The following is a 70040-nucleotide window of genomic DNA, read 5'->3' as shown; positions in this document are numbered from 1 at the left end:
AGGGAAAAAAACAGTTGAACACAAAACAGAACATATTACGGTATTTATCAGCAATTAAAAAGTGTTATATTGCTGAGTATATCAAATACAAATAATCCAACTAAACCAAATAAAAGTTTACTACTTTATAATTCTTGCTATCTAAAAGCTGCTAGTACCTCCACCATGGATGGGCATGCTGGCATGCTGCTGCTACGCTAGTCTAGGAACTGGTGTCGGCCACAATGGGAGAACAACTGTGTAATAGAAACGATCTGTTCCACAGTTTTCAACTATCTTTGACCACTCTCCTGTGTGCATGTTCCACTTGATAATATCTGTGCTCACACGCAGATACAAAATATCCTTATTATTTGGGTCAAAAGCATTCAGTATGCAACACGGCTGGTTCAGGAATATTTTAGGGTCCAAGGAATAAACCCTGCGTTCACTCAAACACAGGCTTTTGCCAGCAGCATCTCCATCTTGTGTCTCTTTCAACACATATACATACAGACGTTCGGTCATCATGCTCATGTTGCACATTCGCACATATCCTCCGCACACACCTAAGTACTGAACACTAAAACCTATGTCTAGAGGTTCCTCAAATATAGTGAAACCTAGTTTATGATCAATATTACCATCACCATTGCTGCTGCTGCTACTAGTTCCATCATTATCATAGAATGGACCCAAACCAATAACACTAAGGCCGCGGTCTGTTGGCCAATATAACATTCCATTGTATGCAAAGGAAAACTCATTGAGGCCACGAAAATCGAAGTTGCGTGGGGACGAGACAACAGATTCTTTCCACTCTCCAGTTTCAGAAGAGAAGATCTCCACGTTTAATTTGAAGGTATCACATTTCTTCTCATCATTTGCATATTCAACAGGAGGCAGAATTCTCACAACCGTGGACCTACACTCAACATTAAGCTGGCTGTTATTTCCTTTCCAATTGTCTTCCTCACAATTATAGTCAGGAACATTGCAGATGAATCCCACTCGTACACGCTTGTGACATCGACTTGGGGTGGGAGGAAGACCAACCCATTGCATGGTGTATGCATTGCAGATGTAGTAATTGCGCTGATAATCCATGCTTGTGCAGCACAAAAGTAAGTCATTATATGTCGCTACCACAACTGGATTTCCTATGAAACGGTGGAAACAAATGATTCTTTCGAGCGACTGTGTTAGTAGATTAGGTGACAGCGACACTTTAGGAGGGAATTCCACCACTCTTTTGTTTATCAAAGTGCGTATCTTTGGAGTTCTCTTATAACTTTGGATATTTACAAAGCAGGCAATAAAATAAGGATCTGCGATGAGAGTGCACCAATGCTTAGACACAGACTTGCATTGAAAAACAAATTTATTGCATGGAAGTCGGCAAAGGATTTCAGCCAATATAACGTCAGATAGATCATCAATTGATGTTCTTCTTTCTGTTGATGATGATCTCTTTGATCTTTTTAACTTATTCGGCAATTGCTTTGGTAGCAGTATCGCATCTCATAAACCTGCACCATGCAATATATTATACACATAATTTAAGCCCTCTAAGAAAGGAAAAACATGTTGAATGGATCGTGAACTAAAATGAATTTGTACAAACACAGCCTCCCAAGTAAACTACTTAATAAAAATCATATATGTGATGGCAAGCCAATATGGTTGTGCTTAATCACAGTGTTGTATGGGAAAACTAAGACTTAGGAACCTAATGTGCCTGAAAGAAATACCTTTTAATCCACTGCATTGTTTGCTTGAGAAAGGAAAAAGTGGTAAAACTTGTTTATCCTTGTTTCTAGATATGGTGATGATGTTAGCTCATCAAAAGCCAACTACCATGGGGTATAGGAAGTTATGTACACTGATTATTAACACGGCTTTCCGGGTTGAATTGAAACATCCTTGTTCACTAAAATACTGTTTTCTCATCCTCTTAAGTTTCCAAAAAGTTTTAGCTGTTTTTATAAAATGTGAAGGCATAGTGGGGATTACAAGGTACGGAAGTATGAGTGACAGTAAAATTGATAAAGAAATGAGGCATAGATCATAGGAATGTTACAATAAATATTTATCCCTAGAAGCCATAGAGAAGTGAGATTTCAACTTTAGGAATAGAAATTGAGTAATAAGAAAGAAACCTGCAATGACTCGTGTTCGCCTTGAATTGCTTCTGCTCAACAAATCCAGATGGAAGCTTCATGGAGCCTTTAGAGCTCATAAGAGTATTGGTGGTCAGCTCTGGTATCTTTGCAGATCTGGCAACTTGTTTAGGATCACTAGATTTCTGAATTCCTGCAAGAATCATAAAACAAGAGTCTAATTACATTGACCACCAAGATACCAATGGTTCTAACAATTCAAGCATCAGTCTAATGGAAAAGCATCAAGCAATAAACATATTAGTTCCACTGACAGTTGCTTCTTCACCATGAGTACCAGATTTCCAATAAGACACCTTAACCATTAATTCAAAAAGGCACCGAAATTCCACTGGAGAAAAATTAAACAGTTACTTACCATTGTCGGCAATTCTGTTCCGATTGAACCTTTTGCAACCATTAAGGCTCTGTTGGCATCGGCGTTGGGGGCGGGCCCTTGGCGTGACTGGAAGGTGGCGACGCCAGTGTCGGCAGCACAGAATTCATTGAGGAGGGGATTTTCCAATTCAGCCATGAGAGAAGAAATGCCGAGAGATAAGATTGAGTTTTAAAAAAAAAGAAAAATAGATATCGGAACAGTGGAATGGTGATTCTCACGGCTGGTAAGGCTTTTATTATGGTTGAGGATTCCTATTAGCTTCGGGTATACATACATACTGCAATTCAATTCCCCATTGACAAGGGATTTGAGGAAGAAAGGAGACAGATAGAGATAGGGATTCGAGAACGGTAAAACTGGTTGTGATCGACACAATTGGTGAGTGTGGCAATCCTAGAGACAGTTGGGTTCTCTTCCTTACTTTGGTAGCAGTATACTCGGTTTTTCTAATTTTTTTAAAGAAATAGTATAGCCGGCCGGCCACACTCTGGTTTTAATTTTTTTTTTAAAAATTGTATAGCCGCTCGGTAATACCCCTTTTTTAATTTCTTTATAAATAAATAAAATAGTATAGCCGGTCGGCTAAACTCGTTGATCCAACTTTTTCATAGAAATAGTATAGCCGGGCGGCGAAACTTCGGTTTTTTAAAATTTGTTGGAAAAAATAGTACAGCTTGGCGGCCATAGGTTTTTTCTAGTTTTTTAAAAATAGTATGGCCGCGGGCTTTACTCGCGGCTCTTTTTAATAATTAGTGTAACCGAGCAGCTATACTCTTATATATTACACCATTACCCAAGTCTCCATACAAACCAAGTCGGTGATTTTGATTTCCTATCGTTCTTTTCAAATTTGTTGTATCATTACTTCTTCTTTTTTGGGTTAAATAGTGTAAATTACATTAATTTTTGCATTCAATAAATCTCATGGAAAATAGTTCCCTCATTCCTCTATAAGTAGTCACTCCTACATTTCTAACAATGACATTTTGACATGTGTATATAGATTTTTTTTTTTTTTGTGTGTGTGTGTTTTTGACAAATTATTTTTGCACATATGTTAAATCGTGATTTGCAGGTTGAAGAAGTATCCAAATCTTATTACCGACTGAATATTCCTAACAAAGGCCATGGGTCCTCTATATATGCCCATGCTAAGCACCAAATAATTTCAGTTAAAAAATATTTTTTAACCTTCTTGAAGCCTCATCCAATATAGAAATGTTAGCTCATGTATAACAACTTCATTGCCACAACTTTTACAACTTGTATCAATGTCTTCAGACATTCAGTCAAAAACAAATGTCTTCAGACATGTCAAACAGCTAAAACAGAACAATGGAAAATAACAAAAGCAACAGCTGATAATTAGCATGAGCTTGAGCAGAGTCAAACTTTACGGTCCAAAATCTCAACTTCTGAAGTTTGAGCTGAACAAGTTCCCCGACTCTGAGCGTTTCTTGAATGCACTTTCTTCTTCAAGTACATCCAGAAGAAACAACTAGTACTTGAGCGAACCGTTTCGCCTTTAGCTGTGCCCAACTTGCCTATTTCTTCTTCTTCTCCCATCTTCATCTTCTTCTTGTGGAGGTCTCTCAGCACATGTGCTTCAGCAAGATCATAACCAGCAGTGGACATGGCCTTTTATTTTTATTTTTTGTTAAAAACAAAATAAGCAAGTGATTATTTTTGGTGTTCAATTTTAAAGAAGAAATGTGGTATTGTAATTGATGGGGCATTGAGAGGGCGATGAGTAGTTTCTTATAACATTTGTGCTGGCTTGGGAAGCAAGCATGCATATTTGCAGCGCGCACAAAGATGATGTGGCAATGTTGACAAAATAACTTCTCTTGGACTTTTGAAGTTCTAAGGCAAATAAAAAATTGGTGGCTGGCTGCTGCTTCTGGTTGGAAGGTTTGGTCTATGTGTATGCTTGCTTGGTCACCAAGGAAAAAGTAAAGGAAAGTAAGATACTCTTTTCATGTTTGAAAATGAAGTCAACTATAGTTACAATTTATCATAGCACATATATACTTCTTTTTTTTGGAAGATTCAGTATTATACTCAATATAGGGGTCTAAATTTAAAATTTATAAATATAAAAATAAAATAAAATAACCCATATGAAATGGACTTTTTTTTTTTTGGTCGAAACATATGAAATGGACTTTAGAAACACACCCAAAACCCATTTACAACATAACAAAGAGGCTTTGAACTTCATATAAATTACAAAACTGTCATTGATTTCTTAAAATAAGCTCAACCTCATAAAAAAACTCAAAACACTGAATATGGTATCAAAATAATTTAATAATTAAAATTAAATTCAATATGACCAGCTGTTCTTTTTGGTGAAGCCGCATATTCGCATATATCCTCCCCACACACCTACATAGTCAATCGTAAGACCTCTCTCCTAGGCTTCTCCCAGTTTCTGGTCAATATTATCATCACCATTAATGCTGCTGTTGCTACTAGTTCCATCATTGTCGTAGACTGGATCCAAACCAATAATAATAAGGTCGCAGTGTGTTGGCCAATATAATATTTCATTGATGTTGTGTTTACTAATTAGGGATTGAATTCCAATTATGGAGGATTCGTGTGTTTACTTCACATCAAGGAATTAAAAAGTAAATGGGCCTTACACAAAATTAGGAATTGAATTGCTAATTTTTGAGGAATTCAATTCTTGGGTGATAGGTGGTATTTTAATTCATGGAGAAGTAACTCATTAGGAATTCATCTTTTTTATCTATTATATCCTCACACAATTTTAAATTTTTTAAAATTTTCATATACTTTAACCCAACAACGAGAACATTTTAGTAATTAGCACAACTCCTACCGCAATTCCATATGATTTAGTAAACAACTTCAATAGGAATTTGGAATCCTGAATCTAAGTCTCATCAATCCATATGGTTTGGTAAACAACTTCAATAGGAATCAAATTCAACTCCTCCTCAATTCAATTCCTCCTCATCCGATTACGGATTAATAAACATGCCATGCAAAGGACTCACGGAGGCGAAGAAAATAGAAGTGGTGTCGGGACAAGACAACTAATTTTTTCAGCTTACCAGTGTCAGAAGAGAAGATCTCCACATTTAATTTGAAGGTATCACATTTCTCTTCATCATCTGATTCATGATTTGCAAATTCAACAGTTGGAAGAATTCTCACAACCGTGTACCTACACTCAACATTAAGATGGATGTTGTTTCCTTTCCAATAGTCTTCCTCACATTTATTGTCAGGAGCATTGCAGATGAATCCCACTCGTACCCTCTTGTGACATTGACTTGGGGTGGGAGGAAGAGCAACCCATTGCATGGTATATGCATTGCAGATGTAGTAATCATGTTGATAATCCTTGCTTGTGCAGCATAAAACTAAGTTACTATATGTCGCTACCACAACTGAATTTCCCATCAAACCGTGAAATGTGAATCTTTTGAGCACCGGAGTTAAACTCGATTACATATTAAGGTATTTTTGGGTAGATCAAGCTCATGAGTCTCAAGAAATTTATTGAAATTTTCTGCTTTAAGTAGTAAAAAGGGCGTATACAAAACGACTTAAATTCACAGTCTTGCGTATATCGCCATAACAAAAGTAAGATGGAAAAAAAAATAGCTGAACATAAAACAGAACATATTAGGGTTATGGAAAATGAAAACTTCAGTGATGGGGTATCCGAATGATAAATGTACCAGACGGGGACATAAGGCAGTGAGGCCGATATGGGTTACGTACTGGGTACAATTTGTGAAGGATAACCAAGATATGAGGTAATGATGTGACATGATTTGGATTGTGTACCTTTTTATTATATTTTCTAGAGTGTGTAAAATGACATTGCTTGACTTGCATATTACATAATCTACTCATTGAGCAGTGGTTTGCTCATCTCTCACCTATTTTCTTTTCTCATATTAATTAGTGGGCCATACAAAGATGAAATCAGAGAAGTTGGATTAGTTTAGAGTGATAAAGTTTTATTTGTATCTTGTATACTTGTAAGATTACTATTATTTTATATATATAAGGGTAATGTATTTTAACCAATTTTTCAATATTTTTATTTTATTTCGTTCAATTCACGCACCGTGATTCATGAATATTCTTTATTTTCAGATCGGGGCGTGACAAATGGTATCGAGCCCAGTGGATTAGATACCCTAGGGAAGGAATGTGATTTAATGTCAGTAAATTTCGTGGACGAAATTTTTTTTAAGGATGGTAGATTGTGAGAACCCTTATTTATTTATTTTTTATTTCTATAAACTATATAAATTATTATACATACTACATATTAATTATTTATTAATATGAATTTTCCTTATTTAAATATTTATTGTGAAAACTTATTTGTTATTAAATCTTAAGCCTAGTATGAGATTATTCATTTAGTTGAAAGATGGGACCATTCTTGTTTTCCACGTGTAGAGATTTGAAATTGGTTTTAATCAAATCATCATTACCATGCCACCTTGCATGTTAGTAACAAGTGGTGTTGTGATATCATTGGCCAATGGGGGATGAGTCACATTATTCTAATCATCATTGCCATGCCACCTTGCATGTTAGTAACAAGTGGTGTTGTGATATCATTGGCCAAAGGGGGATGAGTATACATGAATCCTTCGAGAGCCTGAGTTAGTAGATTGGGAGATGACAATGACACTTTTGGAGGGAATTCCACAGCTCTTTTGTTCATCAAAGTGCGCACCTTTGGAGTTCTCTTATAACTTTGGATACTTACAAAGCGGATAAAATAAACATCTGCAAGACCCTATTTAAAGTGATGACTTGCTCTCAACATGCAGATTCTGTATGAGATCTGCCCCTATTTAAAGTTTGGTTACATGGCAGCCAATGGGGCCATTGCTGAAGCCTGCAGAAATGAGGACCGCATCCACATTATAGACTTCCAGATTGCTCAGGGAACCCAGTGGGTGACTCTCCTTCAAGCACTTGCAGCAAGACCCGGTGGGGCACCCCATGTACGGATTACAGGTATTGATGATCCTCTTTCTCAATATGCCCGTGGTGATGGATTGGAGGCAGTTGGGAGACGGCTGAAAGCTATCTCTGAGAAATTTAACATCCCAGTTGAATTTCATGGAGTGCCAGTTTTTGCACCTGATGTCACACAGGACATGCTTGATGTCAGGCATGGAGAGGCTCTTGCTGTGAACTTTCCCCTGCAGCTTCATCACACACCAGATGAGAGTGTTGACGAGAACAATCCGAGGGATGGGCTGCTGAGAATGGTAAAGTCACTATCTCCAAAAGTGACCACTTTGGTGGAGCAAGAGTCAAACACAAACACAACCCCTTTCTTCAATAGGTTTGTGGAAGCTCTAGAATACTACTTGGCAATGTTTGAGTCTATTGACGTGACCCTGCCGAGGAACAACAAGGAGAGGATCAACGTGGAGCAGCATTGTCTGGCAAGAGATATGGTGAACGTCATTGCTTGCGAGGGAAAGGAAAGGGTGGAACGCCATGAGCTCTTTGGCAAGTGGAAGTCCAGGTTGACAATGGCAGGGTTTCAGCAATACCCATTGAGCTCATATGTCAACTCTGTCATAAGGAGTCTGCTGAGGTGTTATTCGGAGCATTACACGCTGGTGGAGAGGGACGGGGCTATGCTGTTGGGATGGAAGGACAGGAACTTGATATCAGCTTCTGCCTGGCATTGAGTATATAAAATAAAGATACAGAGGTAGCAGTAGAAATAACCACTTCGGTTCTTTTTTTCCCTTTCCTTGATAGATTCATGGTGGGAACACACATCCCTTTGCTTTAGTTCAGTGATGAGCGCTGTGGTATCAGCCATTTTATATTTTCAATGACGTTGTTTTGGTTATTGTTAATACTTAGAAAGGCTGACATTTATAAGCCGATAGAGAAAAGGATCACATACCACCAAGCTTGTTACGGCTGTTCTTTATACATATTCTGTTTATCTGTTCTTTTGTTTCTTTGTCAGAGTTGTATATATGTGTACTTGTGATCCAGGGCTTTTTGTTTCTGTTCTTCTTGTCACAACGAATTTTTATTTTATTTTTTGTTTCTTTGTCAGAGTTGTATATGTGTGTACTTGTGATCCATTTTTAACTTCCATAACTCATGATAATTGATGAAAACTCATTCCACAATCAGAGCCTCGGCCCATTTCTTGGCCAGCCCTCATATTCTGGTAAGCCCGTGAGGTCCATGATCTCTGTCCCTGTTGGAAAATTGTGGTAGTTATCTATTGCAGCCCTGTTGAAAGAAAATAAGGTGTAATTATTATATTTGTAGAAAATTCACAAATAATCAATGTAATTCAATAACAAAACATTGCTGGGGATGTATCCTTCGTGGAACCATTTGGCCTCATCAAAGTAAGCTTTAGCTGCATTTTTCCACTGCATATATGGGACATAAATTATACGTAAATTAATTAAAAAAAGTGAAAAGTAAATTAAGCTGTGTGTTTAATTAGTTAATTATTACATACAGCTTCTTTTGCATAATAAGCTCTGTATGCTTTTCCTTCCTTCACCATCTCCTCAGTTTCATTGAGATCATTCAAAAGCGTACGGTAGAATATTTGCATGTACTCTGGCAGTTCATCCATGTAATTGACATTCCATCTGCAAAATTGCACACACCATATTCATCTGAAGCATATCTACAAAGCAAAATAAAAATTTGGTTTGGTTTTGTTTTGTTTTGTTTTGTTTTTATTTAGGGCATCTTAGATCTATGTTCAAAAAGATTAGCTGCCATTTGGTTTAGTCCACAAGCTTTTGGTTTTAGATGTAGGTCTTTTTTTGTTGTATCGATTTTACCCTTTGAGGTAAATAAGGAAAACACATTGAAAATCTAAATTTAATGAATTATTTCATTGTAATTGAATTCTTTCCTTGATAATATTCCTAATATATGGATAAAATACAATTTAATCAATAAAAAGTAAACATATTATATCAATCCATCAGACAAGCACCCACATTAAATTATGTACATGACATACATGTAAATAATGTTATTATTAGCAACAGAAAAAACTTAGAGTTAGGAACATAAATTAGAAGACTACCTATAAGTCAGATACAAAAAATAGACATAAAATTGTATGTTACCTATAAAAAAAAGGTACATAAAGAGCTTCACTAATATACCCAAAATGGGACCTGAATTTATAAATAAACCTCACATAGAATACACTTTATAAACACACCCAAAATTCATTTATTATATAACAAATTAGTGTTCAAGTTCCTATAAATTACAGGTCTGCCACTATCAAGCCCAACACCAAACAAACTCAAAAGACACCCAAAACAAACCTAGCCCAAACTTATAAACAAGCCCAAACCGTAACTTTCGTCCAAAAAAAAAAGAGTAAACCGTAACTTAAAAAAAAGTAAACCGTAACTTCCAGCATGCGCGCCTTCATTAAACCTTCTCTGCAAAACGTCTCTTCACAACACTCATCGTCTTCATCAAGTCAAATCGTCTTCATCAATTCGTCTTCATCGTCGTCCAAACCGAGACTCCATAACCACCACCAAGATTGATCTCGTTTCAAAAACAAACACCAGACATTGATCAAGACAAAATTTCAGTGAACCATTTCAACAAGAAAACGCTTCAAAGGTAAGACATTTACAAACCAAACCTTTACTGTAATATTGATTATTTGCTATAAAGATCCAATCTAGGGTAATAACAGTATTTTAGATTCGAATGAAAGACAAAATCTTGAAACTATATTGGATTTCACTATAGGACTGACTGCATAGGACCATTACTCTAGTCACTAATTTAGCCGCTAGTTTGCTTTCATGTTGATTAATGGCTATAAAGTTCCAGTATATGGTAATAACACTGATTGTTCCCTATGAAATACTATTTCTAAGGCATGTCTGCCACTGTAAAGTTCCAGTATAGGGTAATAACACTGCTAATTCCTTATAAAATCTTATTTTTAGTGCATGTCTACCACTGTCAAGTTCCAGTATGGGCTATTAACATCGATACTTTACTGTCGTGTTCCTATTTCTAATGCAGGTATACCAATTAAAAGATGAAGAAAGAAAGAGCCAGAAGAAACTCCAAAACAAAAGGCCAACAGTCATCATCCAAAACAACAACAAACAAGAAGCCAAGCAGATGGGAGGACCCAAATTATGTGCAGATCAAGAGCAACATGCTCTCTTTTGCAACAACAATTGACAACATCAGACAGAGACTTGAACGTCGGCACGATGTCTTAACACTGCTATCAAAGACACCTTTTTGGGCATTAATAGAAGCATATATCCAGAGAAGGTTAACAAAGGTAGAGTGCATGAAGTCTAACTACGACATTGTGAGACTCATACAAGTTTATGACACAAAGACAAAGAAGTTCAAGTTTAATGATGGTGACAGTGAGATGAAAAGCAAAGATGTGGCTGAAATTTTTGGCTTGCCAAACAGTGGCAAGAAGTTACCAAGCACAACAACCTCAACAAGGCCAAAATTGCAGTTTGTAGAGAAATACTTCACGCGGTATAAGAAGATAACAAAGACTTTAATTGATAAGTGCTTGAATTTAGCACTTGAAGATGAAACAGAAGAGGGTGCTATGGATGTAACAAGATTGATAATCCTACAACTCTTCATGACCAATCTCTTTGCAACTCTGGTTGTACACTTGCTTGGACATATACAACCACAATAGACACCTTAGAAGAGATGGGGAAATATAATTGGGCTCAAGGAGTTTTGGACTACATGTATTTTGGATTAGAACAAGCAAAGAAGAACAAGAAAGACAAAAAAAAGCAGCCAAGCGTCAGTGGTTGCCTAATCCTAATACTTGTAAGAACACAAATCTCCAAACTGCAAATTCGTAGCATTATTCTAAAGATATGAATTGACACGTGATATTTCAAAAAAATTGTGCAGTATTGGCTGTGTCAAAGATCTAACCTGCTCACTCCAATTCCTGGAAGAGAACAAATGACACCACTTTGTCAAATGGAGTCTTCAAGAACTCAGCGCGAAGCTTCATCATCTAAAGAACAACCAAATAAAGGTACTCTTTCCTTTCAAATAATTTGTAGCTGATATGACAACATTGTTAATACCATGTCATGTAAATACTTGTTAATACCATGTCATAGAAGTAAACTATGAATACTATGTCACAGAGGTAAACTATGAATACCATTTCATAGAAGTACACTATTAAAACCATGTCATAGAATTACACTCTTAATACCATGTCATAGAAGTGCACTCTTAATACTAACTCTACTCAACAAACAGATAAAAAGCACTAAAGCTCAAGAGCCGGATGATGATTCTGAAGAAGAGAATGAAGAAAATGATGATGATTCTGAAGAAGAGAATGAAGAGGAGGATGATGCTGCTGAAGAAGTGAATGAAGAGCATGATGATGATGCTGCTAAAGAAGTGAGTGAGGACAAGGATGATGCTGCTGAAGAGGTGAATGAAGAGCATGGTGATGCTGCTGAAGAAGAAAATGAAGAGGAGAAGGATGCTGAAGTGAATGGAGACCATGATGATGCTGCTGAACATCAAGTCCAGATTTCAATAAGACACCACCATACAAGAAGACCGAAATCCACTGGAAATGAAATCCTGTACCCGAATTCAACGTTGTTCCGATGAACCTTTTGCAACCATTAAGGCTCTGTTTCAGGCATTGGTCGGCGTTGGGGGCGGGCCCTTGGCGTGATCGGAAGGTGGCGACGCCAGTGTCGGCAGCACAGAATTCATTGAGGAGGGGATTTTCCAATTCAGCCATGAGAGAAGAAATGCCGAGAGATAAGATTGAGTTTGAAAAGAGAAGAAAAATTAGATTTCGGAACAATGGAATGGTGATTCTCACGACTGGTAAGGCTTTTATTATGGTTGAGGATTCCTATTAGGTTCGGGTATACATACATACTGCAATTCAATTCCCCACTGACAAGGGATTTGAGGAAGAGAGCAGACAGATAGAGATAGGGATTCGAGAACGGTAAAACTAGTAGGGATCGACACAATTGGTGAGTGGAATCCTAGAACAGTTGGGTTCTCTTCCTTATTTAGCAGTTTGGTTTTTCTAATTTTTTTAAAGTATTAGCCGACCGGCCACACTCAACAAATTTTTTTTTTAAAAAATTGTATAGCCGCTCGGTACATACCCCTTTTTTAATTTCTTTATAAATAAATAAAATAGGCTGAAGCCGGTCGGCTAAACTCGAAAGGCTTTTTCATAGAAATAGTATAGCACCGCATTGTTTGCCTTTTTTTTTTTTTTTTTGGGTCTGAATAAGATCTTCATTAACAAAACGCCAAAACAGCGCCAACAAAACACAACAAACAAGACACAACCTAAATTAAGCTCCAAACAGAGAGCCGAGACAAATAGCCTAAGTCACAAAAGAGCAAAAATAAAGCAACAATAATTTATGGAAACCTCCCTAGAGGACAAGGGAGGCCATCAGATAGTAAAACTCCCACAAGAGACGGAGGTGGCCTGACAACCCAACTTTCCAGTTGCTCCGCTCTGATTCCAATCGCTGCAGCCTTGTGCGCTGCAGTTCAAATTCCTTGGCACCCAGCTCCAAAGAACCGATCTAAAACAAACAGATCTTAAACTCATCCAGAAGTCATTGGATAGCCCAAACACCATTTTTTCCTCCACGTCTAACTCCTTCCACCAAAATCTTCGAATCTGTCTCAAGGATAATGTCGGTGAAATTATGATTAAGAGCAAACTTGAGAGCACAAAGGCCAGCAGCAGCCTCTGCAACCAGAGCTAAGTTGCAATGGAACGGAGTCGCCAAACCACCATAAAAGGATCCGATAGCATCTCTAGCAACTACACCCAGACCTGCCAAATGCGAGTCCTTTTTCCATGCTCCATCAAAATTAATTTTCACATAATTAGACATTGGAGGCCTCCACCCTTGGGCAAGAATGTTTGGAACAACTGAAGCATCCCCAAAAGGTACATGAGATTTGACCTTAGCATCTAAAAACTCCCTACAGTTTTGCATTGCTCGATCAATAGTGAGCCGGGGATCAATGTGGTTGCTCTTAAAGATAAAATTGCATCTAGTCTTCCATATCTCCCAGCAAATGAAGCTAATACTAGTAAGCAGAAACTGAACTTCTCGCTTGCTTACACCTTGAAAATTAATTACTCCCTTAAGCCATCTGTCAACAGAAGAGAAACCCTTCATATCAACTTTGTAGTTCAAAGGGGCGCCAAACCACACAACATTAGTCCAGGGACATAAGAACAAAAGGTGCTCAATTGTTTCTTCCTCCATCCCACAAATTGGACACACCGGGGAGTTAAGAATTTTTCTTCTATAGAGATTCCAACGGGTAGAGATAGCATTAGATAATACCCTCCAGAGGAACATTTTAATTTTTGGCAAAGATTCAATCTTCCATATACACACCCAGACCTCTTTTGGAATTGAGTTGGATGTCGAACCTGTTGCATGGATTAGATATGAACACCGGGAATGAATTCTTCTGTATCCTGATTTGACTGAGTAGGCACCATTAGTTGTCCAAGGCCACACCACCCTGTCCTGTCTCTCAGTATTCGCAATTGTACAACATCGAATAATCTCCAAAGTGCGAGGTTGTACATACGGCTCAATCAACTCTAGCTTCCAAGAATGTGTCTCCTTTTCCATAATCTCATAAACTTGCTGAGGGGCTGATGGGGGAACAATTTGCCTAACTTTGATAATCCCATCATGGGGAGGAGGAAGCCAAATGTCTTTCCAAATATTCGTATTTTTCCCATCAAAAATCTGGCAGCGAGAGTCTTTGATCAAAGCATTCCTTCCTTCAAGGAGGCTAGACCACGCCCAGGAGGCACGCGAACCTTTTTCGGCCTTAAGGAAATCACAATCCGGGTAATAACGAGCTTTCAAAATTCTCACCCAGCTTGCATTTGGATTTTGGAGGATTCTCCAACTTTGTTTAGCTAGTAAGGCAATGTTGAAAGAAGAGAAATGTCTAAACCCAAGCCTCCCTCGTCCTTTGATTTACATAAGCTCTCCCAAGCCTTCCAATGAATCTTTGATCCCTCTTCTCCATTTTTCCACCAGAAACGTGCCATCTCCCCATTTATATCACTACACACCGAAGCTGGGAATTTGAAGCATGACATAGGGTACGCTGGTATAGTGTAATCGCTTGAGGAGAATTTCCTTCCCAGCCAAGGAGAGAGAGCTCTGTTTCCAACCCTCAATTTTCCTTCTAACTCTATCTTTAATATAGGCCAAGGCTGCCCCTTTAGACCTACCCCAGATCGTAGGTAGACCTAGGTAGGTGCCAGCATTATCCACTCCATTGAAACCAAACATTTCACATAGCTGAACCCTTAAAGAACTGGGGGTATTAGGACTGAACACCATATAGGACAATTGACACACTGGCCTGAAGCTAGGCAATATATATCAAGAACCTGCATAAATCTTTGAGAAAGAAAAAAGAGGTAAAACTTGTTTTTTCTGTTTATGGATGGTGATAGGAGAATACGTACACTGATTAACATGGTTTTCCGGGTCACTAAAATACTTTTTTCTTTTTCGAAAAGTTTTAGGAAAATAAGGCATAGATCTTCATAGGAATGTTACAATAAATATTTGAGATATTTAGTCATATACCCATTCTTAGCACTAAAACTATAAATAAATCATACACTATTTAATTTCTATAAACAAACCAAAAAAAAACCTAAAAAATGAGTGTTTTAGGCTTTTTTATGAGGTTTTTGGGTTGAGTTTGTTTTAAGAAATCAATGGCAGTTTTGTAATTTAAAAAAGTTAAAAACTTTTTCGTTATATTGTAAATGGGTTTTGGGTGTGTTTCTAAAGTCCATTTCATATAGAGTTTTCTTATAATTTAGGCTCCTATATTGGGTATAATAGTGAATCTCCCATCCTTAGAAGCCATGACAACTGAGAATTCTAATCTGTTTTCAAACCTAGGAATAGAAATTGTGTAATTAGAAAGAAACCTGCATAGAGTAGTGTTCGCAATTCTGTTCCAATTGAAGCTTTTACAAGCATTAAGGGTCGGTTTCAAGCATTGGTCAGCGTTGGTGGCAGGCACAGAGGGGGGCGGGGCCCTTGAAGTGAATTCGTGGCAAGCGGATGCGGCGGTGGTGGCGTGTGTTGGCAGCACAGAATTCATTGAGGAGGAGGTTTTCCGATTCAGCCATAAGAGAAGAACTACTGAGAAATATTAAGTTTGGAAAAAACTAATAAATAAATTCGGGTATCAGAACAATAGTCGATGAACTGCAGCTGTGTTTTTTTTTTCTTCAGGTGTATTACTATGTCTCTTGGAGAGATACACCCACGTCTCAACTTTGCTTCTGAATTCTATATATGCAAGGATAAGCTTTCTTGGGGAAAGGGCGAACTCTCTTATCTACAAATCTATTGTGATTATTTGATTTTTCATTTTTTCAGAGTTATTATCCGTATAAAAAATTTAGCACTTTCACGTTTAATACACTATTATTTCAATAATACATTCGTGTTTTATATACGTCTTAAAAACTCGGTAAAATTCACGTTTTTAAAAAGCAAACATACAATACTCGTATTGAACATGTAAGTATGTATTTTCATGTTTAATACACGTACTTTTTACAAAATTTTCAATAATACACAAAAAAATTCACGTATTATACACATAATTCTCACATATTATTGAATACAAATAATGTATATGAAAAATTTTAAATAAATTCTATTAAAATATTATATAGTGGCTGAACTTTTAAGTTGTAATTTGTTAAAATTTTGCCAAAAAAAATATGTACGTATTTTATTCGTATAGCTGAATAAACTAATGCAAATAGGAGGGTTCTTTTTCTTAATTTGTTTTTTAACTAAATAGTATAGCCGCGCCGCTATATTGCGTTTTTTAATATGAAAAAAGGAATCTCTGACATGGGCGCCTAGCACTAGGTGGGTCCTTTTTTTTTTCTCCAAATAAATAGTAGGGCCGAGCGGCTATACTCGGTTTTTAATTTTTTAAAAAAGAAATCGTACAGCCGCCCGGCTATACTCGGTTTTTAATTTTTTAAAAATAAACAGTACAGCCGTTCGGCTATACTTGGTTTTTAATTTTTTTAAAAAAGAAATAGTATACCCGAGGGCTATACTCGGTTTTTCCCTTTTTTTTAATAAAAGAAATAGTATAGCCGCTCGGATATACCCCTTTCAATTTTTTTTAAAGAAACAGTATAGCCGGGCGGCTATACGCGGTTGTTCTAAAACTTTTTCTATTTGTTGGAAAAAATAGTATAGTTGAGCGGCCATACTCGGTTTTTTTTTTTTTTTTAAAATGATATAGTATAGCTTCAGTTTTTTAAATTTGTTTTAAAGAAATAGTATAGCCAACCGGCTATACTCGGTTTTTTCTTTTTAAAAAAAAAATAGTATGGCTTTCCGGCTTTACTAGGCTCTTTTTAATTATTATTTTTTAATAACTAGTGTAGCCGATCGGCTATACTCTTTCTGTATTACACCATTACCCGAGTCTCTACACAAACCAAGTCGGTGATTTTGATTTAATATCGTTCTTTTTGAATTTGTTGTATCATTACTTCTTTTTTTTTTTGGGTTAAATAGTGTAAATTACATTAATTTTTGGGTTCAATAAATCTCATGGAAAATACTTCCCTCCTTCCTCTATAAGTAGTTACTCCTACATTTTTTACAATGACATTTTGACATGTGTATATAGAAGTTTTTTTTTTGTTTGAGTGTGTTTTTAATAAATTATTTTTGCGCATATGTCAAACCGTGATTTGCAGGTTGAAGAAGTATCCAAATCTTATTACCGACTGAATTTTCCTAACAAGGGCCATGGGTCCTCTATATATGCCCATGCTGAGCACCAAATAATTTCAGTTAAAAAATATTTTTTAACCTTCTTGAAGCCTCATCCAATATAGAAATGTTAGCCCATATATAACAACTTTATTGCCACAACTTTTACAACTTGTATCAATGTCTTCAGACAATCAGTCAAAAACAAATGGCTTTACATGTCGACCTAAAACAGAACAATGGAAAATCATAAAAGCAACAGCTGATAATTAGCATGAGCTTGAGTAGGGTCAAACTTTATGGTCCAAAGTCTCAACTTCTGAAGTTTGAGCTGAACAAGTCACCTGACTCTGAGCATTTCTTGAATGCACTTTCTTCTTTAAGTACATCCAAAAGAAACAACTAGTACTTGAGCGAATCGTTTCGCCTTTAGAGCATTGGTAGCAAGGGGCCTAAGGGGAGGGTTTTTGTTTGGGGTGGGGAAACCCAAAATGTGGTTGCAAGCGTGGGGCCCACATACCGCAGGGCTGACGCCAACGCTGGAGTTTAAATTTTTTAACGTTATGCGCACGCGCCAACTTTAAAAATTTGACGCTGCCACATGCTCGCCAACGGCTCTCTTCCACGTGTCTTCTTCTAGGCCATCCGATCGCTTTTAAACATATCCAACGGCAGCCATTTTTCATGAATAAAAATCGAAAAGCAACCCCAACGGCTCTTCGCCACGTGGAAGATTCTGGCTCTCCGATCCTTTTTCCAAAGAATCCAACGGCAGGCAATTTTTGCCCAATAAAAATGAAAAAATCAGAAAAAACTTAAAAAAAATACTGAATTTTTTTTTCTATAAATACCAACCAATACTCTTCACTTTTAACACCAACTCCTCATACATTTTCTTCTCCTTCTACTATTTTTCATTGTATTTTTTGTTTTGTTTAAAAAGTAGTGGTAATTCATGTATTTTATTTTATGAGTTGTATTCATTTTCTTTTAGTGAATGAAGAAAATATTCAACAAAATTCCTTTTTATTCAAAACATTCCATACATAAAAAGTAAACCACAACCAAAGCATAAAAAATAAACAAACCACAACCAAAGCATTAAAAAAAAATAACAAACCATAACTAAAAACACAACATAAACATAATACATTAAAAAAAACATCTTCACTTCAATAGTAGCTGCCCTAGGGCTCCCCTTGCCATGGCAAGGGACAACTGTGGAAGTGCTCTTAGCTGTGCCCAACTTGCCTCTTTCTTCTTCTTCTAAATGAAGTATAACCCCCTTATGAGGCCGTAGAGAAACTGTAATGCGATTGATGAAGATAGGAGGGCCTGGTATGATGATTCCAACTTGGCCACGTTCGTTTCGCTTAGCACCTCGGTTGCACCCATGGTCGGAGTGATGGTCCTGCTTCACCTAGCCATTGTGCCTGAATGACGGCCTTGGCCATGGTCGAGTGACGGCCTCGCCATGTTGTGAGTGACGGCCTTGATTTCAACCTTTCACCCATGTCCAGAGTGACGGCCTGGCCCATGGTCGGAATGACGGCCCTAACTTTAGCCGGTTGCACCCGTGTCCTGAGTGATGGCCTCGGTCATGGCCTGAGTGATGGCTTTGGCTTAAACCCGATTTCACCCATGTCCAGAGTGACGGCCTTGCCCATAGCCGCGGTCAATGAAGATGTGGGCGGTGGAGGCACCGCTAGGGAAGAATCATATGTCTGCTCTAGCGAGGGGATCAAGAAGTGGCCGTTCATAGATTTAGAATGTACTCTATTTTTCGCACATGTATGTTTATATGTTTCATTCAGCCATGACCGGCTGTTCTTTTTGTAACCGCGACCCCTTTCTTTTAATCTAAATGAAGTATAACCCTTTTTTTCTTCTGACCGAATGTATGTTTTTCTTTAATCTTTGTCGATTGTAAACCTCATAACCCATTCTTAGCCGTCTCCCATAATGACGGGGTATATTTCTTCAAATACTGGCCGTTTATTGGCAAGTTGTGTCATTCTCCATCCCTATCTCTCAACTGAAATGCACCTCGGCCAAGAATTCGTTCGATAATAAACGACCATTCCCAATTGGGTGAGAATTTGCCGAACCGAGGGTCCTTTGTCCCAATAGGGTCCCTTGCTTCACCTTCCTGTCGTAGGACCTCGCCGCGATCTGCTTTTGTGCCTGCATTAGGTTATAAGCATCGAGTCCGGATTGCTCCAAATCTTCTAACTCCTGAGCCATAGCTTGCGCATAGTCCTTCTCTTCCTGCCCAGGTCATTCGGTCACACGGAGAGACCGAACCTTTAACTCCATTGGAACGATGACATCATGGTCGTAGGTTAAGGTATAAGGGGATGTGCCAGTAGCCGATCGTTTTGAGACTCAATAAGCCCAAAGGGCTTCAGGGAGTAGGTCGTGCCACACCCTAGGTTTTTCCTAAATCATTTTCTCGAGAATGTCCTTGATTACCTTGTTGCTCGCCTCGGCCTGTCCGTCAGACTGTGGGTAGTAGGGTGTCGAGTGGACCAATTTGATCCCTATCCTTTCGGCGATTCTCGAGCATCGCCTATGCGAAAATCGGGCCGTTATCGATCGTGATGGTTTCGGTACACCAATCTGGGACGATGTGATTTTCAAGAATCGACCACCGTGTGCTAGAAATGAACCGATATGACTCCGCCTCGACCCATTTAGTGAAATAGTCGCTGTTACCAAAATCCAGCGTGGTTGGACGCGGCTGGATAGATTTTGCCGATGATATCCACGGCCCATCCTCCGAACGGCCGTGGTTTAGTAACCGGGTGGAGGGCTTCACCTGGTACCCTTTGTATGGGGCCGTAGATTTGACACTTGATACACCCTTTCGCATATTCTATGCAGTTCTTCAAAATGGTCGGCCAATAATAGCCGTGCCTCCGGACCAACCATCTCATCTTGACGCCAAATGGTGAGCGCCGCAAATCCTTTGTGGGATTCGGTCATGATAACCTTAATATCTTCTGGGGCATAGGAGTAATAAGCCGTCGATCCTTTTCGATACCGCTCGATAAATCAAATAACACCGAGCTTGGAAACGAGTAGTCCTTTCATGGTTGCCGGAGGATCGTGCAGATACTTTCCTATAGGGTAGCGCCAATGGCTTCGGCCGCTTTGACCACGCCGATAATTTCGACCGATGATACCGCGTCGTCATTCCTCGCCGCCAAAGCCGGGGTACGCTTCGATTCTTATCACGCGGTCATGGTCGCTGTCCGAATGTTCACACCTGACGCTACCTGAGCCATCTCGTTAGCCTCATGGTTTTCAGCGCGCGGCACGTGAAAGAATGAGATCCTAGAAAACTCGTCGGCCATATTGAGGGCCGTTACATAATACATGGTTAAATTCTCGCCGTGCACTACTATTCTCCTGGTCCTTGGTTAATTACATGCCGAGAATCACCGTAGACCAGGGCACGAGTTGCCTTCATTTCTTTTAGAATTTCAAGACCGATGATGAGCACTTCATATTCGGCCTGATTATTGGTGCATTTGAAATCAAGTTGGAACGCAAATTGCCACCTTTGCCCTTGGGGGGACTCGATCACAACCTGGCCCCAGATCTGGTCTTGGTATCGGAGCCATCGAAGTACATGGTCCAGAGTTCTTCTCCATGCGGGCCATGCCGATCTCGACCTCCAACTCTTCTCATTGCCCCTGAGCCGGGTGGTGGGCCAAGAAATCAGCCAATACCTGACCTTTGACCGACTTCTGAGCCACATATTGAAAGGTGAATTCGGACAATGCCATCGTTCACTTCCCGATTCAACCGCGTATGATCGGCCAAGTGAGAGCATGTATTTGATGAGGTCGGTCTTGGAAATGATCTGAACGACCGAAGGAAGCATATAATGGCGCAGCTTGGTAGCCGCAAAATAAAGTGCCAAGCATAATTTCTCGATCGGTGAATAGTTTAGCTCGGCCATGTTAAGGGTGCGGCTCAGATTGTGCACCGCTTGTTCTCGCCAGACTTATTGTTATGAGCCAGTAGACAACCGAGAGAGCCCTCTGAAGCCTAAATGTAAAGCCTCAATGGTCCTTCTTTTCGACGGCATAAGGACCAGTGGTTGAGATAAATATTTCTTGATGTCGTCGAGGGTCGCTTGATGTTCTGCCCCCCACACGAATTGTTCCGTTCAGTTTGAGCAGAGGAGTCAACGGCCGGATTTTCCTTGCCAAATTGGATATGAACCGTCTTAAAAAATTGACCTTACCAAGGAAGGACTAGAGTTCCTTCTTGGTCCTTGGCGGAGGTGCTGCCATAATGGTCGTGGCTTTATTTTTATCTACCTCGATCCCTCGTTGGTGAACCAAGAAACCGAGAAAGTTCCCGGCGGTGAAGCCGAAAGCACATTTCTTAGGGTTCATCTTTAGGCCGTGTGCCCGCATTCGATTGAAAGCCTGTCGGAGATGCCCCACATGGTTGGCTTTGGATGGGGATTTTACAATAACGTCGTCAATGTAGACTTCAACGGTTCGGCCAATTAGGTCGTGGAAAATAAGGTTCATAACTCGTTGGTACATTGCGCTGGTGTGCTTCAGGCTGAATGGCATGACTACTGATAAGTCCATAAATTTACACATTTATGTACTCTTTATACTTAGTTTTTGTAGGAGAATTTGATTTGAAAAGGACTTATTACTTTATTTTCTCAATTTTCAGCTTTTCAAAGCAAGTAATTTGTTTCCAATGGAAATATGACTTTTTGGTGGAGTTTTAGTATGAGACCAATTGGAGATGAAAGCTAAGACCTTGAAGATGATTGTGGAATTTTTCTAGAATTTTCTGAGCAGCCAATGAGAGCAGTCTTTGAAGTTAAGTCAGCACAAGGTGCAATCCCGTCAAAACTGTGCTGCTGTGGAAGAATGAGTATTTGAAGACTTTCCTGATTTTTCCTCAAGGCTTGTGATATATGGATGGAAAGATAAGACAAAAATCTACACTTTCCATATTTTTGCCGAATTTTCTTGGAGGAGAAACAACCCTAAACGTGCCTGCAAAGTAACTGATGTGTTATCCCAGTCCAAGTAGGAAGAGGAGTCAATTACTTACCCATTTTGGATTTATGTTTTAATTAGGTTTTTCTTTAATCTTGGGCTGCTGTAAAATCCCAGCTAGGGTAGGAATAGACGTGGGGGTGTTTTATTTAAGCATGATAAACAACTCCCTGAGGGAGAGGCAAAGACAAGGAGAAATTGGAGACACCGGAAGAGTACCGCTATTGGCTAAGTTTGATTGTTTCTTCCTTATATTTTTGCTTATGTCGAATTCTATGATTATGTGTAACTAATTTCCTCTTGCTAGGGCATGATGTAGCCCTAGTATGATAATCTAGTTTTCTTATTTTACCTATCTATTGATTGCCGTTTGATGTTGGATTCTTAATCACTGTGCTTAATAACTTTCTTATCTTGATGTTTGATCACCATCTAGACTTGTAATTGAGTTAATCGGATGCAAATTAGAGTAAATACCATACTTAATTTGAGGCTTGCTTCTTGTGATTAGGATTTGTAATTCGTCTAGGGTAAATACCATACTCCTAGGGTTTACATGCTTGTTTGAGGTTTTCACTGATCTTAACGAGTTTCTATGTGTTGATATTTGACCTAAATACCATAGGCAAATTGCATGTAGGAATATACGAGTTAGCCTAAATACCATAGGTAATTCATGAAAAAGGAAAACTAAGCGGCGACATCAAATGGTTAGTTAATAGGTAGGTGAATAAGAGGCTAGATCGGATTACTAGTGGTGAATTCATTGTCCTAGTGCTTTTATCAATTTGAATTTCTCATCTTGCGTTTCGTGACTTTCTACTTATTTTGTTTTTTTTAATTTCGTTGTCAATTAAATCATTCTTTCAAAAAACCCCTTTCGTGTTTACGTGAGTATGCTACGTGTTTAATTTCTTGTCTATATATTTAGAGTAGTTAAACTATTTTGTGAAGTAAATTAGGTTAGACTAGTTGGTAGTTGAAATCAATCCTCGTGGGAATGACCTCGTATTTGCCATACAATATACTTATACCACACAAACAACAACCATGACATCTTTAACTTCCGCTAAACTATGCTTCATGCCTTATTGCCTTGCCATCTTCTTGTATGTTTCATCACCAAATTGGGTTGCTTTTCCTTCTGCTACTTCTACTTCTGATACTGAAGCAAAGGCTCTTCTCAAATGGAAAGCCAGCTTATTTCCAAATCAAGCCCTCAATAACCTCACCTGGTATGACCCTCCCACTCATAATATTAATGTCACCAATTCTTCCAGCAGCAATCCAAAACCAAGAACAAGCCTATGCACTTGGACTGGTGTTTCATGCAACGCAGCTGGAAGTGTCAGCAAGCTAAACCTTTCCACTTGTGGTATTCAAGGTACGCTACATGAGTTTTCATTCTTGTCCTTCCCTAATCTTGAATATCTTGACCTCAGCTTGAACAAACTCTTTGATGCCATTCCACCTCAAATCAGCTACCTCTCCAAACTCCACCATCTTGATCTCTCTCAGAATAACTTGTCTGGGAGAATTCCACCAGAAATCGGTCTTCTAATAAATCTTAGGTTTCTTCGTCTCTCTGCAAATACTTTCTTGGGGGAAATTCCTAAAGAGATAGGCAACCTGAAATCTCTTGTATATCTACGGTTGTCTTACAACACTTTAAATGGTCTCATCCCTCCAAATATTGGTAGCTTAATAAAGCTAAATAGTTTCTACTTGCATTCCAATCAACTTTTTGGTTTGATTCCCAAGGAGATATGGAACTTGAAATCTCTTGTAGATCTAAAGTTGTCTGGCAACAATTTAAGTGGTCACATCCCTCCAAATATTGGTAACTTAATAAACCTAAACACTTTGTACTTGTATTCCAATCAACTTTCTGGTTTGATTCCCAATGAGATAGGGAACTTGAAATCTCTTGTAGATCTCGAGTTGTCCTTCAACAATTTAAGTGGTCGCATCCCTCCAAATATTGGTAACTTAATAAAGCTAAAGACTTTGTTCATGGATGGCAATCAACTTTCTGGTTTGATTCCCAAGGAGATATGGAACTTGAAATCTCTTGTAAATCTATCATTGACCTACAACAATTTAAGTGGTTTCATCCCTCCAAATATTGGTAACTTAATAAAGCTAAAGATTTTGTACTTGGATGCAAATCAACTTTCTGGTTCGATTCCCAATGAGATAGGGAACTTGAAATCTCTTGTAAAACTAGACTTGGGCTACAACAATTTAAGTGGTCTCATCCCTCCAAATATTGGTAACTTAATAAAGCTAAACAATTTGCACTTGGATTCCAATCAACTTTCTGGTTTGATTCCCAAGGAGATAGGGAACTTGAAATCTCTTTTAGAGCTAGAGTTGTCCTACAACAATTTAAGTGGTCTCATCCCACCTGAGATTGGCAACGCAGTCCAAATTCGGGTGTTGGACCTTTCTTCAAATCATTTAGTTGGGTTGATCCCAAAAGAATTCGGGAAGTTGTCTTCGTTGGTGAATTTAATGTTGAATGGAAATCAACTTTCAGGTCATATACCATTGGAATTCGGATCATTGAATGATCTTGAATATCTTGACTTGTCAACAAATAAATTCAATGACTCAATTCCCAGCATTCTAGGTGACTTGCTCAAATTATACCATCTAAATTTGAGCAACAACAAGTTATCTCAAGCAATTCCATTTAAGTTGGGGAAGTTATTTCAATTGAATGACCTCGATTTAAGTCATAACTCACTTGAAGGTAAGATACCATCATAAATGGGCAGTATGCAGAGTTTGGTAACACTTGATCTTTCTCACAACAATCTTTCGGGTTCCATACCATCAAGTTTCAAAGATATGCATGGCTTGTCGTATGTTGACATATCCTACAATCACTTCAAGGTCCCCTTCCCAACATCAGTGCATTTCGAGAAGCTCCGGCAGAAGGATTAAAAGGGAACAAAGGATTGTGTGGCAAAGTTGGAGCTCTGCTGCTACCCTGCAATGCACATGGGTCAAAAAATGACCACAAGGTCATATTCTCTGTTCTAGTAGTATTTGTACTTCTATCTGCTCTCTTTACAATTGTCTTTGTAATAGTGCAAAGAAAGAAAAAGCATCAAGATACTAAACAAAACCACATGCATGGAGAAATTTCATTTTCGGTTTTAAATTTTGATGGAAAATCAATGTATGAGGAAATTATAAGGGCAACCGAAGATTTTGATTCCACATATTGCATTGGGAAGGGAGGACATGGAAGCGTCTACAGAGTGAATTTGTCATCTAGAGACATAGTGGCCGTGAAGAAACTCCATCTGCCATGGGATGACGAGACAGAATTTTCGAAGGAGTTCTTGAATGAAGTCAGGGCACTCACTGAGATAAGACATCGGAATATTGTGAAGCTCTATGGTTTCTGCGCACATAAACGACACTCATTTTTGGTGTATGAGTATCTTGAAAGAGGTAGCTTGGCCACAATGTTGAGCAAAGATAAAAAGCTAAAGAGTTAGGGTGGAGTAAAAGGGTGAATGTTGTTAAAGGCTTAGCTCATGCCTTGTCTTACATGCACCACGATTGCTTGCCACCGATTGTACATCGTGACATCTCAAGCAAGAATATTTTGTTGGATTCTGAATATGAGGCATGTGTTTCAGACTTTGGCACTGCTAGGTTTTTAAATCCAAATTCAACTAATTGGACTACCGCTGCAGGCACATATGGCTACATGGCACCAGGTAATATTGTGATTCCATGTTCTCTGTATTTATCACTTTTTATGCTTTTGCCTTTAGACCAATGCTTCATTTTCATCATTAGGAGCAGTTAACATAAACACATTTTCACTGCTTTGATTTAGAAAATATACTAATAAACACATTTTCACTTCTCTTAAGCTATAAACTAATAAGTCGATTTATGCATGATACAGTTTTGTTAAAATTCCATTGAATAGTTATGTCTATAAACTAATAATGCCACTTCTCTGAGGTTTTCTCTGAGCAGAGCTTGCTTACACAATGGAAGTGAATGAGAGCTGCGACGTTTATAGCTTTGGTGTGGTCACATTGGAAATAATTATGGGAAAGCATCCTGGAGATCTTTTCTCATCTTTCTCATCGGTCTTTTCATCCTCCTCCTCCTCCTCATCATCTGCATTACCAGCCCATCAAATACCAATTGTTGATGTTTTGGACCAACGCATTTCCCCTCCTACGCATCAAGTTGCAAGTGAAATGATCTCTCTTGTGAAGATAGCATTTTCATGCTTGAATTCTAGCCCAAAATCTCGTCCAACAATAAAACAAGTTTCTCATTTCCTCTCAACTCAGATGTTGCATTTGTCGAAGCCGATACATATGATGACATGTGGTGAATTGCTTGCTCTTGATCTGTTGGCTACCTGATCATAATGTGCTTCTTTCTTATGCACATTTCACTTTTCCTGTGTCTTCTGTTTAGAAAGATTCTCCATAGATGTTTCCTTCATGTACTTTATTTCATGCACATGTGCGCTATGGTATGACTTTATCTAGGATGTTTTACAGTTTGTTTATCCTTAAAATACTTATTGGAAAATTTTCCTTACAGTTTGTTTATCCTTGTGAGGAAAAACAAAATTAAATAAAACAAGGGTTTTGTTGTGTAATTTTATGTACTCTGTACAAACCGTCCCAAAATCAATAATAAACAATTAAATTGTGAAAATTAAAGGGAGCTTCACTATTATACCCAAAATAGGGGCTGAATTTTTTATTTTATTTTTAAACCCACATGGAATGCACTTTAGAAACACACCCAAAACCAATTTACTACATAAGAAATAGGTATTGAAGTTCCTATAAATTACATGATTGCCACTAGTTAGCCAACACAAAAAAACTCAACCAAAAAAACCCAAAACAAGCCCAGCCCAGATTTTAAAAAAAAACAAAACAAAAACCCGAACAATTTATTTATAAATAAAAAATTTATGAAAACCAATCAGAGACTCTTCATAAAAGTACATTGTTAATACTATATCATATCACTATCTTGTTAATACTACGACATCATAGAACTATCTTGTTAATATTACTATCTCAATGAGGGTGACAGCCAACCATAGGCATAGCTTATGAATAGAGGCATTGATAAACGCAGCAGCAGGGTGGCAGAAATTAGTGTGAGTTGTAAATAATGCAGTAAGTGGGGAAATGCAAGCCATGAAGGACAGGCCAATGATGATGTCTGACAATTATTCAATACTTATAGTTGTGAATTGTCATATTGGGAGGTAGCTGTACTCACTTCACTCTACAACCGTATTCTGATTGTGATTATCCGTTGCATTCAATCATTTGGCTTCCCCAATAACATCATATCAAATATCCAAAAATTATGAATATGAATGCGGCCCTTCTCGTAAATTGAACCATGTCACCTTGTTATACACTGCAGTCCAGTGCAGTGCAGATATATATATATATATACTGCACCCCCACCACCTGGATATTTTTCGAGTAAGCGTTAACCTTCTGAATGCATGTGATGTCAAAGAAGAAGAAGCCGCTAATTGATGAGACGAAGCCTGTAATCTCAAAAGAGCCAAACCCTAATTAAATAAGGGCATCTCTAGTTGTTGACCTTGAGCTGTCATCCTTTACATTAGTGTTTGGGTTTTTGAAAATGAAGGTTGGAAAATGGGTATGAGAATCTATTCTCGTATTTGGTGTGTGGGCAGTTTACAGTTTTGAAATGTGTCACCTTTTACATGAGAATGAAAAGCTATAAAGGAAAAATGAAAAAAAAGAGAAAGAATATATTTTGATTCCTCTTACTATATAGGAACCCAAACTTTAGAATATAATTAAAATTATATAGTTCTTGAATACCATTCTTAGCATTTTTAAACATTGAAATGAGAATTATTTAATCTCATAAAAACTTTCATACACCGAAATCATGTATTTGCTAGGTATAATACACATCGCATGAGACGCAACTGATACATTAACCTATTACAAATAAGTTCTTTATCTTAAAATGCTTAAAATATGAATATAAGAATGAGATTTTCAACCCAAAAAAAAAAAAAAAAATTGTGAAACAATGTATTGTCCAAAAAGAGCTGATTTTTAAGTCAAATAGAAAACTGATGCATTCTAGCCAATTTGATTGTGCTAAGAACAATTGCGATTTCTCCTTCCCAAATAAAGCATCCTTACCTTTTTTGATCTCTCAGAAATTTCATAAAACGGACTTTCTAGAGACCCCCAATAACCAATCTTCGCATGGTAAGAAGGGGTAGAGAAAATGCCTCGAGCCAATGTTCGAGTACCAGGCGCCACGGCGCTGAAGTAACCCATGCCATAGACAAGCTAAAAATCATTTGCAAGGGCAACCGTATCAGGTCATTCCTATTCAGTTTGAAAGCATTGATGTATAATATATAGTGAAAAGGGTAATGCTATGCTAGCATGATATATGAGGCCTCCATAAAAGAATCAAATATCGATTTGCAACACCCATCTGGTTTTATGGACAATGGAAAACTTACCCAATCCCAATCCAACAGCAATGAAACATGAATGAAAAAAATCCTCATCACAATCTCCAGACAAGAATTGCTAATAGACCAATTTGAAGAAATGAAAAAAATAAAATAAAATTTCCTCCACAGTGCTGCAAAACCTATACAAAAGAAATCTTAATCCTCATGAATAGCCCACATGGAATTTGAAGGGACACAACTAACAAATCTAACAACATAGAAGAAGAACAAGAAGAAGCATGGACAGATGAGCCACAAGACCTACAAAATAAAAATTTCAAGTGATGGAGTGGAATTTGACATAAATTTTGTGTGGCATTCTCCATCAAACAAATTTTAACTGTGAACCTGCCTGATGGCCGGCACTGGCACTCCAAAGATGCAAGGTGATCCTGTTCCCACACTGTTGAAATTGAAGCACTTCCCTGCTGCTGATCCGCCAATATTCCCGCTTATTGATTGATCTTCAACCACATGATCATCATCATCATCACCATCAATATCCTCATCATTTTCTTCATCATCATCATCACCATGATCATCACATTGTGGGTCCTGATCATCATACTCATTATCATTCCCATTCCCATCTTTATTTCCCTCATCACAAGCAACTGGGGCAATCAAAACTTCATCATCCAAAGGCACAAGCTGCAAAGTGAGCCTGCCATTAGACCTATGAGCCCTGAAGTACTCATGGTGCCTAACCTTCTCCTCAGTCAAAATCAACCTCCCATCACTTGTATAATGCCTTTTCAACACCCAAGGCATATGAGAAGGCAAGTTCTCAGTGCGAGCCAACAAAGGTATAGGAGGAGGAAACTCCTTGTTCCTCATTGCCCATTTTTGCTCCCTCCTACCCATCAGCCTCTGCCTGAAATTACCACCTTGACCCTCCTCCTCCTCCTCATCATCATTTTGCACCACCTGGTCCTCCTCACAGTCTTTCTGCACATCCACAGAGCTCTCCATTCCAATATAGTCTCCAGACAAGAGAGATGAAGAAGTTGGAGAGAGAAGATCAGACAGCATCATGGAGCAGTTTTTGTGAGGAGTGTTTTTTTGGGGGTCAAGATTTAAGGCCTTGAGACCAAATTCTAGAGGGGCTTGAACTTGGCATGGGTGAGGCTCACTGGGGAGATGCATAGAGTTATATAGCTGCATAGTGTGACAGTGGCCTGTCTGTGGCTTGGTGTGTCTCAATGAAGGTTTGGAAATCACAGAGTTGAGTGTGTTGGGTGGAGAGAAAGATGAGCAGAGCCAGCTAAGATTTGTGATGTCAATATATTTGGGTTAATTCAGGAGGCAGAAACCTGGTAAATATTGCTGTACAGCACTGTGACTTGCCTGGAAAATTTCAAAACAAGAAACCAAATCAAAATGTGTTAGGCCTATGAATATTTGGTATATATTGCTAATAGCTCAAATAAGAAAAAAAAAAAAAAAAAACCTAGAATGATAACAACAAATTAATTGGCTGTGAAAATAATGTTGACTGTGAATTTGAATTACACATTTAAATTTTGCTATTATAGATTATAATTCACATTATTTAAACATTCGTACATGACATATCAGATTGTCAATTTACACCACACATTAAAATTTATGTCAATAATTTAGGATCTCACAATATAAACCCTGGCTTTAGGCTTACACGTGGGTTGGTAGATGGCACCACGTGTTGTTTTCATGTCATGCATTTATATATGTGTATATGTATCCATACTGTTGCTTGTATGGGGACCCCACAAAAATTGAATGCTGTACACCGTTGAGATGATGGGATTACTTAATATCATCATGATCAACGGTCCAAATGCATTACTGTTTGCTATCCGACGAGAAGAATATGATAATATGTAAATAAAAACAAGAAGAAGAAAAAAAAAGGCAAAATTTGGAGAAGTACAAAAGGAAACGTATCAGCATGCAAACCTGGAAACCAGAATTTCAACCCTATTTTTCTGTTTCTTAATTTCATCCTTTGCTTCAATCATAATTTGCATATAACTAAACAAAATCATTAAACAAATAAATAAATTAAATATCATGCTAATGTCAGACCCCGAATTTAAGACGGAGATTAAGACTCATGGGAGTCATGAATCTTGTCAATTGTGTGTGTGTTTTTTTTTCTTTTGGTAGTGCTAAGCTGAAAGAGATGGTAATAATATTAAAAATAATGTGATCTTTAAGCATTGAGTTGTGATCTTTATTAAAAGAGAAAAAGGAGAAACTAAATCCACAAAAAAAACACTGAATTCAGGCAATGTGAGAGAAGTAAGAATAACCCAGAAAGGAAATTAATATTCAAAAGATTACAATTACAAAGAAATGAATTAGTGAGCAACTATTCAATGATTTGACAAACAAAGCGCAACCCACTAAAGAATAAAACATAAAACTTCTAAAAGAAAAGAATAAAAGCTTTCAGAATTATGCTAGGTCGAGAGTTCGATCTCATATAATTTAGCGAAAATAAGAACGAACACGAATCGTTAATTTCATTCAACGAAACAAACACTTGAAACTTACAGGAGGAAAAGGAATAAAGGTGGAGATGATGATGATCAGTGGGTTTGTTGTCACAAAAGGGATGATATACAAGGTGGGGAAGAAGAGGGTACGAAGCACACTACTCATAATGATCAGGGGAGAGAGATAGAGGCACCGTCACCAAAAGAGATTGTATTGTTTTTTGGCTTAATACAAAGACTTCATAAAATTCGGGAGATAAAGTGTCGTCGTTTTTGGGTTTTATTATTATTTATTTTACACCTAGTTTTAATGTTTGTTTGCTAGTTTGTTTGAGTTTGTTTGTTAGCCTAGTCTATCTTCTCTGTCTAATGAGAAGGATGTGTGATGTGTTCTAAAAATAGGCAGCGTTTTGGGGATTACCGTGATAACCGAATACGGCTCGGCATATTATTATTTTTCCCACTCAAATTTAGATGGTTTTTTTTAAGGGAGTTTCACTAAAACACCCAAAATGGGGCTTAAATTATAAAAAAATTCAAGCATTATTTAAACATATAAACACACCCAAAACCCATCATTACACACACTCAAAATCCATTTATAAACACACCCAAAAAGTTGACTTTGAGGTTGATTTTGGGTGTGTTTCTATGTTTAAATAGTTCTTGGATTTTTCTATAAATACATGTCTAGGATTGAGTTTATTTATAAATTTGTATTTTTTTAATGATATAATTCTTTTATTTTCATCAACTTTAAAAGTTATTATCTTCACAATTTTTTGTTTTCAAGCGATAATATAATTCAATCTAATCTAGATTATGATAAAGAGGATTCGAACTCGAATACAAAGTGAGAAGCACATCTGTTCTAGCCAAATTAGCTACGCCCGTATTTTCCTTCACAACTTTAACATTTCAAAAGTTTCCAGAAATTAAAATAGTTGGTTCCTAAAACTCATCTGACAAATGCCACATTTGGGCACACATGACATGACACATAAAAGATTATTACGATGACCTCAATGTTCTGCTAATTTAGACCTTTATTTTTCAATGTCAAGGATTAAATTACATTTTTTTAAATAGTAAAGGATTAAATTTCTAGTTAAATACTACCGATTGGCATTTATGGTGTTTGGATTAAAGGTTTTGTATATGTTGATTGGCACGCTACGAATTTTGCAAGCTGTTTATGGCTGACGTCTTTTTGAGATGTTCGATAAAATTGAAACAATATCGAGGAGATTGGCATGCATGGTTGTTATTCTCCTAGATAATGATATAAAATTAAATCCAGAACCAAAAAAAAAAAAAAGGAAAGCCAGAATTAATTTTTCTAAAAATAATTAAAATAATTTATACTATGCACATGAATTTATCCAATGGTTTTAATTGTCATTTACAATTTTATAATGTCGTCTTTGGTCTATAATGTGTTATCTTGGACGAGAATGAAATTTAATGTGGAATTATGGTTTCGGTAGTGATCAAAGTTGGTTTCGGTCATTACAAAGATGAAGGGTTAGGATTCATTGCCATAAAACGAGTCAACTCATGCAAAACAACAAAGGCCCAAACGGCCAACCCACAAAGCTGACCAAGACTCATATGCAAAATCCAAAATTGCACCGTCGGATCAAGAGGGCCAAACCAACCTGGGTAGGTAAGTTACAGGCTTAGGGTTAAGCCCAAATAGGCTCACTAGCATTGTGCCTTTTGAGGGGATAAGTTAGCCTGTGAAGTGTAGGGCCGCCATTGTGGCAACAAACAAGTCAGGGAGAGTTAAGCCCAAAAAGGCTCATGAGCACTCTGTCTTTTGAGTGCAAACGTTAGCCTGTGAAGTGTAGGGCAGCCATTGTTGCGACAAGTCAGGGGAGCATCTATAATGAAGGGCGTGTTAAGGAGTTCAATCTAGCCATGCGATAATAATATTGAGTTCACTCTAGCCATACGATAGTAACATTGAGTTCATGAGGCAGCTATTAAAGGCCACCTCATTATAACCATATAGAATCACACACAAAATCCTACCGTAAATCCAAATCCATTGCATGGGTTTTGCGTTTCATACTGAATGTGTGATGACAATTTAATGGAGGAGATTGAGCAATACGCGTCCATTTCAATTAAAGGTTTGGAGACGATGAATAATAATACGAAAAAACCGAAGGAAACCCCAAAATGTGAATTCTCTAGTACAACGAAAATTAACTTTAAATGATTCTCAAAACACCATGCATCATGTCACTACAAGGATAACAAAGACAGCATCGTCATAGAATAAAAAAGAGTACTTCATTGGTGGTGAAAAGAGAGGAAAATCTTTGAAAAACAATACTACTTTCGATTTAGAGGGGATAAACTACAGTCGCTCACTGACCACCAGGCAGCGTCTTGATAATATCCGAATCACCTGCACATTATCAAAACAAGTGATAAGTCCGTTTCTCGTATCAATTAGGACATAAACAGATCGCTTGAAATGATAATAGAACTATGGAGTACCTGCATCAATGATGCTAAGGCATGAAACTCGGAAATACTTTCCACATGCTGTACCCAGATCAACATTGTCTGAAAACAGAAAAAATGGTCAACCAAATGTAAAGGTACAAAGTATGGTAAAGATAAATATTTCCTTTGTTGACAAATTGTATCAGCAGTACATGAATACAAGTACAGTAGTACCCAGCGTCCTTTCCCACACATAAGTCCTAAATAAAAGATGCGAAAATGGCATTCCTCTTCCGCTTAAAATAGGGAAGAACAATAAGGAATTTCATGCAGGTGCCGAACATGGAGAATCCTAATATAGAAGTATCATTTAATATGAAAAATCCAACCGGCAAGATCACGCAAAGAGCAGGATCAACAATACAAAGTATGTTAGCAAATGATTAAGAACTAAGACTAAGGCAATCTTGCACGATGGTTTAACCTACACGCTGAGACAAGTTCCCACATCTAAGAGCCAATAAATATCCCATTAACTAGCACTTCCTAAACAGCAGCCATTTTAATCAAAGCTTCCATTAAACTTCAGCTGAACACTTCCCATCCAAGATTACAACAAAAATTTTAAATTTTTTTTTCAATCATGTTACTACATACAAAAACTAACTCCTCCAATTGCACAAACAAACAGGTAAAATCTAAAAAGCATTTCAAACTTTCATACTAAGTACATAACAAATCTGATGCAAACCCAAATAATATGGCAATAGAGCACTTACTTCCATTGTAGTGGTGAACTCCAACCTTGGCGAGCATAGCGTAGTATTCGATTTCAGACTTTCGCAGAGGAGGGCAGTTGTTAGAAATTATAATCAACTTCCCTGCAAATTTTTCCCCCAAAACAAAACAAATCCATATTCAAAAATCAGAAACTGACCCAATAAAAATAAACCAAATCACAATAAAATGGACACAAAAGAAAGATTTGAAATTCCCAAAAGATATTAAATCGTACCTTTGGAGTTACGAAGAGAGTCGATGACTGTCTTGTACCCCAGAGTGTACTTGCCACTCTTCATCACCAGAGCGAGCCTGGTGTTGATGCTCTCATGGGTCTTCTTCGTCTTCTTCGGCACCACCATTTTTAAGCTTCTGAGATTCTTCGCTTTTAGCCCTCGAAATGATCTCTCGCTCTGCGGCTGAAAAACCAAAACTAGAGGAGATGAAGACCCGTTTGCTGCTAGGGTTTTAGTATTTTATGCCGCTGAGAGATGGTCTTGCACGTGCCACTCACGTGACTGACTTAGGTTTTCTTTTTCGTGGGCCGCAAGTTAAATGGGCCTAGACGATAAAGCCCACTAGCGGCAAACGTGTTTTTCGTTTTCAATAACAATTCACGGGAATACTATTGAAGCTACGTACTGTGCACCATCGCGCACTTTAGCAAACCTCTCTGCTTTCATCTCTGAGCAGTTCAGTACTCTCTCAACTCCGAAAGCCTCAAATTTTCTTCCATCTCCTTCTTCTTCCTCCAATTACTTTCCACATTTCAAACCCTAGGGTTTCTGCTGCGGCATCTCATGGCGGTTCGCGCCATTCTATTCCTTCTGTGGGCTTGCCTCTTCATAAACGGTTCTCTTTCGCTCACATTATCGTCGAAGCTCGTGCACCGCTTCTCTGAGGAAGCCATGGCGGTATGGGAGTCGAGAAGTGGCGATAACGCGTCCTTGAAGCCATGGCCGAAGAGGAACAGCTTGAATTACTTCCAGCTTCTTCTGCAAAGCGATCTGAAGCGGCAGAAACTGAAGCTCGGCTCCAAGTACGAGCATCTATTTCCCTCTGAAGGAAGCCAGACCTTGTTCTTCGGGAATGAGCTTGATTGGTGAGTGGACTTCACCCTGTTTGGTTCCTCAGAAAACAAAGGAAAAGAAAAAAAGTGGAGGAAACAAAATAAAATTGTATTTTTCCTGAAAATTAATTAATTTTTTTGGCGGCCGCTGATTGTGGTAATTTCGTTTTTTATTTTTTTTATTTTTCAGGTTGCATTATACGTGGATTGACATAGGTACACCGAATGTTTCGTTTATGGTTGCATTGGATGCTGGGAGCGATTTGCTTTGGGTCCCATGTGATTGCATACAATGTGCTCCTTTGTCTGCCTCCTATTATGATACTTTGGTACCTTTACCTTCTCTAATTTTTTGGGTCCCATTATAACTGTATCTATTTTTTGTCCACTAATTACGTTCTAATTTCCTACTTGGCATTTTCAATTTTGATATCTTTATTAAATTCCACCAATTAACTGTATCGTTCTTCTTGATTATTATTTGGTCTATGAAATAGCTGGTTTCTTCTTCTCTGTTTAAGTCTGGTAAGAAACAATGGAATAGCTAAAATCTAGACTTCTATTAGCGTTTTGACTGCTTAGCTACCCCAAATTCATAGATTTTGATTTGAACCTGTATAATTAAATTGTTATGGAAATCCCATATCACAGAAAGACAGAAAAGATAGAAATGGGATTATAGGAAGCAATGTAATAGCTAAAATATTGTGGAATGAAATTGTAGACATTACATCTAGGAATGGTAACGGGTTTAGCAGTTAATTCCAATGATTGATTGGCAGGTGCTCCCTCATTTTCGGAGCATCTATGGTGCAGGATAGGGACCTAAATGAGTATAGCCCGTCTTTATCAAGGACCGGCAAACAACTAAGTTGCAGTCACCAGTTATGCAAGTCGACCACCAATTGTAAAGGTCCAGAGGAGCCTTGCCCGTACATTGTTCAGTACAAGTCAGATGACACTGCAAGTTCTGGGTTTCTGATTGAGGATGTTTTGCATTTGACATCAGCCAGCAAAAATTCAACACCAAGTTCTGTGCAGGCTTCGGTTGTTTTTGGGTGTGTTTTCGTTTTGCTGCTCTGCTTGTAAATCTTGGGAGTTGGGGATCTGATACGCAGGAATATCATAAATCATGCTGTTGTTACTAATATTTAATGTTTCTTTTCTCTGTTTTGTGAACAATGCAGCTGTGGTAGGAAGCAAAGTGGTGGCTATTTGGAAGGAGCTGCTCCTGATGGTGTCATGGGTTTGGGACCTGGGGAGATTTCAGTTCCGAGTGTACTCGCAAAAGCAGGAATGATTCAGAATTCATTTTCACTTTGTTTTGATGACAATGGTTCCGGGAGAATTCTCTTTGGTGACCAAGGGAATCTTGCCCAACACTCTACTCCTTTCTTGCCTACAGCGGGAAAATAGTATGTGAACCTTCAATTGCTGTTGGTTGTATGAGCTAAGTAACCCTAGAGCTGCTCTAGCTTCGTTGGTACTTTTCTTTTATAAATAATTTTTCTGTAATTGTTTCAGTGTTACTTATTCTGTTGGAATAGAGCGCTTTTGTGTTGGGAGTTCCTGTATCAAGCAAACTGGATTCCAAGCTCTGGTCGACAGTGGCTCATCTTTTACATATGTTCCAACTGAAGTTTATAAAAAAGTTGTATTTGAGGTGCTGTTTAATTATTTTTCAATTTTATAAATATAAGCTTTATTATTCAGTGGCCTAAAAAATGAATGTTTGATGATTACAGTTTGACAAACAAGTGAATGCTACTAGAATTAACCTCCAACAGTCCTCTTGGAAGTACTGCTACAATGTCAGGTACATATTTTACCTGAGGAGAAATTCTTAAAGCTTTGTTTCCAATCCTGCCAAACTGAATGCCTGTTGTTTTCTTGTGATGCAAAGTTCATGGGAGTTGCTTAGCATTCCTACCATCAAACTCATGTTCCCTTTGAACCAAAGCTTTCTAGTCCATAAGCCAGTATTTTCCGAGTCTCTCAATCAGGCAAGTAATTCTACTTGAGCCCATAAAATTTTCAAGGCATTTCGTTCAGTTGATGACAAATACTAAATGTTAATATGTAGAACTTGGTTTCGATAAGAACTGGTCAGGTTTTGTAAATTTTGTTTTCTAGGCTTTATTCTGTGCAAAGATCGCTTATAATCTAGGATGTGCTTATAATAAATATATTGGAATTTTTGGTGCAGAAATACACAATATTCTGTTTAACTTTACTGCGGACAGATGATGACTATGGTGTCATTGGACGTGAGTAGATCTCTATGCCTGTTCCTGTATGCTGGAACCACTCTTCTCTCTCTCTCTCTCTCTTCTCTGATACACGCATTATATTTTGATGACCTGAATTACATTTATGTCGCAGAGAACTTCATGGTGGGTTACCGCATGGTTTTTGACAGGGAAAATCTGAAGCTGGGTTGGTCCAATGCCAATTGTAAGTACATAAAGTTTACTGCTCTGCTCACTGGAAGTTTTAATTCCTTAATCTACACACTTCGCTTCTCATCCACATCAACTGCTGTTTTCAACATGCAGAATCTGCAGATTCATTTAAATAACTCTTTGGATATGATAATACACAGTATTTAACTTAATCTAAAGTAGCAAATTGACAGAATTCTGTGGATGATCCTCAAATTGTGGAACAGCTTAATATTATGTGTTAAGCTGCTCATGAAAATTGACATGTCTGTTCAAGTTTAGGCAGGATTTTCCCTCATTTTCTGTTCAAAACCTGTCAGTGGTCAGATGCTCTTTACATTTCTGTTATCTAATATGGTCCACCAATCTGATTTCGCTTCATTATGTTAACGTGATTTCCATATAACCTCTGATTGAAGCATTTGCGCTCCATTATTATTTGAAATCAACCCTTGGATTGGGGCTTTCATGTTTAGATTACCTTCTTTAAGACATTAAACCTAGCGCTACCAATCAAGTCTTTTGCTCCCTCTAACCTGTGCAACGATAATGGGGAAGTCTTGTCTATATGGTGTGTTTTTAATCAGTTGATGCTAGAAGAATTTCCACCAAGGTTCTTAATATCAACTGTGATCAAACCCCCTCTTGAATGACCTGCATTAACATTGTCGTCACTCTTTGATTCTGCAGGTGAAGATAACGGTAATGGTAAAAGAGTTAATCACACACCGTCAAATAACGGGTCAACAAGCCAACTGCCAACCAGTGAGCAACAGAGCATCCCTAACACTCATGCCGTTGCACCTGCCACGGCGAGGAACGCACCCTCCAAATCCTCTGTAGCAGCATCCAGGCAAATCCCCCTCCTGCTCTGTTTGACAAGTTCATTACTATTGCTAATGCGTCTATTAATCTTATCTTGTTGAACCTCCGGAACATGTAAATAAAATTCTTTATAGTTTTGGTGTATCTACTTTCAGTTCATAGATATCTTGTTTCTGTACTCTCTGCCTTTTTTGTAATGTTGCTAAATGGACCACGTAATTGTTTATGAATTATGATCTCCATAGATTTGATTCTGTCTTTGTTTATTTTCAACTTATTGTCATACTGTTGACAAATTTTCCAACGGACTGATTAGATCCAGCAAATATTTAGGAGATTCAAAGACCTAATTTCCAATGAAAAAGATACCCAGATCGGAAAATTGACGGAGACATCGTAGTTTTTAATATAGTTTGTCGGAATTCAATCCCATGGCATGGTGGAATTTAATATAGGTTGTTCGAGGATGAGGCATATTATGATGATCACACGTGTCCCTCTCGGGGAGGAGAAGGGTCTTTGTCATGGATAAGGTAAATTGATAATTTCTGCCCAAGGAAAAAGATGATCAGGTGGATGAGGCCTGCTATTCTAGTCCATTCTACAACACTTACGTGACCTGATCACCTACCTGACAGATTTTCTGTATCCCGAGACTCACTTGAATTAACGGCTCTGCAAATTGCAAGCAGATGTCTGTGTTTAGATTTTCACAAAACTTTGGTTTTTGACTAAGGCAGGCAGGTGGCACTGCACCTAGAAAGAAGCCTAGCCTGTTTCTTGTGCTCAAATTATTGAAGTTGCCACACACTGTTCATACTTTATATAAATGGTGCGTCGTTGTTGAGTGGGGGCCTTGCCACTTTCAGATTGTGCATCTTCCACAGGGCCTAAAAAGCCATGCTCCACAATCAACTTTGTTAAAGAGGCAACAAAAATATACTCTTTCTTGGGAGGCATATCATCATGACTCGTGTCAAGCTGATTTGACTGCATTTTGTGAATATTAAGCCATGCATGCATGCAATCCAATCCAAGCACCAATTATGAACCCAACAAAAACAAAACAAAACAAAACAAAACGAAAAAGGTAGTTTTAAAAGTAGGGCGGATTCTTTTGCATTTATACCATAAAGATGAGCTTTTCCATAGTAAGAACTCTGATATATATCAACCGAGCATATCCAGCTTTGCTAATATAGTGCACCGGATGTTCATTAGGGGCCATTTGACACACACATTTTCATTAGGGATTAGGGTTATGGGACAGGTTTTAGGCATATTATGGATAGTACTATTTGGTACTTTAATAGGCAGGGGCCATGTTTGTAGCCCTCTGTCGCCATAGGAGATGAACGCTTCAACCTTTAAAACCCTAGTGATTTTTCTTAAAAAGGAACTCAAAATTTTTCAATATATGTTAAATTGTTTTAGGGGATAATTAAAAGCAATGTAAAAATTCAACATTTTAACAGGATTTCTCTTGTAGTATAATTATGGTTAAAAAAAAATACATTAATGGCATGTTTACTAATTCATAATCAGAATTAAAATAAAAAGTTAGATTATTCAACCTATCTCATTAATTCTCCCATAAAAACACTGTAGACTATTGGTAATTTTATTTTTTTTCATCTTAGCAGAAAGAAATCTTAAAATATATCTCTAACATTAGTCTTCCATATGAAATAAGTCCATACACATGCTGTATATATACCTAATACCTTTGTTTATTGATTTCATAACCCAAATTTGACTTCCATTGAATGAGGATGAGAGACATGGACCATGCAATATTTTACCTTATCTCCCCAAAAGATTTTTCTTTTTCCCTGCATTTTCAAAATGGCTAGACTTCTGAGAGCAACCGACCAATTTAATTTAATCCGAGGGCATATATCTAATCCCGATATGTTGGCTTGATTTAGGAGCAAACTCCTAATTAATTAAGGATCAAATCAATCTCTTTAGATTTTCTCTCTGTCAAAGATAGAAAAAGAAAAGAAAGCAAAGCCTTCGTTTTCATGGAGATGGAGGGAGCTAAGAAACCCTAGATTTAATCCCGAGAAGATGCATGGTGCTTTCATAGTCATGTGGACTCACAGTCCAGCTTAGATGCCACATGGCAAAGCAGTGGGACCCAATGTGGCTTTAAACATTTGTTTTATATTTCTTTATCAAACTCCCTTTTTTTCAACAGTCGCACCGCCCAAACATACCCCATTAATCACCCAATACAAATTCACAAGTGGACAATTGCTTGTGAACAAGTAGAGGAAAAACCACCAGCTCCATTTGACGGTGACTCTGTCACGTGGCTTCTTATCAGCCATTGATGCCTAGGTTGACCACATTTCATGCACATCTTATGAAACGTGGCAGCTGCTGATGCGATTAGTTGTCGTGCATTTATTTATAAGCTCATGCATGTTGCAGAGAAAGAGAGAGAGAGAGATTCAAAGTTTTGACAAGCGTTACTCTCAGACTTTACTACGTTGTTTTCTTTTCTCCTTTCGTGTGCCTTAAGCATTGAACTCTCTCTCCCTCTTTTTCCAAACTCAAAAGCATCTGGGTTCAATTTCCAGGCAAAACTAGGTTTGCTTAATCAAGGTATATGCACCAAATTTAACCAAAGGTACGCATAAAGTATCTTGGTCTTTTGTTGTTTTTTTAAAAGAGGGCCACTACTTTTTCATTTCGACATAATAAAATGCCGACATAAGAAGAGAGGTATAATATCCGACACATACAAAAATTTCTCCTAATAAAGATAGGAGCTAAAGTGCCTCACCAATTATACAGCATCTTTAAAATCATTTTCTTTTGAGTTCTCGTGCTCTTTCATTTAAGTTTCAAAAGGAATCCACAGGAGTTTGATTTGAGGGTCAGCTTCCTACAGTTTCTAGAACACAGCTAGCTAGCTAGGCTACCTTTTCTTTTATTTATTAAATAATTTGGTTTATTTTATTAAGTTATCTTGGATAGCCATGATCTTTTTGATCTCTCACACTATAAAATCCGTAGATTAGAAGCCAGCAAGACCAAGACCAATACTGGTGTATAATTTCCTCTCTCTAGTCACTCACTCATTCACCTTATTTCTTCAATAGCTCTCTTCATGCATTTCCTTTCGTGATTCATTTGGAACAAATTAATCAACAAGTATATTCAAACCCATCTCTTGCTTTTCTCTAGTAATTATCTAGCTCTTGGAACCTCAAGCTTACACCTTCAAGCCTTCCTCATTTAGATTTGTTTAAGCTTGTCCAAGGGCAATAACAATTGATCACTCTTTCTAGCTAGCTAGGGCTTTTGGAAGAAACTGAAAATGGGAGTTCAAGGCACTTTGGAGTACTTGTCAAATCTACTAAGCAGTGCCAGAAGAGGCAAGAAGAAGAGGAAGCAAATTCAAACTGTAGCAGTCAAGATCAGGATGGACTGTGAGGGTTGTGCCCGCAAGGTCAAGAAGGTCCTCTCCGGCGTAAAAGGTAATTTCCATATTTTGTATGCAAAGTACTCAATCATGTGTGTACATATAATCATGTTTCGACAAGAATCAACCTGATGAATGATCCAGATATATATCGTGTTGTAATATAATTTGTTTCGGTCGGAATTAACTTAATTTGATGATGATCCCTAGGGGCAAAATCTGTGGACATCGACTTGAAGCAGCAGAAGGCAACTGTGACTGGATATAACGTAGAGGCAAAGAAGGTGTTGAAGGCAGCTCAGTCGACTAAGAAGAAGTGTGAGTTGTGGCCTTATGTTCCATACACTCTGGTAGCCCATCCATATGCTTCTGGGGCCTATGACAAGAAGGCACCTCCTAATATGGTTAGGAAAGTTCCCGACACTGCAACCGCTGCTGTGGACGAGAGCTACACTATCATGTTCAGCGATGACAACCCAAATGCCTGCTCTATCATGTAGTAGATTTTTATTTTTGTTTTATATATATAGTGGAATTAACTAAAGAATTAGTGTGGTATGCGGGGTTGATATATACATGGCTTTTGTTCATGGAGTTTGATCATGCAAGATCTGTGAATCTGGCCCTTTAATTATGTTGATTCTTGTATTTTTGACCCGGGTTCACAGTTGTGTATATTTTACAGTTGTGCAACATAAATATACGAAAAAAGGAACATGTCACATGTTGTTTACTTTTGTGCATACATAGTGGAATTAGTGAATTAATTGTACGGTGTATGGGATAATGTTACAAGGGTTTTCGTAGATAGACTTTTGACCATGGAGAAAATCACTCTCTTTTTGGTTTTTTCAGATAAGCGATTGAGAGATGAGAGTTTACACAAATATCATTTAGCGTGTAGGGCTTTTAATAGTTACAAAGAGTGATGCTAGCGACATCAATGCAAAAGCAAATTTCAAAACGTTTAAATCTCGAATGATGTGACAGTGTTTTATTTATTTGTATTTTAAACACACTTCAAACCTCATTTTAAAAAATATATATATATATATATATCACATAATTTGGTGACCGAAATTGAAGAATAAATTGCATGACTTCAATGCCAATAGATGAGTTATTGTGGAATTGAGATCCAATGGTGTTAATGTGAGTTGTTATGAGACAGGTACTCATATCTAAAATCTAACCTAAATTTATTGTATGTTGGTACGTGACGTGGGGCTTTTCTCAAGTGTTCCTACTTTGGCACTGGCAAGAGATTGATTGTCTCTCTTAATCAATCTGAAGGGTAATAAATAATAAATAATTAAAGTTTACGTGGAAGAAAGAAATTATTGAAATAAATCTCAATAATTAATCCTAGGGAGATCTGGGAAAGTTTGGTAATTTACATATTTTAATTAGGAGCCGTCGTCTGTCGACAACTCTATGAATTGATAGGTACATAGCTGATGAAATGAAAGCGATTTTGCCTTTTTATTGAAGGCAGGCAGGATGAGAAAAACAGAAATTGAGATTCCAAAGTATATATGGTGCCACCTTGGTTCACAACTTTCCTAACAACAAAACTTAATTAATTATGTACTAGAAATAAATAAATAATTTTCAAACCTACTCCATTTTTGTTTTGTTTTGAAACCTACTCTTGACTATGTCGTCATTACAAAGACAGTATCTATACATATACTATCACCAGCTGATGTGGTGATACCGTACTACTTTATAATTTCTTATTGGTTACATTATAGTCTTTGTACATTGACTATGTTTCCTGTGTGAATTTAAGTGTGTATATCCTACATAGGTGATAAATATGATTTTTTAAAGAATTGTTTGGGCAATGGAAACATGAGCGGAATTAGGAATTTTTCGACATGTGGGTTAGCTAAAGTGTTCAGAGTAAAATTTAATGAACTCTTTTTCTTTTTCTTTTTTTGGTATTTACATCCCAGGTTAGCCTTTAACTTGGTTTCGCCCCTGAATGGAAACCTTCATGAAGCCCAAAGGCATAGGAAAACAGCACAAGACAACCCACTTAGAAAATAAAGAGGGAAAAAGCCCATGGGGAGAAACAGAACAATGAAAAGACAAAATCCACTAACAAGAAAAAAGGTCACAAAAAAGTCGACCAAAGCTCAAAGGTCGAATTGAAACAGTCTGGATGCCAAATTAACTGACAAATTAAGCCCAGTTTAGTTCAGATTTCTCTATTATTTATCTAGAATTGATATGGACCACACCAAAAGTGTGGTTGAGTGGCGATTTAGGGGTGGAACCAGGCCAAATCGAACGGTAAGCACTACTAGTGCATCTAGCCTACTAAATCTCCCTGCATAGGAAGTTGATGGATGTATTGCGCTTGGTACTTTCCTCCTTGTTGACGATACCCATCGCCGAGGCAATTAGGATCCAACAATCGAAAGTTATAATCTAGCCTGATCGAAAGCAATTTGATTCTATTTCTGCTAATTCCAGGAGCGTTGAAGTCAAGTTTAAACCGGGTTGGCCGGTTATTTTACCAAAACACATTTTAAAAAATTTAAAAATTGAAAACCTAATCAAACTAGTATGTCAGTTTTTCAGAATTTTTCTTACCCTTAACCTATAGGGAGCTTGAGTTTTAAAACACAATATAGTTTACTAATTTGGAAGATAGGAGTACAATTTCATCTAATTAGCATAAGGCCAAAGACCAAAAATAGTACCTAATTTTACAATAATATAATTAAAAAATATCAAAATTACACACAATCCGCTCATTCTAAGGCAAGTACACTATGCCACATGTCCACCTCCGGCAATCTAGGAATACAATTTCATATAATTAGCATAAGGCCAAAGTAGTACCTAATTTTACAATATATAATTAAAAAATATCAAAATTACACACAATGCCACTCTTTCTAAGGCAAGTACACTATGCCACATGTCCACCTTCGGCAAGCCCTTTTCCGGCCAACCGCCACAACCATCCAGTTGCCGGTTATGTCATTGAAGGGACTCGAACCTTGACCCTCAAAGGAGGAGGGCTCACTCACAAACCACTACACCAAACTTGTTTTTGTAATATTTATTCAGTTACACAATATTTATGTAATCAATCAACGAATTTTTTGTTTTTAAAAAAATTTCATTTCAACACATATTCACTAAAAAACTACAAATAAAACAAGAAACTGCAACAAAAATACAATGTAGATTCAATTATGTAAAAAAAAACTGCAAACAAAAACAAAAATTAATTTTATAGAAGCAAAAATTGCACTACAGAGTATGGGAAAAAATAAACATGATTAAAGTACTACAATGAAAATGGAAACTGCAACGCAGAAACGGAAACTACAATACCGAGTCTGGGCAAAAATGCACCTACTAATAAGTGAGGAACTAAAAGTCAAAACCATGATGAAAGTACTAGAAAATATACACTAATAAATGAGTCTCACATCGGAAACTTAACAAAATAAAAAGTCTCATATAATAAATGGTTCAACTCCTAATAACATCAATGTCTTTTGTATAAAACCATATACCTACTAAATATGTGGTTAAGTTAGGGACAATATCGATGTTGCTAGTTGTGGGCCAAGGGTCTGTCCCTCTGAAATCTTAACATGGTATCAAAGCCAAGTTGGTTGGACTCGATTAAACCCAAATCAAACAAACTCAAAAAACAAAAACTCCAAATTAAATCAATATCAAACAAACCCCAAATAAAAAAAAATTAAAAAAAAAAAAAAAAGTGACTGATGTGGAATTGGTTGCACGTGTGGCCCACTAAAAAGTGGTTCCACGTGAGGAGGAGTTTTGAAGAATACACGAGTCCCACATCGAAAACTTAACAAAATAAAAAGTCTCATATAATAAATAGTTCCACTCCTAATAACATCGATGCCTTTTGTATAAAACCTCACACATGCTAAACATGTGGTTAAGTTGGGGACAGTATCGATGTTGCTAGTGATGGGCCAAGGGTCCGTCCCTCTGAAATCTTAACAGTTCCCACCCGGTACAAACTCAAAAGTTGTGACTCGTTTTCAAATGGCTGATCAGGACGATGACAAACAAGGAATCGTAGGACGACGAACCCTGCGGAGGTTGTGGAGTCGGGCATAGAAGATCAGAGCTTGAGGTTGTCGAGGGCCAAGCTTAAGGAGTTCATGCTCTCCTTGCTACCATCAACAGCCACGATCACGCATATGAGGTTCCCAGCCATGCTGGGTTTTTCAACTCAAATTTGACCGGCGAACGCTCTAATTAAAACCATTGCCGGACAAAGAAGAAGGTGAATTTGGTGGCTGAGTGAAACGGAACTCAAGATCATCGTCGTCGTCGTCATCATCATCATCACTAGTGGCCTGAGAAGCCATGATCTGAGACAGTCGATGTCCTGTGTCTTTGTCCAATAGAGAAAGAAAGAAAGGGTGAGATCTGATTTTGGAAGGCTTTTAAACAAAAAGAATAAAATTGTATTTTACCTTTATAATATAGACAAACCCAACGAATCTGGGCCTTCTCTTTGGCCAAATCCAAAACAAAATTTGATTCCTATGTATTAAAACCAAAATAGAAATACTCTAGGTATCAAATCCTTATTAGTAAAGATTCTTATGTCTAATACCTAATTTTTCATTTTTCATTTTTCATTTTTGAACTCCGGACACCAGCTTTCTTCTGTGGATAAGAAGTCCTCATTTCCTAGTTCCTATAAATTGGCCTGAGATGCCCAAACATTCTATTGATTTTTATTTCGTCCTAGAGTGGCATTAGGATTATTAGGCGACTAGTCCAAAATACTCCTATTTTCCAAAATTCACACGCATATTTCTATTATCCTGACAATGGAACGTGTAGAAATGTACATTTGGAACTTGGTATTTATCTGCAAATATCAACAACAGCAAAATGCAATGCATGGTCCCAAGGAATTCAAAGGGATTAATCTTTTTTAATTAATTGGGAAGCCAAATAGTTAAAAATTTATAGGAGGCCCAGCCAACAACAAACAAAAGCACATTGAACTTGGAAACTGTTAGCTTAGTATAGAGTTGCTATTCGAATAATAGCGGCAGGGCATGCAGCAGACAACATTCATTTAACACTTAAATTGTTGAAACAAAACAAAAAAACTCAGTCTTTTACAAATAGCTAGCAATGGGCTTAGCTCATTTGCCTTGTCTTTTACACAAAACTTGGTTGGCCTTTCGAATCCTAAATAATTTAGAAATAATCAGACCCAAAAACAGGGTTACTCGCATTAACATCTATTGAGAATGTTTGTCCCTCATGAAAAATTAAGAAACTTAATCTAGGTTTACAAGGAGTGCTACTTCCTCATTGCAAATTAGTTTTGAGTTGAAGTTGTCTACGATTTCCTTTAGCCTCTAATAAATGCATTGAAAAGTCAAGTTCACTTGTCTGTTCTGAAGAGTGAAAGAGGAGTCTCAGATTTGGTGAGTGGGTTTGACTAGGTTGTTGGAGAAGGTTTTGCTGATGTGGCCGACTCATCTATTTTAGTGTACCAAAGCCTTTGAAGAGGCTGTTGGAGATGCCCTAACATGTAAAGTTTGTTAGATTTAATGTTTTTGAATAGGAGATGCATGTTTTTTACACTTTAAAATAATCTTCTTGCATCTCTTATGTTTTTTTTATGAGGATTTTTTTTGGTTGTGTCAAAATTAGAATGGGAGAGGGGGTTTTCTCACACACATACAATTATTGTGCTATGGGCGGTCGAGTTCCAACCTGAGACTACTGGTCTGTAAGTCAAGATCCTTTTTTCCACTAGGCTAGACTCATTAACAAAGAAAGAAATTCTATGAACCAATAACTAATTGTTGTTACATTATATTTAAGTGTATGAGGGAGAGAGTGGGAAATTTATTGTAAATAGTGATCGTACAATTTTAACTTTATGACAGAAAACTCTTGTGTTCAACAAAAATAAAAATTGTAAGGGACTTATAGCTCAAATAATTAATAGCAATTATTCAACACTCAAGGTCTTGTGTTTGAATCTCCTCTCCGATAAATTTATAAAAATTAAAAATTAAAAAAGAAGGAAAACTCTTTTGTGGGCGACTTTGTCCAATTGGAAAAAGTGATGCTGATCCTCATGACTCTGTATTTAAAATAGGCCCAAGATCCAACAAGCCAGCAAGGGCCCCAATTCAAAGAATTAATCATAATTAACCAATGATCATCCCACTAGTTTATTGACCATCCAATCCTTTGATCTCTCTGAATGTCCTCCTCCTATCTCTTCTCCCACCCATTTATAACCAATCCCCCTATCCCTCCCTCTCTCTCTCTCTCTCTCGTACCCAACCACCCTTCTTTTAAGCTTCTTCTTCTCCATGCATTGTTCATATATAGGAATTAGAGGATACACTTCATAAATTTTCCTTCTTAAAACAACTTCTCTTAGATTTTCTTTCTTTTTTTGTTCCCCTCATAGATTTAGAAGCTTGACAGATCAAGATGGGTCGTGTTAAGCTGGAGATAAAGAGAATAGAAAACACCACCAATCGACAAGTTACATTTTCAAAGCGTAGAAATGGACTCATTAAGAAAGCCTATGAGCTTTCCATCCTTTGTGACATTGACATTGCTCTTATCATGTTCTCTCCCTCCGGTCGTCTCAGCCATTTTTCCGGCAAGCGAAGGTTTTACCATCCTAAATCTCTCACTTGTCATATGTAACTATTCTTGCATGCTTTTTGTATGTTCTTTTTAGAATGATATATGTTTCTTTTCTTTCCGTATAAAAAAAAAATTCCACTTTGTTTGGCTTTTACAGATTATGATAGCAATTCTTTTACTCTGTGATTGTTTTTGGAGATAGAAGTGGATAATTTTGAAAACCATTCATGAATTCATTTTTTTTCTTCTGGTATTTGCCTTGAGAATAGGATCTCTGACTAGAGTACGTTGAACATCATTTGCGCCCCTTATTAGGAACAAAGTGAATATTAACGACAGTTGTCCACGCGTATTTGAATGATTATTACTAGTTGTTTGTGCATGTTGACGATGATAAGTAATGCAAAAACAATCATTATTCATTAATTTTTTTTTTAGTCCATAAATATGACTAGCCGTACAACTTCTAGTTAACTTTAAATTTGCATGCATGTACGGGTGTTTCTTTCCTTAATGTAACTAAAATTAAGGGTCAAATACCAAATCTATAACACATGGTCTAAATTACAGGGATAATTTTGGTATTTAACTCTAGAGTTAATATATATTTATGGTTTATTTCTTAATTTTCTTTTGGTTTGTGTTTCTCGGTTAAATTTCCATCCAAGTTCTGCTCTGATAAAAAATTTACTGTGGAAATCAGGATTGAGGATGTATTCACCCGCTACATTAATCTTCCTGACCAAGAAAGAGAGCAGTACGTGTTCTTGAAACTAAAGAAATTACTTGATAATTCCCACAGAATTTTTTAATTTTTTTATAATTAGACAGCTAATTTTATTTAATTATGGTTTTTTTTGGTTAATTATTGCAGTGCTATAATTTTTCCCGATCACAGCAAACATCCGTATGCTCTTTCTCCCCTCTAGAATTAATAGTCTCAAAGTTCTTCATTTTTGTCATATTTTGGTTTTGTTGAATATTTTATTTGGGTCTGAATTTGTTGAATATAATTTAATCTTTTATTGTCCTTTTGCAGTGATCTTCAAAACAAAGAGGTCAGATACATGACATCTAGCAATGTACTCAATTGTATTTTCTCTCGTGGTTTTACATATATTCATTTTTCTCCACATAAATATATACATATACCATATTGTTTGTTTTCTTGCAGTACTTGCTTAGGACTCTTCAGCAACTAAGAAGTGAAAATGATATTGCTCTACAACTTGCCAAGTTTGTCCCCTCCTCTCCATGCTCTTAATTTTTTTTCAATACAAGCAATGAAGAAATGAGAAATATTTGCGTGTGCCCGTAACATCACCACATGGTGGTATTATGTACAAATCCACCAAAATTATAACGCGTGATGATATCGAGTTTATACTTTATAATATACTAGCTTTTTCGCATGCACTTCCGCGCCTGCGAGAAGTTTTTATTTATTTATTTATTTAATTTTTAAATTTATTTTAGAATTAAAAAAGATAATAGGTAGTTGTGTTTCATAAAAATAGGATCCATTATCTAGTTTTTCTTTTAATTTTAATTTTTTAAAATATGAAAAATTGTAAATTTACCATATTATCATCATTTAATTAATAATTTCAATTATTAGTGTTTGCATTAACTAAGAGCATTTTCTGGTATTTTGAATGTTTATCATTCTTTACTTTTTGCTTTATATATATGAATTAATAAATGTATATAAGTTATAATAGGTGAATTGATAACATTACGGCCACACCGAACAGTTTCACGTTTTTCTATAAATAGCTTGATTGATTTTGTTTGTTTCTTTCCTTGGGTGGCCTCAACTCTGAATGCTTGAATCGAAGTAGTCCCACGGCTGTTAGCTCTGAAATTGAGGTACAAACTTTGCTGCTTGTGTGAGGTTGTTTTTGTAAGCTTATGTTACTTTGGTTTTTTATGATTCTTGACCTTTACATGTTTTTTTTTTTGTTTTTTTTATTTCTGAGAAGAAAACAAAAAATATGTTTATTTTTTCTTATGATTCTTGACCTTGACATGGTTAATTCCTCTTTAATTATAGGAACTTCAACAGGAAATTGGAGGACTACAGCAACAACTTCAAATGGCCGAAGAGCAGATAAGGTATAAATTATAAAATAAAAAACCTACAAGTAAATATATAATTTATTTTTTCTTCATTTTGCCAACATATTTCATCTTAATTTTTCTTCCTTAAGCTATAAAATTTATATTTCTTTGGCTGATAAATTTATATAGGATATATGAGCCTGACCCATTAAAAATCGCATCTATGGCGGAGTTTGAATCCTGCGAAAAAAGCCTTATGGACACATTGACGCGTGTTATGCAGAGAAAGGTTGAGACACCCCTTCATCATTTAATTAAATTTGTTTTTCTGGTTTCTTATGAGGAAGATAACTTAATTGATCATGATCTCTATTTTCATTTTGCAGGAATATTTGCTGAGTAATCATCTTTCTTCCTATGATTCATCTGGAATGCCGGTAAGTAAATCGATGTTTAAAGAAAAGTCATTGTGGTGTTAAGATCGGCTTAATTTCATCTTGAAGCTTAAAAACGAGTATTTAAGGGGTAATTACATGTCATCTTTGAATATAAGATGTCTCTTTTATTATGAATATATACTGTAGTGTAATCTTGGGGCCTTCAAGATCCAAGGCAACCAGCTTAAACTAATGGATCCGATTTAGTCTTATATAATTTTAATCGGTTTCGATGATTTGTTGAATTTTTTAATTGAATTCTTAAATATGTACCGTATTGCATAGAGGTTTCATGATTTTTCGCATTTGAAATTGCATAAATTATAAACAATTTAAGTCATTTTTCATAATTTTGTGGATATACAGCAAGTGTTGCCAGGCTCCTTCGAGAATGAGGTTGCAGGTTGGTTGTCTAGCGGTGGCCACAACCAAGCCCAAATTTACGATGCATCTGCTCCCTTGGATCATCAACTTAGGTACCTAATTAATCGAATTAAGGTTTGTGAATTAATTAATTAAATTATAATGAAATACCTTAAGTTTTTCTTAATGTGTAGGAACTTGTCATCGACACTGTATGATCCGTTTTCACAAGGAACAAGTTCAAATGCAGATCCAAGTAGCATGGGAGAGTGTCATGTGAGTGTCACAAATGCCAGTGATGGAGAGCTTCCGCCATGGCCTCAGGCTTACACTAATTCCTCTGGGCACCCCTCCAACCTCATGCCCTCAGGCTTGTTGCCACAATTTCAGGTTCATTTCTTTATCCTACATACACTCTATTTCATCTTTCAGTATTGTCAATAAGGTTTGCCAAAAGTAGGTGTGATGATCTTATCAGATATCTAGCATATTATAGGTTAGTCAGGACTGTGCGTGCGGACATAATTTTACCGAATCAATTATTCAAATTCACAGTTTGACATCTTAACATATTTAAAGTGTTTGACAAGAGAAAATTTACTACCCCGTTTTACAAGATAGTGTTTGTGGTTGTGAGACTAGAAAAGGCCAACATTTTCCTGCCGTGACCTAAACACCGTGGCTTTAGGCTGTTTTTCTAGTAGTATATGAGCCATGAGTATATATTTGTTATTTCTAATCTTGGGTTGGCGTTCTAATTGAGTCAATTAATTTGAATGATGGTGCAATGAAGCAGCATACAATGGTAGGCTCGAACATGCCAGAAATAATGCCACACGAACAGGTGGAGATCCCAGTGGGCAGCCCCAATGTTCAAGCTTACAATGAAGGTGCAGAGTATCATGAAAACAAAGTCCCTCAGCTTAATGGACATTAATGTGTGATGCCGCAGCATATTAAAAAAATAATATATATATATATATATAATATAAAACCTTAGCGTGCTGTTATAATTTGTAGCAATACATGTAAGTAGGAGAATCTAGCAGCTGCCACTGAAACTCTTGTTAAAACAACTGACAAATTTTTGCGTTTTATAATTTTTTTTATCTTTTCTTTCTTTCTGTTTTGGTTGCTTGGTTGGATTATAATGTTTAAGTGTTTATTGGAAGGTGTGTCTAGTTTGAATGATACTCTATTTTCATCCATATGGTTTCAATTAAAGACATATATATTACGATTTTGAATCCTCAGCGGATCCAGGAATTTTACAAGAAAGGGGGGCATTTTTAAATTGTGTTAAGACACAAGATAAAATGAATATGCCAGAAACCACCCCCCACCAGCCTCTCTCTCTCTCTCTCTCTCTCTCTCTCTCTGAGATTAATAACCAAAGAACATGTACAGCAGTTCATTTTAAAAAAAACAACAGCAGCAGCATATATCAACGATTACTATAAAATCATATACCAATTCCTCATTTTGTACTAACCTTCATGTAGAGAGATGAGAATAGCAAAGCAGTCACGCACGCTGCAAGCAGACTTCCAAAGTTCCATCCAGGGAGCTTTTTTTCAATGGACTGAGTTGGTGCTAAGGCTTTTTTTTTTTTCCCGGTATTTTTTTTTGGGGGTCAAACAAGAAATATATCCAATTTGCCTGGCATAAAACCTAGCCTCACTTGAACTTTTTTTTTTCTTTCCGGACTGAAAGAAGCACTCGACTTTATGTAAACTTTTCCACAAAAATAATTTTATAAATTTCTATAATTTATTTTCGAAAGACCAAAAAAAATATATATATAGAAAAGTCCCATATACCTCTGACATCATTCATGTTTATCTCTATGAACTATATAACCTTGACCGGAAGAAGGCATCTTTTTTACCTACAACTTGGTCGACAAGTGGCAAAACAGAACAATTAGCAGACAAATTTCCATGCAGGCATACAACTAAGGTTTGGCCATGGGCCAATGGCAGGACCTGTAGCGTGGCAAAGCCAACGAGGAGAGTCTGAGTTATTTCAGTTACGAAAATCTGATGATTTTAATTGCTTTCAAATGTAAAACAAATGAAGGTGTGAAAATAATCGTGTTCGGTTCACCTTCTGGCTCATGAGCGACACTTTGCAGTCAAGTTCAACTGCAGCCAAATTACACATGTACATGCATGCAAATTACCACACAAATATTGATTTGTATTTGATTAATTTTTATAAATGAAAATTCAAATAAGCATGAATTGCTCACTCAAAATTTGAAAAACTTGGGGGGGTGGTTGGGGGGAAGCTTAATTTGAATATCGAAGCAGAAGACTAATTAACATTTTTTTAACCTCACACACACACGCACACATATTATGTTATGTAAAAAAGAATTCCTTAATTATATATGGTTATTCATATAATTAACCATGATTCATTTGGAAAATATGTCCTTAAGCATCATTCAATCCTTTTGTTCATATGTAATGGAAATTGATCCCGACAAAGAAGCTAGGAATCTATGCGGAAATTCATTGGCATAAGTACTAGAAGTATGTGATATATTGATTGGCTAATACACAAAATGTTTTACGCACACGTGTATGTATTGGAAGTTGATTAATTATTTGATGAAGTAACACAAAGGAAAGTGTTATTTCCGCTCCCAGATTCCCGACAATTCTTGCACCGAGTGTATATACGAGAGGTAGAAAGCGCGCGAATAACATACCATTTTGAACACACATGCACTCATATTAATATGTACTAAACCCTTTTGTCATGCTTAACAAAACAAAGGAGGCTCTTTTTTGGCCTAATTATAAGTAGCTTAATGTATTGCCTCTCACCAATTACCAAATAATTAATAAAAATTTGAAATAAAAAAAAAGGTTACACTAATGCTTAAAACATTTCCCAAGTACGGAATTGTTACTTTTTTTCTTTTTTTTTCACCAGCTGACCTCCTTTATCTTTGTGACACATATTGGTTTGTTTGCCTATAAATAAGCTGTAGCTCCTAAGCCATTTGAAGATACAAAAAACTTCGTTAATTTTATCTTTTTGTGCCTCCCTTCCAATCCCATTAACAACTAGAGGTATTGGTATTTACTTTCCTTTCACTTCCTTACTCTCCTTCCCCATCCTCAGCCTTCTCCTTTTTCTTCACATCCCCCATCCCCCTCTTTTATTTTATTTTTTTGTATTTTTGTTGTGTTTTCACATTTCCAATTACACAGAAAAGAACATTTTGTAATCCCTTTCTACTTTGTTGTGTCCATTTTCATCATGTACAGGAGTAACAGGGTTTTTATTTATCTTGCTTATTAGTAATCTGTGGCGTGTGAGGAGGCATATTCGCAGGTAATTCACAAGAATCTCCTAGAAAATCAAAGAAAATAACTTAATTTGGAATTTATATATGAAAAAATACCCTTTGATTTAGTTTGGCTTATGCAAGTTTGATTTAATCTACACATTTTTTTGGGTCTCGGATCTCTCTTTTATATAACATTTATGTCCAAACAGTCACTCTAAATTTAATATTTTATCATTTCTCTGTACTCACAAGAAAAATTAAAGCTAAAACCAAGAAAGCCAAACAAGAACTTTTCAAGTTTTGGTCACTCTTGCATGAACTTTTCACAATCCTGGTTGCACCAATTTAATTTCTAGTCCTTCTTGTTCTTTGAGTTGCACTTTCATTTTGCATGAGTTTTGGTTCGAAGTTATGTGATTTGATTATAGCTGTGCCAAGTTTTTGACATGCCCAAAGATTTTGCTAAGTTATCGGACTCATGTTTTTTTTTTTTTTGGTGCTGGAAACTCATGTTTTCTTTGGTTTTATCAAATGGGTGGTTTTTGGAAAGAAAATCTGGCCCTTCGGCCCCTGCTGTTGCATGTATCCACTGACCTTAAATTTGCTTCCCTTTGAGCAAAGTCAAGTTATTCCTCTATTAAAAGTGTGTCAGATGTTTTTAATGGGTTCCATATTAGGACTCATCTCAAGTTTAAATTTATTTTTAAAAAGGTTTAAATTTTTTAAGAAATTTTTTAATTTTTTATTTTGGTCTGTGGAGTGAGCAGAGTCAAAATTGACAGACCTTTCATTAATTGTTTTTGTATTTAAATAGGTTATATATATATATTTAAATCATTATTTATAATTTTTTTTATAGAAAATTTAGTCCCATAAATGCCATGAAATTTATAATTTGATGACTTTCTCTTTAACAAGTCTTGTATTTCTAAAAATATAAATTATGAAATTGATTAATTTGTAGCATATATAAATTGTGATCAGAAAGATTCAGATGGAGAATGAGTCGTCGGCTGGCGAAGGAGGAGCTCCTTTTGATCAGTTTAACTTCACTTTTGACGACGACGGTGATGATGATGATCACTTTGTCACCAATCACAACATGCAAATGCCTTCAAACCAGAAGAATAAGGCTGCGGTGAACTTATACGCTATACCATTTTCAATTTAATTAACATTTTTTCAACAAAAATATGACATATTTTGTAAGTGATAATAATGCCACTTAGATGGATCTCATTTTTACGACAAAATATTACTAACAATGATCAGTAAGTGTGATACAAATAGTTTTATTTTTCTCGTACGTCTAATGCTTAATTATTTTACGACATAATATGTGATGTTTGTACCAGGAACATGTTGATCTAGGATCATCAAGTAGTGGAAGCTCTCAGCCTTTGAATCGGGCAAGGTCGAGGGAGAGCGTAACAGTGTCAGCCTTCACTCCTTTTAGCGGACTATCAGATCCTCTCCATCAACAACCTGCAAACTTGGCATCAATGGGGGCTTCATCTTCAACTCCATTAGTTGAGACGCCGCAAAGCCACCGTCGCATAACAGTATGCAGCTGGCCTCGTTAACTCATTTTGTATCTCTCGGTTTAGTTCAGTTTTTTTTAAAAAAAATTATTTAAAAAAAAACAAGCATGCTTGTAACATTTCAAAGGGAGCATTAGTCATATTTTTTGTATTGATGTTGATCAGATTGAAGAACTCAGTCCCGCATTGCAAAGTAATGAGTCTCAACCAAATCCGGAAAAGTCAGGGCCTTCAGTTTCTAACGTTCCGTCATCTGAAACGGCCTTTAATCCTGAACTTGAAGGAGCATCACAACTGCATCCTCCAAGAATGGTAAGACACTAAAACGTAATTTGACATAGATTTTATAATCTGATATGCATGGTCAGATTATCAGTTTAAACCATTAATTACGTCAATTTTTATTTGAACATACTGACTTTAACTGCAAGTCTAACAACATTACATGTTAGACTACATGATAAAAGAACATTTTTCGGACCTCACTTTGAGTTTATTTTTAAATTTGTATTTATTTTATTGCACAGAAGGTTCACTTTTGTGCAATCTAAGACTAAAAATTGTTTTTGTTATGTTTTCAGGTTTTGTTTAGTTGATGTTGATGATTATTCTTGTTGCCTTCTTACATAGGATTATCTCGAGCCCGGATCATCAGCTGGAAATAACTGGTTCAGTCTAAATCAAGCAAATTCCACACAAATTTTCATGCCGGCAGCTGTAGGGTTTACAAGCTATCAGTACTCTAACCCTCCACTTATGTTTGCTCAAAACGACAGGGAAACAATACCGTTTTACATCAATTTGCCCATGCCAATACAGCCACATCGTCCAAGACCGGTATGTATACCTCAAGCATTTTATTGTCCTCCAATTTAGAATTAACATGGTTTTTATCATGTTTGGGCTACATTCTAGTAATGGTTCTTGAATTGTATCTCGAGTTGTATTTTCATCCCTCATTTTCAATAACAGTTGGCCGTCCTCAAATTAGGACCCATAGTGCAATGCGAAACCTAATTTTAAAAACAACACCAACTATTATTAAGATTCAGACACAAAAATGAATTTTGGGATACAATTCAAGGACCATTGCTACAATTTAGCCTTATACTTGTGTAAATTAAGCAAAGAGAAATCAAACCGTTACCAAAGCATGCAAGATTCACTATGTGATCCATATGCACCTACGGCTAACAATTTTCCACGACTATCTTTGACATCTTGATCATAAGCAGATGCATATGGGAGTAACTATCCGTGATGGTGTGGTGGAGCCTCACCATCCAGAACCAGAACCAGAACCAGAACCAAATGTGGCAATTCAGTCACATCCCCAAATGGAGCAAGTGCCTCTGTAAGTCAAAATACTACTCTTTTGGAAACTTTTCATTTGCAAAAGCTTGCTACCGCATACATTCTGATTTCAAACATAATTACTTGATGCACAGGTCTCTAACTTTGGGTCACAGTCAATATGGCATAAACACAGTAAGTTCTCTGTTTTGACCCTTCAAAACCTGTTGTAAAATAATAATAAAAGATATCAGTTTCATGATATTTCACCAAGCAATTTGACCACAATACTGTTGTACACAACTTGTTTGCTGTAAGCAGATGATGGCCGGGCTAGGAGTTGCAGATCAAAGGCCATCCCAGAGCAACCAGCAGCAAGCCACTTTGTACCCCCAGCAACTCAATGATCCTCCAAGGCCTTGGACCCCATCAGGGTTCTGGTACATGACCTGCCATAATCACCATCTTAGTTGACTGCTCTTATAACATTTAGTATGCAAGTATGCAGTTATGCTTATGCATTGACATGCTTAATTTCAATGTGATAATTGAATTTAGGACCCAAAATAATCAAGTTATGCCAGCTAATGGAGCGTGTAACCAACAATGGACCAACTGCATACCCTATGGAGCTGTACAGACAGGGTACACAAAATTCAAATTTTGCAAGGTGAACACAGAATCATTGTTTATGAACACATTGTTAACTTCTCTATATTTATGTATCTGATTCAGGCCCCAAGGACCACAGCAATTACTGAACCAGCCACAACAGCTGAACCAAGTGCAGCCACCAAATACTTTTGGTTCACAACAATGTCATCACCCTAGGCGACCTGCAGGGCTTTCTGCACCTCTTTGGTATCTGATCCAGCTTTCATCTTTCTTAATCTTTTAAATTAGTTTGATAATGGAAGTTAACAGTTGATCAAAGACTATGAACTTATTGTATATCTTCTGAGTTTAGGCCTCCTAAGCATACCAAGAGCCAGAATGTGCTGACTCCCTGGATCCTGGAGTCTTCGTTTGCTGCAAGGTAGTATATATATGCTACCAATTTCATTTGCTCCTACAGCATTGATAATGCTTCACTGGATCAGATATTGAATATAGATAACCACAGTTGTATAACATTGAGCAGAGTATTGTAATATAGTTCAATCTTAATTTTGAAATGTAGGGTCCAGTCTTTGCCTGAAACACAAGATAATCACACCCAGGCGGTGCCACCACACCATTCTAATTCTATACAACCTGATCCTTTAATGCAGTCTGGGTGAGCAAATAGAAACTTGAAGTCTTCTATATATGAAAGAGAAATACTTTCTTAAGCATTTGGAAAAATGGCAAGCACAACAAATATTATGTTTATGATTATGGGTTATTGGAATTTAATTAGGCTGGGGCAAGTATCAGATCATCAGGAACAACCTAACCAAGATTCAAGGGCATCTAATGTAGCTTATCCACAGCAACACAACTCCATAGTTAGTGGACCTATCATCGCATCTGGGTACACAATTATTCAATTTCATAATTTAATTTCCATGATATTATAGAACATACAACTATGTATGTGCTTATTGAATTCCAATAAGGTTCTTCCTTCTTCTTCTTCCTTAGGCCTCAGGGAATGAGTGGTCAACAGAAAAACCCTGACCTTGTGCAGATGATACCTGATGTTGTAGCTGATATAAGGTCTAGGCCTTCTGTGCTATCTAACATAGCTGATCCTCAGAATCACAGCTCTGGGCTCTCAAGAGCTCCTATGCCATTTAGGTACCTAAATGATCCTCATTTGCTTATATTATATATTCTTTCAAGGAAAAAAGGAACTGCTTCCTTTTGAAAGAAAAAAAGTTAGAAACTAACTTGCTTTCGTGCCATGTTTAAGATCAAGTTGAGATGCTAGTTATCTATAAGGGTTTAGTTTTCTGGTGGACCTATGTAAAGGGGTTTAGTTTTCTTGGTGCTTTCATCTTCATGCTCGTACAGAATTCTTTTTGTAGGTTTGCTCCTTTCCAACTTGATGACATACTGAATCAATCTACTATTCCAAGTGATAGCAGTTCTCAGAGGAGTGTTCAATTCCGAAACTCCCAAACTGAACAAGTAAGAGTCTTCCTCTCCTCACTCGATGATTTTCGAAAGTTCAAAGTGGTATGTATAGCTAGAACTCTACATTTGTAAATTAGGGGTCTCTCTCCTATCCACTTAAGAATTCTTAGTCGCACATTTTTGCTATGCACATTAGACAAAAATCCTGTCAATAGGTAGTTTCTTTTTTCTTGTGTAACTTTTGTAAATAAGTGTTTTCTGAAAGAAAAAGGAAATTGTTGTAGCAGGGGACACCAGAACAAGACTACGTTGTCAAACGACATGGCAAACAACTTCTATTAGGAGAGTCATCGTCGCTGGCCAAACGCTCCAAGGTATCAACTTTTCAGTATTATCTTGCATTACTTCCCATGGTTTTGCAAAGGCTTAACTGCGGGCAAGAGTTTCAGAACTGACATTGTACTATCACTGATGAAAACATCTTTTACTGATCGGATCAAATGCAGAGGAATTCAGCAGCTTCTAGTAGTACAGAAGTCAACAGGAGTACTTTTGAATCTCAAGAAAAAGAAATGGATATGTTGTCTAACCTTTTCTCTCCTTCTAATGCAAGGTCTACGAAATTTTATTGAATGATGTTCTTCTTGTTCTTACTAACTTCCAACTTATTACAGTTTTTATGGTTTCAGGGAAATGAAAAATAGTCTTTATGATCCAGCGTTTGAGGCAATCGGCCTGCCTATTGACCCCCATCTTCGAATGTTTCAAGCAAGCAAGCAATTCCTCCAATGAAGAGATAGTGGGTTTTGGTCACCTTTAACTTGTCTGGCAAGGGTTAACACTTGCTATAATATCCTACTCTAATAAGGTCAACTAATAAATAGACAGTGTAACTCTGACATTATAGTCCATCATAACTGTTTAAGGGCATATTCCTACATGAATTTTATAAAATGTTTTTATATATTTATTTTAAATTTTCTATCTAGTTCCAGTTCTCATGTTACTTTAAAATCTATAATAACAATCATGACTTGAGAATTTAATGGAGAAGCATGGCAACCATGGAATAAAAAAAATGTAATAAATATGTGAATGAGGAAGAAAAAAAAAACCCTTGAATAAGAACACATCATCCCCTCATATGTAAGGAAGAGGAGGTGCCAAAAGGTTAAATTCCATTAAGAAGTATTGATAATTGGTACAACATTCCTTGTTATGAAAATAGGAAGATCAATAAACAATTGCCTCTTGGCTTTTAACATCTGATTGATTGGAAGGGAAGTGCGGTATAGCAGTGTTTCATTTGGGGAAGTGGCTTTTATCCACAGTAAGCTGCTGCAATAAGGTACAGCTAACCTGTGCAGGAGCCAGGATGAACATGGTAGGTGGGTGATAGAATTGACGTGAGACCACAGATCCTTGCGAAACAAATGAATAACAGGTTTAAATCGGTTCATACAAACAATCATCCATATAATCCTCAAGAATCAAGCTTGCCTGGGGAGGTTTGATTTACAATTTGTAGAAACAAAGAAATAACAGATGGCATGGAGGTTATGTAAACCAGAAGAACAAATGTTTTCTTCAATACAGGAGTGCTGTTAAGTATCTGTAGTCTGGTTTGTTGTTAGGGATACTCATATTCAATTTTCAGAATTGATTATTCCTGATTCTACTTTCAAGAATTAAATGATTTTACTTCTCGGTTTTCCAAGGTTTTCTGCTGCAAAGATGTAAATTTGGTTAATTGTGCCTGGCTTTCAACTCTTTAGCCTGCTATTGTACTTCTGTACATAGATTTTTTGCACAATATTCTAATTAAAAATAGATACAAAAGTTAGTTGGTATGGACTTTGCCATATTATTGTGCGGTAGACAAATAAAAGATATACAAATATATCCAATGTTTACAAACAAGACCCAGGAAAAGAAGATGCATCAGGACAAAGGATAGATCCTTGATATTATCTCAACTTGGATCTGTCTACTCACTCTACTTTCATTTTAAAACACCCAAGAACAGAAATCAAGATTACATAGTATTAATACATTCTAATAGTAGGCCACTAATTCTAATTATTCAACAAAAAGAAAACAAGATCCATCTCTTCACCAAAACTAACCTCAATAAAGAGTGTTATCAAAAACCCAAGGTTCGTGCACGAAAAGCTCTCGGCCATTCAGTTGCACTGTTCCTGCAGCTATGTCCTCTGCACGTTTCCTTGCTGCTTCAGCTCTTCTGGCAGATGCATCATCATCCTACAAAAAAAATTTATACATATGAGAATACACTCTTTATAGATATTGCAAGTCTGAAAGAGGCACAGGCAAGAGCCTATAACCATAGAAGACAACATTAGATTCTTAAGAATAACAAGTGATCAGTTCCTAAAATCTACTACAAGGCCGGGAAGACCGTGACAATTTATACCTTGCAATGCTGCTAGCAGAAACACACTAACTCTACACTCCAAGGAAATCCTTAAATCTACAATTACCAATCAATACAAACCTTGAAATCCATCACAAACAAATTACACATAAAAGAAAGAAAACTTCCTCTATTTGCATATTCTAAGCAATATCTTATATTGCATTTGTACCCAAAAAGTAGTGATATTTAATCACACATGAAGCTTCCAATTCCAAATTATGTAATGTAGATACAATTCAACACCAGAAAGGGAAAGAATGAGAGAAAAACAAACCCTAGCCCCTAAAAATCTAACGCAAGAGAAATTTTGCAAAAAGAAAAAGAAAAAAAAAACCTTCTGGCGTTTCCAGGCGAGGAACTGGGCCTTCGTCATGGACCTCGGATTCTCGCCTTGCTTATTTTCTACCTCTTCCGCTTCTGCTCCCATTGTTTTTTTTTTCTCTTTCGTTTTCTCGGATTTTTCTTCCTTCCAAACAGAGGGTCTGAGAGTCTGAGACTGCCGAAAATAACGGCGTTAGGTAGTTTATTGCTACTCTTTGACGCGGGGAATTTCCTGATTCGGTGTAGTTGGAGCGAACTTAATGAGAACGACGTGTCGTTCGACTAACTAAGCCTCCATAGTTAGGTATAAGAAGATATAATTTTTTGTTGTCAAAGTTAGGAAGAGGAGAGCGTTTTCTCACGCATATTGCCAATGTGTTATTAAGGTCCGAATTTAAGATAATAAGTCTGTAAGTCAAGATCATTTTCCATTAGGCTAAAACTCCATTGATAGAAGATACATATCTTGGATGAGCTACAATACAACAAGCCTTTAGGCTTGGACACGGTTCAGTGTAGCGCCTAAATTATGAACGGCATCAATCATGTCTGTAATGATTTAACTAAATCGTAAAGCAACCCAATAGGATAGGTTTAGGCCAATTCGGTTTACTTAGATTTGCAATTTGGGTTGGTCAGTTCTGATTTTTATTTTACACCAATTTTCTAATTCTTTTGATTGTATGGTGTCTTTGCTCTCCTCAAATTTTGAAGAAAATCATGTTTTTCTACTTTTTTTAAGGGTAAAAAGAATTATTAATCCAAGTACTAATGCATTTTTTTAAATGCATAAGTAACTACTCTTCTCTACTCGAGTTACAAGTTGATTGCAATTTTCCTTCCCCACTTTTGTAACATTAATGACTAAACCAACCTCCATGTATATGGCCAAAACAAGAAAATATTCAAACATCTCTTTACTTAATTCCCTACTTTACAGTCACAGCACATAAGGCTATGCATATTTTAAGGGTTTAGTCATGGTTTTTTATGTAATTAATATCCAATAAGGCCACTCAAACCATCAACAGCTGCTCCCACCTGCCACTTTGGAATTGAGGCATGCATCTACAGCTTCACCAACAGTGAGGAAAACCCTCTCCCCTCCAATTCTATCTAACAATTTGGCCACCTTTAGCCTGTGAATCACTTGCCATCTTGGGTTGGCCATAGCTAACTGCAATCAAACATAAAGAAAATCATTGAAATCCATAACAAATTTACATATATATCAGACACTTCAAAAAAATAAAAAAATAAAAATTTGAACTGATGCCTTACTTCTATGCCATACGAAAACAACTTCTTGTGTATTTCTTCTAGTGCAAGAATTCCCGAAGTGTCGACATTTATCACATCTATCATAAGAAAAATTTAACATTAGTCAGCCAAAATTTTAAACTTATACCTCATTGAGAGGTGGAATATACGTCATTCTTTCACAATCATATTATCAAATGAGCATTGCTCGATAGATAAAAATGAGAGAAAGAATACATATACAACCGCTTCGCATATTAATAAATTTTTATCAAGCTTTAGAACTACAAATAGAAGGAACTTACTAGACATGTCAAGGATTACATGTTGAATTCTTCCCTTTTCTTTCTGATCTTCAGTCTCATTCTCTTCTTTCATCACCGACGTCATTACCCTAAAATAAACATAGCCCTAATGCATTAATTATTTGCAAGTTGAAATTAATTATGTCACCTCAAAAGCCCTTGATCATGGCAATCTAATTGATTAAACTCGTACCTTTCTCTCACAGAGTTAGCATTAGCAAAACAAAGCAGAGAAGAGTTGATGCCAATTATCAAGATGCTTGGAGTTTTTGTGGCCATAGGGTACTGATTGATGTTACAAAAGATGTCTGTTCTTGGAAGTCTCCCTAGAACTTCTATGCCAGGTCTAAGTGAATTCACCAATATCTTTGCAAAGGAGATGCTGACCTGCAGTCCATCAAAAACTCACAATAATCTTATTCCTAGTGAATAATTTGGCTTGATACTTGCAAGCTATTCAATAATAATTGACATTTTGATAGGTTCCACCAGAATCAATCCATGAAGGAAAAAAACCTCCATAATCTATAGTGGGCTCAGTACATATAACAAAATGAAGCATCAAACAATATACTACTGCTATTAATGGCCAAGTGATATATATAGTGGGTAACAAGAGAAATGGTACTATGTAAGAGTCTACATGTACCCAAAATGGGTCCTACATGGCCCCACATGCATAACAATCTCATATGGGAAACTTTAGATTTGTCAATTGAAGGTGATTTGATTCCTTGCAATTGGATGTTGAAATCATTCAAATCTCAATGGGATTCATATATGGGCCTTACAAGATGCTCATGAGATCTCATGTTACATGAAGTATAGTGAGCAAAGTCTTTCATGGTGAGAGTGTCATATATAGATCATAGATGTGGACTTTCATATTAGCCACATGATTCATCTAAATAGCAACTTCACTTTAGTTTAATGAAATGATCATATGACTACACATGAGGAGTCCATATATGACAACCTTACTATAGAATTTCGCAAAGTGAGCAATATGATCTCATTCCCCACATTGCTACATGCTAGATTTTCATCAACAGTAAGTCTCAATATATTATATATTTTATATTTTAAAAAAAGTGAAAAATATCCAAAAGAATTGACCTGATCCTTCTACCTGGGTCATCTGGTAGGCCCAATTCACACTAAAGATAAGCATCCACTAGTCTACCAAGATCCTCACCACTACATTATCACTTTCAATCATGGATGGAGCCTACCTCTTGTTTAAATTCAGCTTCACATATCAGAAAATTATATACATTTTACCATTAAAAGTTAGATAAAAAATTTGTCTGGTTAATTTTAGTTAGCTTCCCATCCTAGATAGAATTTAATGCATATTGATGGACTTTAAAATGACAAGAGTGAAAAGTTACCGCAACAAGAAGACCAATCTCTGCTGATGCAAACAAGACCCCAAAGAATGCACCAATGCAAGCAAGGAAGTCTAATTTGTCAACCTTCCAAATGTGGTAAGCTCCAGTTATATCAACAAGTCCAGGAAGAGCTGATAGGATGATTGAAGCAAGGATGGCAATGGGAGTGAAGTACAAGAGCCTAGTAAGCAATTCCACTGATAAAATTACAGTGAGGGCCATAACTATATTTGATACCACAGTTTCACACCCTGCACTAAAATTTACAGCTGTTCTTGAAAATGAACCTGCAGAAGCCACAGCCAATCAATTGCTTTTTACTAATTAATGCCGATTTTCGAACTGCACCTTTGACAAGTAGGAGTAATATAACTCACCAGTTGACACATAGCAAGAAGTTAAAGATCCAGCAATGTTCATGCATCCCATGGCTATCATTTCCTTGTTCCCATCAAGATGGTACCCTTTGATGGAAGCGAAAGATCGACCGACAGCAATGGCCTCCTGATTAAATCAAAACTTCAAATTATCATTAAAATCCACAACTTGATCAAGAAGAAATGTATAGTGAAAGTAAAGGATAACTCACAGCAAGAGCAATAACAGCAGAAATAAGTCCTGCTTTGGCTGCTTGTCCAACATGTGGGCCACCGAGTTGTAACTGATGAGCTGAACTTGGATTTAGACCCCCTTTGATGTGTTTTACTATTTTCACTCCATGTTTATCAGCTTTTGTCAAAAACACTATCAAAGTAGATAATAGAACTGATATAAGGGGGGCTATAGCTGGCAACCAGAAGAGGTTTTTGTTTCTCTTGCCCTGCAGATAAGAAAGTTCTTTGAGGGCTAAACGACTAAAACAGAAAAGATTGGCTAAAGGGCAGTTTGAGAGACTAGAAATTTGTCAATACTTACAATAAACCTGGTAAGTAGCAGGAATATCAAGAATGAACAACCCAAGACAATATTCAGAGGGTACCACTGCCATGACAAAGGAGAGAGAGATCTGTCAACTTTGTGTGAATTGACAAAAGCACATAAACAGGTTGAGAAAACAAGAATCTAGATATTTTGGCCATTTTTCATATGAAATACATGAAATGGTTTTCGATTTTCTTCAAGAGTAAAACAAAAAACACTGAATTATGTACACTTAATTAGTATTTTCTCACTGCTGGAAGTGTCTTTCCTTGTGAGACAACCCATGTGAAGTACCTAAATCTTTTTTCTAGGATATGGATCTTGTAGAAAACTTACTGGTTCATGAACAATTGAATTGAAAACAGACTCCAAGACGGAGACCACATCGGTGTTGGTGGTGAAGTGATTGATCCCAAGTAGACCCTTCAGTTGTTGGAGACCAATGACAATGGCTGCACCAGCCATGAATCCTACAATGGCAGCATGTGAAAGAAAATCCACAAGAAAGCCCAACCTGTTAAGTACCATAAAAAAAAATTGGTCTATTTGTTAGGATGAACAAGGTTCCAGAAAAGAACTAGCTAAACAATCCAAATACATATTGAAAGGTTCCATCAAAGAAGGTCACAAGGAAAACAAGTTTTCTGTAAGAAGCATACCTAAAGATTCCAAAAGCAGCTTGGAAAATTCCAGCAAAGAAGGTCACAGTGAAGATAAGCTTTCTGTAAGCAACAGGATTGGCCACAGGATCTTCTATTTTCTGAACCAAGGAGGCCAGCAGCATGGAAACCACAGCCACTGGCCCAATAGCTAGCTCTCTTGAACTCCCCATTAGAGAATAAACCAGAGGTGGCACAATGCTTGTGTCTAAATGAAATAAACAAACAACAAGAAAAATTAATACCTGAGAATGAACATAAATCTGCAGATAAAGAAACCAAACTAAACAACTTACACAGGCCATATTGAGGATCAAGTTTTGCAAGATTAGCATATCCAATACTCTGCCAGAATTCATAAAAAGACACAAAGAGGGAAGAAGAATATCCTATTAGAATGACAATTATAATGTTTTTCTAAGTATAAATTAAGCTAGGAGACTTACCTGAGGAACACTAAGGCTAGCCAGTGTTAAGCCGGCCATCACATCGTTTTTAAACTTTGATGCCTTGTAATTCCTTCCCCAGCTAAGAATCGGAAACAGACCCCGAAAGAACGAAAACGCATGGCTAGCTGGAGTTTTCTGCTTAGAAGAGTAGTTATTTCCTTGAGGAAAAACATTGCTTTTGATTCCATGAAGGAGCTGCTGCCGTAGACCCGGTGGCTCAGGAGAATTGAGCAACCACTGAGCTCTCTCAACCCGACCAGTAGTGTCCTCAACATGATGCGGATGCTGCTGCAGCTCCACACTGAATACCTCAGTTGGCAGAGAACCCATGGTGGTTAATTTGAAGTGTTTGGGTGAACTCTCTTCAGTAGCATATTATGTACCTGTAGTGCTAGCTTTGTACCAACCCATGACAGTCTGACAGAGATATGTGATTGTAATGTAGTCATTAAATTTAAATATATATACAAGTGCTTTAAGAAAGATTAAACAGAATCATAGAAGTCAATACATATTGATGATGTCACATTAATTGCAGCTTGCATGGTACTCATAAATTGAACTCCTCAGAATTGATGATTTCTAGGTATGTATGACACATGTATTTTAATATTACTATTGTTAATATGTTCTTTTTGTTGAGGTTTGTAGCTCAAAACCTCATAGGCAAGTATCCAAGTTATTGCTGGTATAGTGGATAATGCAAAGAGTCATTTCATATCCCAGCAAAATCAACTCCCATTAATGATGGGAGGTCACTAGATTTTCTACTGAAAGCATTGTTATTACATTCATAATGTTTGTGAGAAGGTAACTAGTATGGCTATAGAGTAAACCCTTATACTAAGCACTCATTTATTGAGCAGAATTGTGTGGTCAAAACTCTGCTGAAATCTAGTAAACGACTAGTTTACTGACTTAATCATCGGAGAATTTTCTATGACACGACAAGGAGAACCGTTATTGTGGTTTGAATGATCTAATCTAGCTGAACTACAGATAGATACTGCTAATTTCTTAAATAGGAACCTTACTTTTCTTCTAATTTATCCAACTAACCAGCATTTGCTTATACATATAAAACAAAGCTCTCTGGCCTTAGTAGTTAAAATCAACAGAAGCTAGCCCGTGAACTCTCTTATGTTTTCCTGAATGAGACCAAACAGGAGTTTGTCTGTTTGGCAGGCTGTTAGTACAGATGTTCTCCATAGAAAGCTATTAGTACAGGTGTTCTCCATAGAAAAAGCAAGCAGCTTCCAGCAGAAAAAAAAAAAAAAAAACTTGTACTGTTTAATACCTACAACTCTAAAGATTCATGATCTTTTGAATCACTGCATAACTCATGGTGTCTTAGAAAGAGGAAAAAAAAAATTTCCCAAGGTACAAAGACAAAGAGACAATAGTACAGGTAATGCAGGTACAATCTAGTTTTCTCATCATGAAGGATCAAATAGGTAGATTGAACAATATCTCCCACTGTAATTGTTTTGCTAAACTACCCCAAGAGCTCCAAGACCAACTCAAAACCCTTTTCTCATGACCTAATACCCACCTCAAATGACCAGAAAGTCCTAATAATAATACCCAGAAGAAATGGACAGATATTGGCCTGCTAGGCTCCATGGCTTGGTGGATATGTAGATACTATATAACTTTATTGGTATATTATTGAAGTTTGCTCCTACTTTTCATCAACATCTACCATCCCATTTGCAGCATATATGTAGTGTGAATGGTGGTGTCATAATGGTCCCTTAATTTGATTCCCCATATGATATTGCAGAGTTAACCCAGCAGACATATTTGACAAACCTGCCATAGTTAAGCAATCAGAAACCGAAAACCATCACCTCCTAAGTGCTTAATGTGTTTCTCATCTCCATATAACATGATTCTCATCATGTACATATCTGTCTTTTTTACCAATCATGCAACACGCTTAGACCAGGACCAGATCATCCAGTCGAAGGCCCAAACACCATTGATAATTAGAGAGCATAGTGTTATATGTACCGCATTTACTGATGACATCTCTCATGTAGGTGAGATCTACTATGTAGTTGGTCTCAACTACGTGAGATATTCGGTCATGAAATGCTGGGTAAATGTAGCACAAATAGTT

At 36.9% G+C, this 70040-nt stretch overlaps 9 protein-coding genes and 1 pseudogene across 18 annotated transcripts in view; 5 read left to right on the top strand and 5 right to left on the bottom strand.

Annotated features, from left to right (window-relative positions):
• LOC103332971 (uncharacterized) overlaps positions 1-12604 on the bottom strand; it is a 16914-nt gene extending 4310 nt beyond the window's left edge. The window contains exons 1-4 of the mRNA XM_089047231.1: positions 12225-12604; positions 2518-2546; positions 2139-2292; positions 1479-1508 (exon numbers count right to left, since the gene is read on the bottom strand). Of these exons, the coding sequence (XP_088903357.1) occupies positions 1479-1508; positions 2139-2292; positions 2518-2546; positions 12225-12358 (347 nt within the window). The 5' untranslated portion in view covers positions 12359-12604. The remainder of the gene's footprint in view (positions 1-1478; positions 1509-2138; positions 2293-2517; positions 2547-12224) is intronic.
• On the top strand, positions 7365-8631 carry LOC148919513 (chitin-inducible gibberellin-responsive protein 1-like). The gene has a single exon (XM_089046658.1). The coding sequence runs from the start codon at positions 7365-7367 to the stop codon at positions 8247-8249; it is 885 nt and encodes a 294-aa protein (XP_088902784.1). The 3' UTR covers positions 8250-8631.
• A 10870-nt stretch (positions 12605-23474) lies between the features above and the next one.
• On the top strand, positions 23475-26915 carry LOC103333101 (uncharacterized; annotated as a pseudogene).
• Positions 26916-28926: 2011 nt separating this feature from the next.
• LOC103332972 (uncharacterized) lies at positions 28927-31659 on the bottom strand. Its single transcript, XM_008235760.3, has 2 exons — positions 31524-31659; positions 28927-30332 (listed from the first exon to the last, which is right to left on the bottom strand). The coding sequence occupies exon 2, from the start codon at positions 30147-30149 to the stop codon at positions 29322-29324; it is 828 nt and encodes a 275-aa protein (XP_008233982.1). The 5' UTR covers positions 30150-30332; positions 31524-31659; the 3' UTR covers positions 28927-29321.
• Positions 31660-33639: 1980 nt separating this feature from the next.
• Positions 33640-35156, bottom strand: LOC103332973 (Ribosomal protein L7Ae/L30e/S12e/Gadd45 family protein). Its single transcript, XM_008235761.3, has 4 exons — positions 34938-35156; positions 34702-34803; positions 33974-34042; positions 33640-33881 (listed from the first exon to the last, which is right to left on the bottom strand). The coding sequence occupies exons 1-4, from the start codon at positions 35062-35064 to the stop codon at positions 33841-33843; spliced, it is 339 nt and encodes a 112-aa protein (XP_008233983.1). The 5' UTR covers positions 35065-35156; the 3' UTR covers positions 33640-33840.
• A 186-nt stretch (positions 35157-35342) lies between these two features.
• LOC103332974 (aspartic proteinase-like protein 1) lies at positions 35343-39291 on the top strand. Of its 2 annotated transcripts, none has more exons than XM_089046177.1 (10): positions 35343-35804; positions 35962-36100; positions 36588-36829; positions 36959-37186; positions 37296-37434; positions 37517-37587; positions 37675-37774; positions 37978-38038; positions 38154-38225; positions 38903-39291. In XM_089046177.1, the coding sequence occupies exons 1-10, from the start codon at positions 35503-35505 to the stop codon at positions 39136-39138; spliced, it is 1590 nt and encodes a 529-aa protein (XP_088902303.1). In that variant the 5' UTR covers positions 35343-35502; the 3' UTR covers positions 39139-39291. The 2 variants fall into 2 exon arrangements, with proteins under 2 accessions (XP_088902303.1, XP_088902304.1); XM_089046178.1 differs by having other exon boundaries at positions 35387-35804; positions 36554-36829.
• Positions 39292-41497: 2206 nt separating this feature from the next.
• On the top strand, positions 41498-43199 carry LOC103332975 (Heavy metal transport/detoxification superfamily protein). Of its 3 annotated transcripts, none has more exons than XM_089047542.1 (3): positions 41498-41647; positions 42337-42525; positions 42681-43199. In XM_089047542.1, exons 2-3 carry the CDS (start codon positions 42366-42368, stop codon positions 42968-42970), a joined length of 450 nt encoding a protein of 149 aa, XP_088903668.1. In that variant the 5' UTR covers positions 41498-41647; positions 42337-42365; the 3' UTR covers positions 42971-43199. The 3 variants fall into 3 exon arrangements, with proteins under 3 accessions (XP_088903668.1, XP_016649914.1, XP_008233984.1); XM_016794428.2 differs by having other exon boundaries at positions 41510-41672; XM_008235762.3 differs by lacking the exon at positions 41498-41647 and having other exon boundaries at positions 41701-42525.
• A 5607-nt stretch (positions 43200-48806) lies between these two features.
• On the top strand, positions 48807-53164 carry LOC103332976 (agamous-like MADS-box protein AGL104). Of its 4 annotated transcripts, none has more exons than XM_016794463.2 (12): positions 48807-49141; positions 49822-49875; positions 49993-50025; positions 50158-50176; positions 50293-50354; positions 50957-50987; positions 51172-51233; positions 51369-51468; positions 51566-51616; positions 51983-52092; positions 52174-52369; positions 52776-53164. In XM_016794463.2, the coding sequence occupies exons 1-12, from the start codon at positions 48957-48959 to the stop codon at positions 52914-52916; spliced, it is 1044 nt and encodes a 347-aa protein (XP_016649949.2). In that variant the 5' UTR covers positions 48807-48956; the 3' UTR covers positions 52917-53164. The 4 variants fall into 4 exon arrangements, with proteins under 4 accessions (XP_016649949.2, XP_016649947.2, XP_008233985.2 ...); XM_016794461.2 differs by having other exon boundaries at positions 50158-50200; XM_008235763.3 differs by having other exon boundaries at positions 50960-50987; positions 52776-53163.
• Positions 53165-58177: 5013 nt separating this feature from the next.
• On the bottom strand, positions 58178-63129 carry LOC103332977 (zinc finger CCCH domain protein). Of its 4 annotated transcripts, none has more exons than XM_008235766.2 (3): positions 62947-63128; positions 62302-62437; positions 58178-58566 (listed from the first exon to the last, which is right to left on the bottom strand). In XM_008235766.2, the coding sequence occupies exons 1-2, from the start codon at positions 63037-63039 to the stop codon at positions 62303-62305; spliced, it is 228 nt and encodes a 75-aa protein (XP_008233988.1). In that variant the 5' UTR covers positions 63040-63128; the 3' UTR covers positions 58178-58566; position 62302. The 4 variants fall into 4 exon arrangements, with proteins under 4 accessions (XP_008233988.1, XP_008233989.1, XP_008233986.1 ...); XM_008235767.3 differs by lacking the exon at positions 58178-58566 and adding an exon at positions 61337-61534 and having other exon boundaries at positions 62947-63129; XM_008235764.3 differs by lacking the exon at positions 58178-58566 and adding an exon at positions 61457-61596 and having other exon boundaries at positions 62947-63129.
• Positions 63130-63835: 706 nt separating this feature from the next.
• Positions 63836-68292, bottom strand: AST56 (STAS domain / Sulfate transporter family). The gene is given in 13 exon segments (XM_008235771.3): positions 63836-63970; positions 63973-64110; positions 64215-64291; positions 64499-64587; positions 64692-64885; positions 65890-66176; positions 66267-66393; positions 66479-66709; positions 66805-66870; positions 67147-67324; positions 67470-67677; positions 67766-67814; positions 67916-68292. Coding segments are annotated over 13 exon segments (1998 nt in total). The 5' UTR covers positions 68249-68292; the 3' UTR covers positions 63836-63949.
• Between the last annotated feature and the right edge of the window lie 1748 nt (positions 68293-70040).

This window comes from Prunus mume, linkage group LG2, assembly GCF_029339155.1.
Source record: "Prunus mume cultivar Tortuosa linkage group LG2, ASM2933915v1, whole genome shotgun sequence".
NCBI classification, from domain to species: Eukaryota; Viridiplantae; Streptophyta; class Magnoliopsida; order Rosales; family Rosaceae; genus Prunus; species Prunus mume.
This window is presented reverse-complemented; position numbering and strand designations above follow the sequence as displayed.

Coding starts and splice junctions, on each gene's coding strand:
- LOC103332977 (XM_008235767.3), bottom strand. CDS start 63,039: ATGGGAGCAGAAGCGGAAGAGGTAGAAAATAAGCAAGGCGAGAATCCG. Junction 62,438..62,946: donor TCGCCTGGAAACGCCAGAAG/GTTTTTTTTTTC, acceptor TTTTTTTTGTAG/GATGATGATGCATCTGCCAG.
- LOC103332972 (XM_008235760.3), bottom strand. CDS start 30,149: ATGCAGCTATATAACTCTATGCATCTCCCCAGTGAGCCTCACCCATGC.
- LOC103332974 (XM_089046177.1), top strand. CDS start 35,503: ATGGCGGTTCGCGCCATTCTATTCCTTCTGTGGGCTTGCCTCTTCATA. Junction 37,187..37,295: donor TTGCCTACAGCGGGAAAATA/GTATGTGAACCT, acceptor TAATTGTTTCAG/TGTTACTTATTCTGTTGGAA. Junction 38,039..38,153: donor TGACTATGGTGTCATTGGAC/GTGAGTAGATCT, acceptor TTTATGTCGCAG/AGAACTTCATGGTGGGTTAC.
- LOC103332973 (XM_008235761.3), bottom strand. CDS start 35,064: ATGGTGGTGCCGAAGAAGACGAAGAAGACCCATGAGAGCATCAACACC. Junction 34,804..34,937: donor CTCTCTTCGTAACTCCAAAG/GTACGATTTAAT, acceptor AAAAATTTGCAG/GGAAGTTGATTATAATTTCT. Junction 34,043..34,701: donor AGTTCACCACTACAATGGAA/GTAAGTGCTCTA, acceptor TTCTGTTTTCAG/ACAATGTTGATCTGGGTACA.
- LOC103332976 (XM_016794461.2), top strand. CDS start 48,957: ATGGGTCGTGTTAAGCTGGAGATAAAGAGAATAGAAAACACCACCAAT. Junction 50,988..51,171: donor CTGTTAGCTCTGAAATTGAG/GTACAAACTTTG, acceptor CTTTAATTATAG/GAACTTCAACAGGAAATTGG. Junction 51,234..51,368: donor ATGGCCGAAGAGCAGATAAG/GTATAAATTATA, acceptor AAATTTATATAG/GATATATGAGCCTGACCCAT.
- LOC148919513 (XM_089046658.1), top strand. CDS start 7,365: ATGCAGATTCTGTATGAGATCTGCCCCTATTTAAAGTTTGGTTACATG.
- LOC103332975 (XM_089047542.1), top strand. CDS start 42,366: ATGGGAGTTCAAGGCACTTTGGAGTACTTGTCAAATCTACTAAGCAGT. Junction 42,526..42,680: donor GGTCCTCTCCGGCGTAAAAG/GTAATTTCCATA, acceptor GATGATCCCTAG/GGGCAAAATCTGTGGACATC.